The sequence below is a fragment of the Triticum aestivum genome, chromosome 7B, assembly GCF_018294505.1.
Source record: "Triticum aestivum cultivar Chinese Spring chromosome 7B, IWGSC CS RefSeq v2.1, whole genome shotgun sequence".
Classification (NCBI taxonomy): domain Eukaryota; kingdom Viridiplantae; phylum Streptophyta; class Magnoliopsida; order Poales; family Poaceae; genus Triticum; species Triticum aestivum.
The window spans coordinates 63,329,905-63,401,993 of NC_057813.1; the positions used below are offsets into that span (position 1 = coordinate 63,329,905).

Below are 72,089 nucleotides of genomic sequence, written 5' to 3' on the forward strand. Positions count from 1 at the left end.
ATACATGGATCCTATCTTGGATTTCATGGCTCCTAGCCATTTGTTGGAATCCGGGCCCACCATCGCTTCTCCATAGCTCGCAGGTTCACCGTTGTCGAAAAACATGGCTTTTAAGACAGGGTTACCACTCAGAAGTTGTACGCACCCTTGTCGACCTACGAGATTCGATAGTAACTTGATCTGAAGCTTCATGATCATCATCATTAGATTTCTCTTCAAATGGTGTAGGTGCCACAGAAACATCTTTCCGCGCTGCGCTACTCTGTGGTTCAAGTAAAGGTTCAACAACCTCATCAAGTTCTATCTTCCTCCCACTCAATTCTTTCAAGAGAAACTCTTTCTCGAGAAAGGACTTGCTCTTAGCAACAAACACTTTGCCCTCAGATTTGAGATAGAAGGTATACCCAATCGTCTTCTTTTGGTATTCTATGAAGACACAATTGTCCGCTTTGGGTTCGAGCTTTTCTGGCTGAAGCCTATCGACATAAGCATCGCAGCTCCAAACCTTAAGAAACGACAACTTAGGTTTCTTGCCCAACCATAGTTCATACGATGTCGTCTCCATGGACTTAGATGGTGCCCTATTTAAAGTGAATGTAGTTGTCTCTAATGCATAACCCCAAAATGATAGCGGTAGATCGGTAAGAAACATTATAGATCGCACCATATCCAAAAGAGTGTGATTACGATGTTCGGACACACCATTACGCTATGGTATTCCAGGTGGCGTCAACTGTGAAACGATTCCACCTTGTCTTCAGTGATTGCCAAACTCATAACTTAGATACTCTCCCCTTGATCATATTGTGGGAACTTGATCTTCTTGTTACGATGATTCTCAACTTCACTCTAAAATTGCTTGAACTTTTCAAACGTTTCAAACTTATGCTTCATTAAGTAAACACGCATCTACTCAATTCATCGGTGAAGGTGAGAAAATAACGATATCCACCGCATGTGTCCACACTCATCGGACCGCACACATCAGCATGTATGATTTCCAACAAGTCACTTGCCCATTCTATTGTTCCAAGAAAAACAGGGTTTTAGTCATCTTGCCAACGAGGCATGGTTCGCATGTGTCAAGTGATTCAAAATCAAGTGACTTCAAAAGTCCATCGGCATGGAGATTCTTCATGCGCTTTACACCAATATGACCTAAGCGGCAGTGCCACAAGAAAGTGCTACAATCATTATCAACTCTACATCTTTTGGCATCAATGTTATGAACATGTGTATCACTACGATCGAGATTCAATAAACCATTCACATTGGGTGCATGACCATAGAAGGTGTTATTCATGTAAACAGAATAACCATTATTCTCTCACTTAAATGAATAACTGTATTGCAATAAACATGATCTAATCATGTTCATGCTCAACACAGACACCAATGCAAACAACATTTATCTAGGTTCAACACTAATCCCAAGGTAGAGGGAGCGTGCTATGGTGATCACATCAACCTTGGAAACACTTCCAACACACATCGTCACCTCACTCTTAGCTAGTCTCCGTTTATTCCATAGCTTTTGTTTCGAGTTACAAATATTAGCAACTGAACCAGTATCTAATACCCAAGTGCTACTAGGAGTACTAGTAAGGTACACATCAATAACACATATATCAAATATACTTTTGTTGAAGTTGCCAGCCTTATTATCTACCAAGTATTTGAGGCAGTTCCGCTACCAGTGATTGTCCCCCTAATAGAAGCACTTCGTCTCGGCTTTGGGTTCTTGGGATTCTTCACTAGAGCGGCAACTGGCTTACCATTCATGAAGTTTCCCTTCTTACCCTTGCCCTTCTTGAAACCAGTGGTCTTGTTAACCATCAACGCTTGATGCTCCTTCTTGATTTCTACTTTCACAGCCTTAAGCACGACGAACAGCTCCCAGATCATCTTCCCTTGCATGTCATAGTTCACCATGAAGCTCTAGTAGCTTGGTGATAGTGACTGGAGAACTCTGTCAATCACTCTCTTATCTGGAAGATTAACTCCCACTTGATTCAAGCGATTGAAGTACCCAGACATTCTGAGCACATGCTCACTAGCTGAGCTATTCTCCTCCATCTTGTAGGCAAAGATCTTGTCAGAGGTCTCAAACCTCTCAACATGGGCATGAGCCTGAAATACCAATTTCAGCTCTTGGAACATCTCATATGTTCCATGGCGTTCAAAAGCGCCTTTGGAGCCCCGATTCTAAGCCGTAAAGCATGGCGCACTAAACTATCAAGTAGTCATCAGAACGTGTCTGCCAGATGTTCACAACATCCACAGCCGACGCTAGCGGGGTTGTCACACGGAGCGGTGCATCAAGGACATAATCCTTCTGTGTAGTAGTGAGGACAATCCTCAGACTACGACCCTAGTCCGCACCATTGCTCACAATATCTTTCAACTTAGTTTCTCTCTAGGAACATATTAAAACAGGGAGCTAAAGCGCGAGCTATTGATCTATAATATAATTTGCAAGGACAATTTAGACTATGTTCATGATAATGAATTCAACTAATCAAATTATTTAATGAACTCCCGCTCAAATAGACATCCCTTTAGTCATCTAAGTGATACATGATCTGAATCGACTAAGCCGTGTCCGATCATCACGTGAGACGGATTAGTCATCAACGGTGAACATCTCCATATTGATCGCATCTACCATACGACTCATGTTGAACCTTTCGGTCTCTCGTGTTCCGAGGCCATGTCTGTACATGCTAGGCTCGCAAGTCAACCTAAGTGTTTTGCATGTGTAAATCTGGCTTACACCCATTGTATGCGAACATTAGAATCTATCACACCCGATCATCACGTGGTGCTTCGAAACAACGAACTTTCGCAATGGTGCACAGTTAGGGGGAACACATTTCTTGAAATTTTAGTGAGGGATCATCTTATTTATGCTACCGTCGTTCTAAGCAAATAAGATGTAAACATGACAAACATCACATGCAAATCATAAAGTGACATGATATGGCCAATATCATCTTGCGCTTTTGATCTCCATCTTCGAGGCGCGGTATGATCACCATCATCACCGGCAAGACACCATGATCTCCATCATCATGTCTTCATGAAGTTGTCTCGCCAACTATTACTTCTACTACTATGGCTAATGGTTAGCAATAAAGTAAAGTAATTACATGGCGCTTATATTGACTCACGGGTCATACAATAAATTCAGACAACTCCTATGGCTCCTACTGGTTGTCATACTCATCGACATGCAAGTCGTGATTCCTATTACATGATCAATCTCATATATCACATATATATAATTCATCACATCCTTTTGGCCATATCACATCACATAGCAATACCTTGCAAAAACAAGTTAGACGTCCTCTAATTGTTGTTGCATGTTTTACGTGGCTGCTATGGGTTTCTAGCAAGAACGTTTCTTACCTACGCAAAAGCCACAACGGTGATATGCCAATTGCTATTTACCCTTCATAAGGACCCTCTTCATCGAATCCGATCCGATTAAAGTGGGAGAGCCAGACACCCGCTAGCCACCTTATGCAACATGTGCATGTCAGTCGATGGAACCTGTCTCACGTAAGCGTACGTGTAAGGTTGGTCTGGGCCGCTTCATCCCACAATGCCGCCGAATCAAAATAAGACTAGTAATGTTAAGCAAATTGACCAAATCATCACCCAAAACTACTTGTGTTCTACTCGTGCATAGAATCTACGCATAGACCTAGCTCAAATGCCACTGTTGGGGAACGTAGTAATAATTCAAAACATTTCCTACGTGTCACCAAGATCAATATAGGAGATCCCTAGCAACGAGAGAGAGGGAGTGCATCTTCATACCCTTGAAGATCGCTAAGCGGAAGCGTTACAAGAATGGGGTTGATGGAGTCGTACTCGCGGCGATTCAAATTGCGGAAGATCCGATCCAAGCGCCGAACGGACGGCGCCTCCGCATTCAATACACATACAACCCAGTGACGTCTCCTCCTTTTTGATCCAGCAAGGACAAGTTGAGGCAAAACTCTGGCAGCACGACGGTGTGGTGGCGATGGAGCTCGTGGTTCTCCGGCAGAGCTTTGCTAAGCACTACGGAGGAGGAAGAGGTGTAGGAAGGAGAGGAAGGGCAGCACCAGGGCATGTTAGGGTGCGGCTACCCTCTCTCTCCCTCACTATATATAGGGGGAAGGGGCAGGAGGAGGCACCCTAGGGTTTCCCCTAGGGGGGCGGTAGGTAAGGCAGATTGGATCTCCCTAGGGAAACCCTAGGGAGACTTGCCCCCCAAGCCAAGCAGGTGGAGGCTTGCCTCCCAAGCCAGGTGGATGTGCTCCACCTCCCCAAGCAACGTGGGAAAGGGTGTGGGGGTGCACAGCCCCTTAGTGGGCTGGTTTGCCCCTCCCCTTGGCCCATAAGGCCCTGTAACACTTACCGGGCCCCCCGAAAACACCTTTCGGTCATGCTAGCCATAGCCCGGTACCCCCGGAACACTTCCGAACTCCAATACCCTTCATCCAATATATCGATCTTCACCTCCGGACCATTCCGGAGTTCCTCATCACGTCCGGGATCTCATCCGGGACTCTGAACAACCTTCGGTAACCACATACTATTCCCATTACAACTCTAGTGTCACCGAACCTTAAGTGTTTAGACCCTACGGGTTTGGGAACCATGCAGACATGACCAAAATACCTCTTCGGCCAATAACCAATAGCGGGATCTGGATACTCATATTGATTCCCACATGTTCCATGATGATCTCATCGGATGAACCACGATGTCGGGGATTTAATCAATCCCGTATACAATTCTCTTTGTCAATCGATATGTTACTTGCCCGAGATCCAATCGTCGATATCCCCGTACCTCGTTTAATCTCCTTACCGGCAAGTCTCTTTACTTGTTCTGTAATGCATGATCCCATGGCTAACTCCTTAGTCACATTGAGCTCATTATAATGATGCATTATCGAGTGGGCCCAGGGATGCCTCTCCGTCATACGGAGTGACAAATCCTAGTCTCGATTTGTGCCAACCCAACAGACACTTTCGGAGATACCTGTAGTGCACCTTTGTGGTCACCCAGTTACGTTGTGACGTTTTATACACCCAAAGCATTCCTACGGTATCAGGGAGTTGCACAATCTCATGGTCTAAGGAAAGATACTTGACATTAGAAAAAGCTCTAGCAAACGAACTACACGATCTTGTGCTATGCTTAGTATTGGGTCTTGTCCATTACATCATTCTCCTAATGATGTGATCTCATTATCAATGACATCCAATGTCCATGGTCAGAAAACCATAACCATCTACTGATCAACGAGCTGGTCAACTAGAGGCTCACTAGGGACATGTTGTGATCTATGTATTCACACATGTATTACGGTTTCCGGTTAATACAATTATAGCATGAACAATAGACAATTATCATGAACAACGAAATATAATAATAACCACTTTATTATTGCCTCTATGGGCATATTTCCAACAGTTGGGAGGTAACCCAATGAATAAAATTCATTTTTGCTTTTTTCTTTCTTTCTGTTCTTGAGTGTTTGCACAATTATGCTACTGTTATGATTGTGTTTTTCATGTTTAATTAGTGTTTGTGCCAAGCAAAGCCTTTGGGATCATGTTGGGTGATAGTAGATTTGATCTTGTTGAAAAACAAAAACTTTTTCGCCTAGTAATTTTTTTTAGTAAATCAGACAAGCGTGATAAAATTCTGAAATTTTTACACAAGATTGAAATAAAAATTTCCTACGTTGTCCTAGTTTTTCATAATTTTTGGAGTTACAGAAGTATTCGAAGTTTTCGATTGCTACAGACTGTTCTGTTTTTGACCGATTCTGTTTTTTTTGCGTTGTGTGCTTATCTTGATGAATCTATGATTTTTATTGGAGGTTATAAGCCATGGTAAAGTTGGAATACAGTGGATATAATACAAAAATGAAATATGAATGCAACAGTACTTAGAGTAGTGATTTGCTTTGTTATACTAACGGATCTCATGAAGGTTTTGTTGAGTTTTGTGTGATTGAAGTTTTCAAGTTTTGGGTGAAATCATGATGGATGAAGGAATAAGGAGTAAGAAGAGCCTAAGCTTGGGGATGCCCCATTGCACCCCAAGTTATTATCCAAAGAGGAACAAGCAACTAAGCTTGGGGATTCCCCGAGTGGCATCCCCTCTTTCTTCTAACGACCATCGGTATTTTACTTGGAGCTATATTTTGATTCGTGACATATCATGAACTAGCAGTGTTACCCGCACATTTGCGCGGCTAGATTTTTTTACTGGCAGTTTTCATACTTGGGAAGCTATATTCTTTCATTTTCACTTTTTCGGTTGTAAAGTACACATTATCTATAGTCATAAGTTTTAAAATTATGTATTGAGCTAACTTATTAGTTCATTTGTAAGGTGTGTCGAAACTCTAAAAGGTTCTGTGTTGACATTAAATTATATAGAGACATTAAATTTAGATATGAATCTACTCAAAACTACATTTTCATTTTGAACATATGCCGCAAGAATGCATATATTTATGTGTATGCATCTGAGTAGCCCTATTTTCCCAATATCATCTCCATAAATTATTGCATTAAATCCTCAGCTTGGCAATTGAATTTTGACTATGCATTTGTTTGTCCACTTTCCCCGATGATTGGGTTTCCCATCTCGCTGGTGAGCGGTAGATGGCTGTGTATGATTTGCAACGCGTTCCACATCTCTAGCCTAGTGAGATCAGTATAAGGAAATTGTGTCCGTTTGATTTAGTGAAAAATATTTTCCGTATTTTTATTTGGCATTCTCTGCAATAAAAATAACTTTATTCTATGTTACGTCTTACTTGGTGAATCATTTCATACTACTATTAATTGTCCAGTGGCTAGTGTTTGCTCTGCTAGATTTATCATGAACATGCTCCCGCAAAAACTGATGTTTGTTTTATTTGTAAAACTAATATTTCAAATTACCGTGATCTAGAGAAAACTTTAAGACATAGAATACTGAAAAATATATAAGAATTTTTAAAATATGAAAAGGTATTTCTATTAAATCTAAGTTCTTGTCGCGTCCGATGATCGAGATTATCTAAAGACGGACTGACGGTGTAACCAAATTATGCTATGACTTTTGTAATACCCGTCCATGTTTTTTGACGTCCATATACAGTGTCGTTTAGCACCCTTCATATCTATCTGGATAGTATTGTTTGATTTTTACATGTTAAATCCATTTTTCATCTTTGATTTTTACATGTTGTCTTATATTCAATTAAATTCAAACACATAGTTGTATTTATTCGTGCTAAGTATGCTAGGATGGTAAGACCTACGTATGCAGGTGTCAAGCAATTAAATATGTGTACCAATGATTAGCCTTCACTATAGATTCAAAGTCGTATGGACATGGTTATTTATTTATGATCGGTGATCCATGTGGAAAATGCTAAACTCTTCTCTCACTCACTCTCTTTAGAGCATGATACTTTTTATGATGCCCATTTCTTGTGCATTTATCTTTTACTTTTAAGAAATGTAAAAATATTCATTACATACTCCGCATGAGTTTGTTCACTCACACCTTATTGTAGTATAATTTTTACTTTCACAATCAGTATACACCCGATGGCCCAATGTTTATTTAATTTATTTTTTGGGTCACATTAGCATTGATGTAATGTTTAAATCTCAAGGAAACAAATTAGACTTTGGTCGGAAATCTATGTTTAATTGTAATCCCTCCGTTTCTAAATATAAATCTTTTTAAAGATTTAAATATGGAGTACATCCAGATAAAGATAGACGTATTTTAGAGTGTAGATTCACTCATTTTGCTCTGTATGAAGTCCAGATTAGAATATCTAAAAAGACTTATATTTAGAAACGGGGGGAGTATTATTGTTGGCAAACACACCCATATAATTTCATAGAAATCTTCGTATTTCTCTTTCTACATACCACCATCGGCCGTTCTTTGCTCTCTCAGTCAAATACCCGAACTGCAATGTTCCCATTGATATAAAAATAATCGTTGGTTGGAATGTGCACCCTAAGGAAACATGATCAAGATTTGGGAGAAATATATATTTATAAACACGATCATAACTGTAATATTATTTCTTGTGGTCTCTATGCTATTTTGGGTTGATTTATATTATTTTTTAAACTACTAAGCTGTGTTATTGAATATTTGACATGGTTTTTTCTATAAAGTTTCTACTAAAGTATTTTCTCACACTAACTGTTTGTGCGAATAATTCTGAGCTACCATTGCATATTTAAATAGTATTTGTTTTTGTAAATCATCATAATAGTTCTTTCCTCTGTTTGTTCGTTCTTATCAGTCTTGTGTGATTTACTTATTTTGATTATTTTCCATGTATCATGCAAATTTGGTTTGTTGAACTAAATGAAATATGTGGCCATTTGGGTTGCAATTCTTTGTAATATTTGCTGCACATTTTATAATATTTTATACGCTCATTTAATCATTTTAGGTATTCATGTTATTAAAAAATTGTATCACTGAGATATGTGGTTTTCTTACTTGCGGTGGTTGTTTCTTAAATCACATCTTTTACTTTTAATCTAGCAACATGCATATACCTTTTTTTATCTAATATACAAAACGATGGCACATAGTGTTGAAGTAGGCAAATAAAATATTAATTAGCAGATGACATCCGCGGTGGAGATGTCATCGGTTGCACTTTGGATGCCAATACAAAACGTATTGCACCAGGGTGCCGCCGTTGCCTAATGCCTATGAACGTGTGCTAACCGGACTGCTTGCTTTTGCTCTTTTTTCCCCTTTCAACCGTGTTAGGCTCTAGTCAGATTGTATTGGACATGCCTTTTTAGTTAGAGAAGGCATATGACTTGGTTGAAAGACGTGTCAATATTTTTACGGGGCAGGCCAATTTGTCTGTTCAAGAGTATATTTGTATGTAACGCTACATCTTTTAAATCTTAACCATTGATTTATAATATCAACGATCAAGATAATTTAATATACGTGGATGAACGTGATGCTTTGTTTGCCTCTTGTCTTAATTATATAATAGATTTTGCTTGGAGCGTCTTGTATTGTATGCGTCTTTGCTTGTTTCAATTTTTAGTTTGTTTCATCTATCCTCGCTGGACACACCTATTTGAGAGAGCCAAAAATATGCTATGATTTGTTAGAATTGCCCTATGTGCTTCACTTAATTTTTTTTGAGCTATGGAATTGTTCTAGTGCTTCACTTATATCTTTTTGAGCACGATGTGCTTTAATATTTTTAAATAAATGCACTCATGCTTCACTTAGATTTATTTGAGAGTTAGTAAAATTTTGAAGAAATCCTATCATGCTTCACTTAAATTATTTTGAGAGAAGAAAATCTTTATGCTCATGTTCTTCACTTAAACTTGTTTGAGCTTATCAAAAGCAACATATGAAATTAGTCCCAAAGTGATAGATATTCAAGATAAAAACTTTCATGAAGATCATTGGACAAAATAAACTTAATTCCTTGTAATAGTTTTGCGATATGATGATAGTGATATGTGAGTCATGTTGGTGAGTAATTATGCTTTAGTAAGAATATTGTTGTTAAGGTTTGTGATTCCCTATGCAAGCACGAAAGTCAATAGTTATGCAATGAAATTATGTCATACTTGTGGTGCATTATTCGGTGTTAGTTATGCTTAATGCTCGCTTATGTGATTTTTTGTTTCTTTGTTGGATGCTTCTCAATCTTTTTGCTAACCTTCACTTGTACTAAGTAGGAATACTACTTGTGCATCCAAAATCCTTGAACCCAGTTTTGCCATATGAGTCCACTATACCTTCCTATATGCGGTATTCCCATGCCGTTCTAAGCAAATTTGTATGTGCCATCTCTAATTTTAAAAGTAAATTCCTTTTTGTGTGCTCGTACCGCTCATGAAACGGTAGGGGGTGGCTGATATTTTTCCATGCTAGATGTGTTATTCTCAAGATGAGTGTTTATTCACTTGTCATTGCACGAGAGTACGACAAAGGTATTAGGGATGCCCAGTCACAAAATAAAAAATGAATTTACTTTATTTTGTCAAGTAATAAATTTCTTGGAAAGTGTTGTTACGGACGACACCCATGGATACGGCTAGCCGTGGAATGTGAAATTATGGTGGAAAAAGGAATACACTTTATTTTCTGTTTGGGAACCACCTATGATATATCTAGCATAGAAAGTATTGAGAACCATTCGATCGTTTTCGTTGACAGGAAAAGCATGCCACTCAAAACTTTCATCTCTATTTTTTTGCTTTGAGCTCTGACTCCTCTACAAATCCCTACCTCCCTCTGCAAAGGGCCTTTCTTTTTTTACTTTATGCAGTTGTAATTTTTATTTGAGTCTCTATCTTCTCTTATAAAGCAGCAACTAAGGGGCACTATGATCGTACTTGAGCATTGGGTGTAGCTAATATGCAAGTGTGTTTCATGAATGGATCAATGATTGAGCATGATGGGCCAGGGATAACTTGCTTTAGTGTTGAGACATGGTTGCTTGTTGATATGCCTAAGTATTGAAATCTTCATGTCAAAACTAGACTATTGCTTTGAACCATATAAAAGTCCATAAGTCCATGCTACAAAAGAAAATAATATGTGATGAACATGTTAGGCAACATTCCACATCAAAAATTCTGTTTTTATCATTTACCTACTCGAGGACGAGTAGGAATTAAGCTTGGGGATGCTCATACATCTCCAATGTATCCATAATTTTTCATTGTTCCATGTTGTTATCTTATCATTCTTGGATGTTTTACAATCATTTTATAGCAACTTTATATCATTTTTTTGGACTAACCTATTGACATAGTGCCCAGTCCCAGTTGCTATTTTTTTTCTTGTTTTTTACTTAGCAGAAAATCAATACCAAACAGAGTCCAAACGCAGCGAAACTTTTTGAAGATTTTTTCTGGACCAGAAGACACCTGTTGTGCCAGAGAAGTACCAGAGGGGGGCTCCGAGGGGAGGCCCACCTGTGGGCCCAGGCACGCCCAGGTGGGTTGTGCCCACCTCGACCGCCTCCTGCACCGCCTGTTCGCTCTATAAATACCGCGAATATCCAAACACCCTAGGGGAGTCGACAAAACACAATTCCATCTGCCACAAGTTCCAGAACCACCAGATCCAATCTAGACACCATAACGGAGGGGTTCATCATCCTCATTGGTGCCTCTCCGATGATGCGTGAGTAGTTCATTGTAGACCCACGGGTCCGTAGTTAGTAGCTAGATGGCTTCCTCTCTCTCATTTGATTCTCAATACAATGGTCTCTTGGAGATCTATTTGATGTAACTCTTTTTGCGGTGTGTTTGTTGGGATCTGATGAACTTTGAGTTTATGATCGGATCTATTTTATCCATGAAAGTTATTTGAGTTTTGATCTTATATGCATGATTACTTATAGCCTCGTATTTCTTCTTCGAATCTTTGGTTTAGTTAGGCAGACTAGATCGATTTTTCTTGCCATGGGAAGAGGTGCTTTATGATGGGATCGGTCATGCGGTGTTCTTTCCAGTGGCGGAAGGGGCAGCAGGACACGTATTGATCTTTGCCATTAAGGATAACAAGATGGGTTCTATTCCTACATGAATAGATCTTGTCTACATCATTTCATCGTTCTCATTGCATGACTCCATTTTTCCATGAACTTAATACACTAGATGCATGTTGGATAGTGGTCGATGTGTGGAGTAATAGTAGTAGATGCAGGCAGGAGTCGGTCTAGTAATCTTGGACATGATTCCTATATAGTGATCATTGCCTGGATATCGTCATAATTATTTGAAGTTCTATCAATTGCCCGACAGTAATTTGTTTACCCGTCGTATGCTATTTTTCTTGAGAGAAGCCACTAGTGAAATCTACGGCCCCCAGGTCTATTCTTTATCATATTTGCTTCGAGATCTATTTTTATTTTCTTTTGCTTTCATATCTATTATTCCAAAAACCCAAAAATACCTTGCTGCAATTTTTTTGTTATTTATTTTATTTTGTGTTTTTTGCGAGATCTATTTATCCAATCTACTACAAACCAATCTATCTTTTACCTAAGAGGGATTGATAACCCCTCTTACGGGTCTGCTTGCAAGTACTTGTTCTTTGTGTGCAGGTACCATTTACATAGCATTGCTTGGTTCTCCTACTGGTTCAATAATGTTGGTTTCATCACTGAGGGAAATACCTAGCATAGTTGTGCTGCATCATCCATTCCTCTTCGGGAAAATATTAACGCGGACACGAGCCATCAATCTGCCACATTTAGATCCATATGTACTTTGCAAAGTTCTATGTCTCCATCATTAACATAATTACGAATGGAGTCAAAACGGCGCTTGATGTGCTTGGTTCTCTTGTGAAACCTGGGCTCCTTGGCGATGGCAATAGCTCCAGTGTTGTCACAAAAGATAGTCATTCGATCCGGTGCACTAGGTATGACACCCAGATCGGATATGAACTCCTTCATCCAGACTCCTTCTTGCGCTTCTTCTAAAGCAGCTATATACTCTGCTTCACATGTAGATCCCGCCCCAACACTCCGCTTAGAACAACACCAACTGACCGCTCGACGAATCAGTATAAATACGTATCTGGTTTGAGACTTAGAGTCATATGGATCTGTGTCGAAGCTAGCATCGATGTAACCCTTTACGACGAGCTCTTCGTCACGTTCATAAACGAGAAACATGTTCTTAGTCCTTTTTAGGTACTTTATGATGTTCTTGACCGTTGTCTAGTGATCTACTCCTGGATCACTTTGTAACCTTCATGCCAGACTTATGGTAAGGCATACATCAGGTCTGGTACACAACATGTCATATATTATAGAGCATATGGCTGACGCATAGGGAATAACTTTCAACCTTTTTGTTTCTTCTGCCATGGTCGGGCTTTGTGTCTTACTCAACTTCGCACCTTGCAATATAGGCAAGAAACCTTTCTTTAACTGGTTCATTTTGAACTTCTTCAAAACTTTATCAAGGTATTTGCTTTGTGAAAGTCCTATAAAGCGTCTTGATATATCTCTATAGATTTTGATGCCCAATATGCATGTAGCTTCACCAAGGTCTTTCATTGAAAAACTCTTATTCAAATATCCTTTTATGCTTTCCAGAGATTCTATATCATTTCCAATCAACAATATGTCATGCACATATAATATTAGAAATGCTACATCGCTCCCACTCATTTTCTTGTAAATACAAGCGTCTCCGTAAGTTTGTATAAAACCAAAAGCTTTGATCACCCCATCAAAGCGAATATTCTAACTCTGAGATGTTTGCACCAGTCCATAGATGGATCGTTGGAGCCTACATACTTTGTTAGAATCCTTATGATCGACAAAACCTTCTAATTGCATCATATACAACTCTTCCTTAAGAAACTAGTTAAGGAATGTTGTTTTGACATCCATTTGCCAGATCTCATAATCATAAAATGCGGCAATAGCTAACATAATTCTAATAGACTTAAGCATCGCTATGGGTGAGAATGTCTCATCATAGTCAACACCTTGAACTTGTCAAAAACCCTTTGCGACAAGTCGAGTTTTATAGACGGTGACATTACCATCAGTGTCTGTCTTCCTCTTAAAGATACATTTATTCTCAGTAGCTGGCCGATCATCGGACAAGTCCACCAAAGTCCATACTTTGTTCTCATACATGGATCCTATCTCGGATTTCATGTCTTGAAGCCATTTGTCAGAATCCGGGCTCATTATAGCTTCTTCACAGTTCGTAGGTTTTCCGTTGTCTAACAACATAATTTCCAAGACTGGATTACCGTACCACTCTGGTGCGGAACCTACCCTGGTCGACCTACAAAGTTCAGTAGTAACATGATCCGAAGTTTCATGATCATCATCATTAGCTTCCTCTTCGGTTGGTGTAGGCATCACGAGAACTGCTTTCCATGATCTCCTACCTTCCAATTCGAGAGAAGGTACATTTACCTCATCAAGTTCTACTTTCCTCCCACTCACTTCTTTCAAGAGAAACTCCTTCTCTAGAAAGGACCCATTCTTGGTAACAAAGATCTTACCCTCAGATCTGTGGTAGAAGGTATACCAATGGTCTCTTTAGGGTATCCTATGAAGAAGCACTTCTCCGATTTGGGTTCGAGCTTATCAGGATGAAGCCTCTTGACATAAGTGTCGCATCCCCAAACTTTAAGAAACGATAGCTTAGGTTTCTTGCCAAACCACAACTTATACGGTGTCGTCTTGACGGATTTAGACGGTGCCCTATTCAAAGTGAATGCGACTGTCTCTAATACAAAACCCCAAAATGATAGTGGAAAATTGGCAAGAGACATCATAGAATGCACCATATCCAATAGAGTACGATTACGACGTTCAGATACACCATTACGCTTTGGTGTTCCTGGTGGCGTGAGCTGTGAAACAATTCCACATTGTCTTAAATGCATACCAGACTCGTAACTCAAATATTCAGCTCCACGATCAGATCGTAGAAACTTTATTTCCTTGTTACCATGATTCTCTACTTCACTTTGAAATTCCTTGAACTTCTCAAATGTTTTAGACTTGTGTTTCATTAAGTAAATATACCCATATATAATCAAATCATCTATGAAGGTAAGAAAATAACGATATCCACCACATGCTTCAACACTCATGGGACTGCATACATCGGTATGTATTATTTCCAATAAGTCACTAGCTCGCCCTATTGTTCCGGAGAATGGAGTTTTAGTAATCTTGCCCATCAGGCATGGTTCACATGTCTCAAATGATTCATAATCAATAGGTTCCAAAAGTCCATCGGCATGGAGTTTCTTCATGCGCTTTACAGCAATATGAACTAAGCGGCAGTGCCACAAATATGTGGTACCTATCATTATTAACTTTGCATCTTTTAGCATCAATATTATGAATATGTGTATCACTACGATCGAGATTCAACAAGAATAAACCATTCACAAGGGGTGCATGACCATAAAAGATATTACTCATATGAATAGAACAACCATTATTCTTTGACTTAGATGAATAATCGTCTCGCAATAAACAAGATCCAGATATAATGTTTATGCTCAACACAAACACCAAATAACAATAATTTAGGTTTAAAACTAATCCCGAATGTAGATGTAGAGGTAGTGTGCCGACGGTGATCACATCGACCTTGGAACCATTTCCGACGCGCATCATCACCTCGTCCTTAGCTAGTCTTTTTTTATTCCATAGCTCATGTTTCGAGTTACAAATATTAGCAACCGAACCAGTATCGAACACCCAGGCGCTACTACGAGCACTAGTAAGGCATACATAAATAACATGTATATGAAATATACCTTTGTCGACCTTGCCAGCCTTCTTATCTGCCAAGTACTTGGGGCAGTTCTGCTTCCAGTGACCATTCCCCTTGCAGTAGAAGCACTCAGTCTCAGGTTTGGGTCCAGCCTTGGGTTTCTTCACGGGAGCGAAAACTGTCTTTCCATTATTCTTGAATTTGCCTTTCTTTCCCTTGCCTTTCTTGAAACTAGTGGTCTTTCTAACCATCAACAATTGATGCTCCTTCTTGATTTCTACCTCCATGGCCTTAAGCATCACGAAGAGCTCAGGAATCGTTTTCTCCATCCCTTGCATATTATAGTTCATCACAAAGCCCTTATAGCTTGGTAGCAGTGACTGGCAAACTCTGTCAATGACCGTGTCATTCATCTAGAAGATTAGCTCCCAACTGAGTCAAGCGGTTGTGAAACCCAGACATTCTAAGTATATGCTCACTAACAGAACTGTTCTCCTCCATCTTGTAGCTAAAGAACTTGTCAGAGGTGTCATACCTCTCAACCTCGACATGAGCTTGAAATACCAATTTCAGCTCCTGGAACATCTCATATGCTCCATGGTACTCAAAACGTCCTTGGAGCCCCGGTTCTAAGCCGTCAAGCATGGCGCACTGAACTATTGAGTAGTCATCAAAATGTGCCTGCCAGATGTTCACAACATCCACAGACAACGTTGGACGGGGTGTGGCACCTAGCGGTGCATCAAGGACATATGCCTTCTGTGCAACAATGAGGATAATCATCAAGTTACGGACCCAGTACGCATAGTTGATTCCATCATCTTTCAACTTAGCTTTCTCTAAGAACGCATTAAAATTCAGGGGAATTACAGCGTGGGCCATTGATCTACAACACAATTGCAAAGACAATTAAGACTAAGTTCATGATAATTAGTTCAGATAATCAAATTACTAATGAACTCCCACTTAAATCAACATCCCTCAAGTTGTTTAAGTGATACATGATCCAAGTCAACTAACCCATGTCCGATCATCATGTGAGATGGGGTAGTCATCAATGGTGAATATCTCCATGTTGATCATATCTACTATATGACTCATGTTCGACCTTTAGGTCTCCTGTGTTCCGAGGCCATGTCTATCATGCTACGCTCGTCAAGTTTAACCCAAGTATTTTTCATGTGTAAAACTGGCTTACACTCATTGTATGCGAACGTAGAGTCTATCACACCCGATCATCATGAGGTGCTTCGAAATGACGAACTTTTGCAAAAATGCATACTTAGGGAGAACACAATTTCTTGAAATTAAGTGAAGGGATCATCTCATAATGCTACTGTCCTCCTCAGCAAAATAAGATGCATAAAAAGATAAACATTACATGCAATCAATATGTGACATGATATGGCCATTATCATCTGATGCCTTTGATCTCCATCTCCAAAGCACCGGCATGATCTCCATCGTCACTGGCATGACACCATGATATCCATCATCATGATCTCCATCATCGTGTCGTCACGTGGTCATCTCACCAACTATTGCTTCTACAACTATTGTTAACGCATAGTGATAAAGTAAATCAATTACATGACAATTAATAAATTAAAGACACCCTATGGGTCCTGCCGGTTGCAGAACTCATCGACATGCAAGTCGTTAACCTATTACAAAACATGATCATCTCACACATCAACATATATCACATCACGTTTTGGCCATGCCACATCACAACATGCCCTGCAAAAACAAGTTAGATGTCCTCTACTTTGTTGTTGCTAATTTTACGTGGCTGCTGTGCAACTAGCAAGACCGTTCTTGCCTATGCAAAGCCACAACAGTGATAATAAAGTTGCCTTTTAACCTTCTACAAGGACTGCCTTTGTCAAATTAGATTCAACAAAGTAGGAGAGACAGACATCCACTAGCCACCTTATGCAACAAGTTGCATGTCAGTCGGTGGAACCGGTCTCATGTGCGAGGACATGTAAATTTGGTTCGAGCCGCTTCATCCCACAATACCGACGAATCCAAATAAGACAAGAGAGGTAAACAATTTGATCTTCAATGCCCACAAATCTTTGTGTTCTACCCGTGCATATACATCTACGCATAGACCTAGCTCATGATGCCACTATTGGGGAACGTTGCATGAAAATCAAAAATATTCCTACGAACACCCAAGATATATCTAAGAGAAGCATAACAAAGAGAGGTGAGAGTGTGTATACGTACCTTCGTAGACCGTTAAGCGAAGCATATATCACGCGGTCTATGTAGTCGTACTCATCACGATCCAATCACGATCCAAATCGATGAAGTATCAAACGAACGGCACCTCCGCATTCAGCACACGTATGGCTCGACGACGTCTCCTCCTCCTTGATCCAGCAAGCGAGGGAGGGGAAGTAGATGGGATTGCCTGTAGCACGACGGTGTGACGGTGATGGTGGTGGAGTGATTCCGGCAGGGCTACGTCGAGCGCTACTGAAACAACGAAGACAGAGGAGTTACAAAGTAATGGGAGGGAGAGGGGGGCCAAGGGCTTGTGTTGGCCAGCCCTCCAAGCCCTAGGGGTGCACCAAGGGGGACGAGTTAGACTCCTAGTCCAATTCCCTCCTTTTCCATACAAAGGTGGACTTTCCACCTCTCCCAAGACACAGGGCCGTGAGGGACTTGTGCCTCCCGTCAACCCATGCTGACCCTTGGGACGTGGTGGAACCCTTGGTGGACTTTCGGACTCCTCTGGAAGTTTACGGAACCTTCTGGAAGCTTCCCGGTACAATCCCGAAAGAACGGAAACTTTCTTCGAAACCCTGAATACAACTTTCCATATATAAATCTTTACCTCCAGACCATTTCGAAGCTCCTTGTGACGCCCCGGATCCCATCCGGGACTCCGAACAACGTTCGTCACCAACATGCATATCCCAATATTACTCCAGCGTCACCGAACGTTAAGCGTGCGGACCCTACGGGTTCGAGAATCATGTAGACATGACCGAGACACCTCTCAGGTCAGTAACCAATACCGGAACCTGGATGCCCATATTGGTTCCTACATATTCCACGAAGATCTTTAATCGGTTGAACCACGATGCCAACGGTTGGGTTAATCCCGTATGCAATTCCCTTTGTCCGGCCATATGTTACTTGCTCGAGATTCGATCGTTGGTATCTCCATACCTAGTTCAATCTCTTTACCGACAAGTCTCTTTAGTCGTTTTGTAATACAAGATCTGGTGACTAACTCATTAGCCACATTGCTTTCAAGCTCTTTACGATGTTGTATTACCGAGAGGGCCCAGAGATATCTCTCCGTCACACGGAGCGACAAATTCCAGTCCTGATCCATGCAACCCAACAGACACCTTTGGAGATACCTGTAGAGCATCTTTATGATCATCCAGTTACGAGGTGACGTTCGATAGCACACAAGGTATTCCTCTGGTATCTGGGAGTTGCATGATCTCATGGTCTTAGATATAGATACTTGACATGAAGAAAGCTATAGCAATAAACTCAAGTGATATGATCGAATCCTAAGCTTATGGTTGGGTCTTGTCCATCACATCATTCTCCTAATGATGTGATCCCGTTATCAAATGACAACTCATGTCTACGGTTAGGAAAGCTTAACCATCTTTGATCAATGAGCTAGCCTAGTAGAGGCTCACTAAGGACATAGTATTTGTTTATGTATTCACACATGTATTTAAGTTTCTGGTCAATACAATTCTAGCATGAATAATAAATCTTTATCATGAACAACGAAATATGATAATAACTAATTTATTATTGCCTCTAGGGCATATTTCCGACGGGAGGGACGCCACAAAGAGGGAAGGAGTTCCCCTCCTTGCGCCAGCCTAGGGGGGAGGAGGAGTCCTCCCCCACTCCAATTCAGCCTCCCAAGTGGGAAAGGAGGGGGGGCGCCTCCCCCTATTGGGCCCTTGTGGCCCAATTCTCCTTCCACCACTTGTCTTTTAAGGCCCGCTGATATTTAATTAAATCTAAAAGCGTCCTAAATATTATTAGAGCCTTTTATTATTAGTTTAACATCTCTGGAAACATTTTTACCTATATATTATTTATCGGTAATAACCGGTTTTGCCCGGTAAACTCTGAACCATTCTGGTGACCACGAAACGCTTTCGATTCCTTTCCAAACTATTCGGAATATCACTGAAACCATTTCACAAATATATTCTCATTATTCTCGTCGTTGTAACTCGTGATTACCTTAAGTTTGTGACCATGTAGGTTCGGTAAAATATGGACATGAAAAAAAACCTTTTGATACACTGCATATGCAGCATTGTTTCCGTTCGGATTACAGGAGACAGTACATAAATCATGAACTACTCCAACTTCAAACATTCGGGTCAGTTGTAAAATACAAATACTACCTTTGTATACATGTTGAGGACTATACCTATGTCTAAAATCACCATCAATTTACAGATGGGGTTAAAGAATGTACTACTTCAAAAGCATAAGAATTATCAATCTAAAGAGAATATGCACACTGAACATCTGTCTTTTCTTTTCCAAAATAGCGGGAACGAGAGAAATAACTAATCTACCTAGTCCAACGTTTGGAATGCAGAATTGCTTCAATGACGAGAAACATACACGCGAGCATCTGGCACTCCCCTTCACCTCAGACACTGCTCAACTCAATCTGAATCTGAGTGTGTCCTGGAGGCACAGATGCATCCTGGATGCCATTCTGCTGCACCGGGTCAGGCTCTATGCCCCCAACATTTTCGCTGCTTCCTTCGACGGCCCCAAAATTATCACTGCCAGCTTCAGGGTAGGGTTGTGGAACAGGGCTGGGGTCGCCACCCATGGTATTCTGCAACGGACGAGACTCATCTTCGACCTTTCTCAACCGAGTGCATTTGGCATGAATTGACCTTATAATGCTTATCAACAGCATTAGAGTTGAAATGGATACTGTGATGACAAAGAGACCGGAGAAGCTTTGGAAAGTCAGAGGCGTGGAGTCCATGTCAGGGACCATGCTAGGACCCATTGGAGGTGAAGCTGAGCCGAACCATTTTCTTTCGATTCGTGAGCCCTCATCCCGTCCTGCTAGGTGCAGGATAGCAGTCGAAAGATTATGCACTAGCGGAGAACCTAGACGGAATGCCTGAAGATAAGAACACGATGTCAGCAACTTATTTTCTATCTAGATTGCAGCATAGCACTGCAAGAACAAATCAGGAATATACCAAGGCATTAAGGTTGAGTAGCTTACAAAGCCAAATCCAGGAGTCCTGTATATGGATCCAAGCATCCTAAAATCATTTTCGTACCGACGGTCAGAGAGGAAAGAAGTTAAATAAGGGATCTCATCTATGATAGCTGACACCCCTCCATTCTTGGAACCCATCCTCAAAGCAGCAGCATATTCTTCTTTCGTTGTGTAGTTCCTTAACCTGCTTTCACTGAAATTATGACTGACCAAGAAGGACCGCACAAATGAATCATCTTGGTATCCTACAAAGTCACCACTACTCCTGAGCTGGTCTAGATCTGTCATCAAAGGACGGAGCCTCTTTGCGGTCAGTATGGATGATAGGCTTGCTGTGTAGCTTTGTACAAGAATCAGCACCACAAAGCACCATACCACCACAACAATTTTTGACAAGGGGCTTCTAATAATAGGACCTGTGCATGGAATAACCAAAAGATTATATAATCTTAGAACTATGATGAGAAACTAATTAAAATACTTATTATAAAGCCTCGAATTCTGTCAGGAAGTTTAAGCTTAAGTACTCACCATGAGAAAATGTCAAAGTTGAGAAAATGAAGTAGAGGGCAGTGCTACATTGTCTCGATCTTGATCCTTGGTACTCCTGATTTTTGGGCAGTTCAATCATCCACACAACAAAGCCAGTATAGAAGAAGAAGACAATTGTTGCAAACCAAAGCCTCCCATTTAGTGGCTTTACAAATGTCCAACGGATTGTATCCGGTTCATCCTCGGCGAGCACAAGCATAGACACACCTGACTGGGTGTACGGCATTGTAAAGTCTGTGGTAGCGACTCGTTCCGCGGTTATGGTCACATCGCCTACTGCACCGTCATACACCTGTTTAGGATAGATGAAAATTAGCACAGATGAAAAGGTATTTAGGTACTACAAGAAATTACAATGTTGACAAAATAATACTCGTATAAGGATGAGATGAAACTAGTGTAGGATAAGCCTTACCCCGAAAGACACATTGCCTACTAGCTCATCATAAGTACCACGGAAGACGAAAAAATTATAGCACGGACGAGGATGCAAATTCCTCATAGCAGCCTCAAAGATATCAATGCTGTAGCCAGTGACGTTTTGTTTCTTGGAAACAGGATCAATAACGTTCACAAAAACTTGAAAGCCCAGTTTCAGCGGCACGGCAATCTTAAGCCCCGTCTTACCTCTGCATTTCTTCCTTGATTTCCTTGTACCTAGTTTTCTACTAATTCTTCTGCCTGTTCTCGGACTAGGAAAGGTTATAGTGTCACTTCCAAGTGTAAATCCAAACGTGGCATGGCCTCCTGAGGCTGCTACAGGATCTTCTATCCAGAAGGCACACAATGCTGGAGAAACACCAGAGAAGGAGAGAACCGGAACATGGTTGCGGCGGCGGCCTAGGTGTGTGGCGTAATCTGATTTGCCCAGTGTCCCAGGGCCCCATATGATGGCCTGCACTTGCCCATTCTTGATCAGGTCCTCGGCTGCGAAACACATACAGGTCACAAAATTAGACAAGCAAATAACATATAATCTAAAAACAATACTATATGTCTATTGATGCATTATTCTTATTCATCAAAGGTTTTTGCAATATTCATCAACGTTTTTTGCATCATTCATTGAAGATTCGTATGCAACGTGAGGCACTAGGTGTGTCGTGCATCTGCTCAGGGATCCTGGTCTGATTTCCTAACTTCGGCACCTACAAAAATAACTGAAGAGAAACTTTGGGCCTGCCGCTCTGTACCAGCCAGTGGAGAAGCAAGAAAAAATACCTTGTGGGCGAGAGCGAAGGGGGCATGGGCGCTAGCTGCAGCGAAGATGGAGGCCATGGCAGCGCACTGGATCAACATAGATCAGAGCGGCAGTGGGTTGGTACGGACATCGCCCATGGTCATCCGAGTGGTGGTAGGGCCGCAGACGGAGGAAGGACTCCGCATATCGGCGCTGGGCGGGAACAGCGTGACGGACATTGAGGCGATGTCCTGCCGTGTGCGCCGCCGGCCGGAGGCCGGCGACGGCCGCCGGTGCTGGGGTTATGGCGGCTGGAGCTGGACGGACGGAGCGCGTTGCTTTGCGAGGAGCCGAGAGAGCGGCTGGGAAGCGAGTGGGTGTTTGGGCCTGGGCCCTAGATTGGTGCGTTGCACGGGCCGGCTTTGCACTGGCCGAACTGTTTACGGATTTTGGATTAACTAAAAAAATACTAAAAAAACTAAAAAAATACTGTTTATGGATTTCGGATTTTTTTTTAGAAAAGGATTATGGATTTCGGATTAACTCCAAAAAAACTACTGGTTATGGATTTCAGATTAACTCCCAATGGTTCTACTCGGTTTTTTCTTCCTCTTGCTGCATGCTACACGTTAACAAATTGTTGTGTGGAGGAATCAACATCACGACTCAATTATATCCCTTTGTAAAATTTAAGAAATTATTTGGTTGCAGGGAAAATGCAGGAATTTTTCGTATAGGTAGGTGCATGCCATGGTTGTCATAGAAACAAATAATAAAAATCGTGAGGTTGTACTCGATGGAAATTCTCCTATGATACTACATACTCCGTCCGTCCCAAATTACTTGTCACGGAAATAAATAAAAATAAATATATTTAGAACTAAAATACATCTAGATGCATTTATTTCTGCGATAAGTAATTCTGGACGAGGGAGTACAAAGTAGGCCATAAAACATAAATCTTCTGACTTTAGAAACCAAAACATACTCCACTAGAAAAATTCCCAAAGAATGAAGTGCTCCGCAATCTATAACCAAAGAGGCCCTAAGAGATCAAGCACCAGAGTCCGACCTTCCTCCCTCTCCTCGTCTGATTGCTTCTTTCTCATGTTATCCTTCATTCCTTCTCTCCAAGACCACATCCATTCATTCTTTCTCCTCCCCTACTTCACCTCCTCTCATTAGCTCCACCATCGCAACGCTCCATATTCCCTATTCCACAGGATCTATATTTGGTCAGTGCCCTAGGGTGTGTTTGGTTCTGGTCACCGGATGGAACGTAACGGGTCCATCCCATGCCTGCCCCGCGTTTCCGTGTTCGGTAGTAGCGAAGCGCTAGAACCCACCCATTCCCCCTGAGTGGAATATTCCCCTAAGATCTGGAATACGCTCGTACCTCCGATTCCAAGGAATCACACGGAACGGCTCGGCCTCGCGTCTTTCTTCTCCCCCTGCGACTCCCGCAACCGCGCCGCCGCCACTCCCTCTTCTATCTCTCCATCTGCGCCACCCGTCTCTCCCACTAGTGCGCCGCCTCTCCTCTTCCATCCCTCTCTGGCGATGCATCTCCATCACCTATCAGCTCCGCGTCGGGTGGCTGCAGATCTCCATGTCGAGCTGCTGTGGATCTCTGGCGATGCTCCATGTCGGGTCGCTGCGGATCTTCGTGAGCTGAAACTGGATCGCGGTAAGCGGCTGCACCTCGCAAGCAAGCTATGTGCTGGTGAACTCGTTGCTGTCCCTCAGTAGCGACTTTGTGGTGTCGGCCAGTGACTGCCAGCTCCGGCTGCAGTGCTAATCCCTTATCTATGTGCCACAGTTGGGCAAGCAGCGACAATCAACTACTGAATCGATTCGGGAATACGTATTATTGTGTTCTGAAACTTGGTAGATTTTCCTAATCACAGCAGCATGATTTTGTGTAAATGGCTAGTATTTTGACATATCTTTTGACATATATATGGATGGAGGCTTTGCATTTTGACATGAATATGAATGCATAACTTGTATTTTGACAGTTTTTAGGCTAGTTTTTTGACAGATTTTTGACATGTACTATATGAGTGAATAACTAGTATTTTGTTTGGCACTTTTTATTATGTGTTATAAATACAAAGACTAATGACAATCATGCATATATGTGACATCAAATGCCTTCCATTACTTTATTTCTAACTAAACACTGAAATGGAACCGTTCCATTATACCTACTTGCCCAACCAAACGTAGGAACGGAATCAACCCATTCTAGTGGAATGGAATGTCACGAAACCATGACATTCCATTCCACTTCGTTCCCGAACCAAACACACCCCTAGTGAATCCCTCTAATCTTGGAGTTGTCGCGGTACTCACTGGCCTCAGTTGCCGCCAAGGTCAGACAACCCTCCCTATCACCCCCCCCCCCCCTCCCCCTCCTCATTCTCCATAAAAAACGTTCGTAAAAAACTGACATTCAGATTTTTATCATTTCAGCACATTTAAGGCCCTTGTCCGGAAGTGCAATTGTCGCATGAAACAAGTATGTCATGCTTAAATTAAGCTCGTATTATCAAGATGTAAATGATGCAAAGGAGATACTTCCTCCTTTTCGGTTTATAGGGCTCAAATCTGAAATCTCATCAACCAAAGCATTTTGTGTGTGGAAAAATGTATCTCATACTTTACAAAACTACTTAAATTAAACTCATGCATTAATTTGGATTAATTGCAGTGCATGCATGCTTGGCCACTACTCCCTCTGTTCCTATATATTTGTCTTTCTATATATTTTAACAAGTGACTATATACGGAGCAAAATGAATGAATCTACACTCTAAAATATGTCTATATACATCTGTATGTGATAGTCCATTTAAAATCTCTAAAAAAACAAATATTTAGAAACAGAGGGAGTAGATGAATAGGAATATTACATGCATTGGTGTGTTTCTTTTTAATTCTTGCATGCAGAGATTTAATGCGCCTCGAAAATTAAAAATGAAATGAAGATGGGCCATTTAAATTGAAAAAACAAAAAAAATTGAAATAAGTCCTATAAACCGAAAAAGGAGGTTTAAACTTACCAGCGTGTGCGGCCGTGGCGAGATCCCCGCGCGAGCCCCGCACACGCAGCTCGACCCGTGCGGAGCCGGAGCCGGCGTGAGCGGCATGGAAGTCGTCCAACGCCCTGGAAATGCAGGCGCGCCTCTCCCTCCCCACGGCGCTCGTCAGGTCCAGCACCACGCCCACCCGCACCGGCGCCGGCACCACCGCCCCAGGCAGCGGTGCAACGGCGACGGCGCAGCTCCAGAGCGCGAGCAAAGAGAGGAGCACGAGCACAGCTGCCGGCCCCGCCATGAGAGTGCGCGCGCGGTTGAGTTCTCGCTACGTACTGATTCGGTGTAACTTGCTTGCTGATCGAGTTGCCGGTCCGTCGTGTACATATATGTTGATGCGTGCCGCGTGGCGAGCGAGGTGAAACATAGCCGTCGTGTACATCGCTCGCCACGCGACGGCGAAATTTCCTGGGCGTACAAAACCATCCGACTGTTGATCCGTTCTTCCTCCATCGCTAGACGCAACAACATGATCAATGTCAATGCTTAAGTTGTTACCCGCAAAAAAAAAATTAAGTTGTTGCGTCAACCGCCCAAATGATTCCAACGGCCACATGACGTTAAATATTGCCGTATGCATAGTCTTTTGCTGGTACGCGGGAATTGGATGTGGTATGTGATATCTCAATCTCACGGGGTGCTGGGTTACAGGGATTAGATTAGAAAAAGTCTCTTTTAGTCCCTGTGTAATCAAATAGGAGGGACTTTTTCTTAAGGGACTAGAAAAAGACTTTACTGAAGGGTCTTTTTTCTTTAGTCCCTAGGACTAAAAATAGTCTAATCCTTGCAACCAAACGAAAAAGGGTTTCTCCCGCTTTATATATAAAGCAGAACCGCCAAGCATCCAACAACAAAGGGTAGCATAGTGCAAAGTACAGAAAGCAAAGCAAATAAAGGAGGTACGGCTAGGGGCACAACCAAAACAAGCCCCAACTACAAGGAATGGAACTCTAGTGAGGCTCCGGCGGCGGTGGTGGAGACGGCGGGGACATCGCGGCAGTCGTAGAACGAAGATCGGCGACGATGGAGTCGATGTAGCCACGGTCGCGCCGCTTGCTAAGTGGTCTCCACGAGCTATAGAAATCCACACATTTTAAAGACAACGCCAGTGACACGGCAAGGAATGACGTGCTCGATCACTAATTTATTGCGGCAATTCCAGAGGGTCCATGCCAGGGTGCCTACCGTGACCCAAAGAGACAGCCTACTAATAGGCGGGGAATCTAAGACCTCCCTAAATAGGTCAGGGAGGTCATCATGGCACCAAGATCCACCCACGATGTCCGGAAAGCATAAGAAACGCGCCGACGGGCATCGAAAGAAGATGTGGTTAGAGTCTTCCGGGACGCCACAGACAGGACAAAGGCCATCACCCGGGCCATTCCGCTTCTGGACCTCCGTGCCCGAGGGCAGACGGCCACGGACCCATTGCCACATGAAGATATGTATCTTCAGTGGTAGCTTGATTTCCCAAAGAACCGTAAGTTCATTTGGACCCGGAGTCGGCAATATTGCCCGATATAGGGACTTAGTCAAGAATGAACCACTCGGCTCAAGGTGACAGGTCATGGAATCAGATTTGGTCGAGAGGTTGTGCAAAGCTATGCATTCCAAAAGCTCGTCCCACTGCGGTCACTCAAGATCCCCAAAGGTGCGACAAAAGGAGATGAGCCAAGGTCCTGAAGGGCTGCTTCCACCGAGAGCTGTGGGTGGGGCAGATCGAGAATAGGGCATAGAACCTTTCTGCGAACGGTCTAGTTCCCGTCCATCGATCCAGCCAGCATAATGAATTAGAACTCGAGCCCACAACAATTTTTGTGCCTATCCGAAGGACCGGTAGCAGTTGAATAATTGACTGCCAGAACTAGGACCACCCCCCCCCCCCACCTTGGGGGCGAAGGCGAGTGGTTGCCCACGCAAATACTTTGCGCGGATTACATCCAACCATAGCCCACTGGCACCGGTCTCAATGCGCCACAACCACTTGGCGAGAAGGGCGATATTCATGCTCTTCGAGGAAATCACACCAAAGCCACCTTGATGTTGGGGAACGCGGTAATTTCAAAAAAAAATCCTACGGTCATGCAAGATCTATCTAGGTGATGCATATCAACGAGAGGGGAGAGTGTGTCCACGTACCCTTGTAGACCAAAAGCGGAAGCGTTTCAATAACGCGGTTGATGTAGTTGAACTTCTTCGTGATCCAACCGATCAAGTACCGAACGTACGACACCTCCGCGTTCAGCACACGTTCAGCTCGATGACGTCCCTCGTGCTCTTGATCCAGTTGAGGATGAGGGTGAGTTCCTTTAGCACGACGGCATGGCGACGGTGATGATGATGCTACCGACGCAGGGCTTCGCCTAAGCACTACGATGGTATGATCGGGGTGTGTAACTGTGGAGGGGGGCACCGCACATAGTTGGGAGAGAAACTTGTGTGTTTTAGGGTGCCCTCCTGCCCCCGTATATAAAGGAGCAAGGGGGAGGTCGGTCGGCCCCTAGGGAGCCCCCCCCCCACCACCACCAAGAGGGGAGTCCTACTAGGACTACTAGTCCTAGTAGGATTCCACCAAGAGGGGGAGAGGGGGAAGGAAGGAGAGGGAGAGGGAGAAGGAAAGGGCCCCCCTTCCCTAGTCCAATTCGGACCCAAGGGGGAGGGGGCACGCGGCCTGCCCTGGCCGCCCCTCTCTCTCTCTCCACCAAGTCCCATGTGGCCCATTAGTTCCCCCGGGGGGTTCCGGTAACCCCTCTGGCACTCCGGTTTTACCCGAAACTTTCCGGAACACTTCCGGTGTCCGAATATAGCCGTCCAATATGTCAATCTTTATGTCTCGACCATTTCGAGACTCCTCGTTACGTCTGTGATCTCATCCGGGACTCCGAACAAACTTCGTTCATCAAAAACACATAACTCATAATACTTATCATCATCGAACGTTAAGCGTGCGGACCTTACGGGTTCGAGAACTATGTAGACATGACCGAGACACATCTCCAGTCAATAACCAATAGCAGAGCCTGGATGCTCATATTGGCTCCTACATATTCTATGAAGATCTTTATCGGTCAAACCGCATAACAACATACGTTGTTCCCTTTGTCACCGGTATGTTACTTGCCCGAGATTCGATCGTCAGTATCATCATACCTAGTTCAATCTCGTTACCGGCAAGTCTCTTTACTCGTTCTGTAATACTTCATCCCGTAACTAACTCATTAGTCATATTGCTTGCAAGGCTTATAATGATGAGCATTACCGAGAGGGCCCAGAGATACCTCTCCGAAACAGGAGTGACAAATCCTAATCTCGATCTATGCCAACCCAACAAACACCTTCGGAGACACCTGTACAGCACCTTTATAATCACCCTTTTACGTTTTGATGTTTGGTAGCACACAAAGTGTTTCTCCGGTATTCAGGAGTTGCATAATCTCATAGTCTGAGGAACGTGTATAAGTCATGAAGAGAGCAGTAGCAATGAAACTGTAACGATCATAATGCTAAGCTAACAGATGGTTCATGTCCATCACATCATTCTCCTAATGATGTGATCCCGTTCATCAAATTACAACACATGTCTATGGTTAGGAAATATAACATCTTTGATTAACGAGCTAGTTAAGTAGAGGCATACTAGGGACACTATGTTTTGTGTATGTATTCACACATGTACCAAGTTTCCGGTTAATACAATTCTAGCATGAATAATAAACATTTATCATGATATAAGGATATATAAATAACAACTTTATTATTGCCTCTAGGGCATATTTCCTTCAGTCTCCCACTTGCACTAGAGTCAATAATCTAGTTCACATCGCCATGTGATTTAACACCAATAGTTCACATCTGTATGTGATTAACACCCATAGTTCACATTGCCATGTGACTAAGACCCAAAGGGTTTACTAGAGTCAATAATCTAGTTCACATCGCTATGTGTTTAACACCCAAAGAGTACTACGGTGTGATCATGTTTTACTCGTGAGAGAAGTTTTAGTCAACGGGTCTGTCACATTCAGAGCCGTATGTATTTTGCAAATATTCTATGTATACAATGCTCTGCATGGACCTACTCTAGCTAATTGCTCCCACTTTCAATATGTATTGAGACTCAGAGTCATCTGGATCGGTGTAAAAGCTTGCATCGACATAACTCTTTATGACGAACTCTTTATCACCTCCATAACCGAGAAATATTTCCTTAGTCCTCTAAGGATAATTTTGACCGCTGTCTAGTGCTCCACTCCGGGATTACTTTGGTACCTCCCTGCTATGCTTATAGCAAGGCACACATCAGGTCTGGTAGACAACATTGCATACATGATAGAACATATGGCTGAAGCATAGGGAATGACTTTCATTTTCTCTCTATCTTCTGTAATGGTCGGGCTTTAAGTCTGACTCAACTTCACACCTTGTAACATAGGCAAGAACCCTTTCTTTGACTGGTCCATTTTGAACTTCTTCAAAACTTTATCAAGGTATGTGCTTTGTGAAAGTTCAATTAAGCGTCTTGATCTATCTCTATAGATCTTGATGCCCAATATGTAAGCAACTTCTCCGAGGTCTTTCATCGAAAAACTCTTATTCAGGTATCCCTTTATGCTATACAGAAATTCTATATCATTTCCAATCAATAATATGTCATCTACATATAATATTAGAAATGCTACAGAGCTCCCACTCACTTTCTTGTAAATACAGGCTTCTCCAAAAGTCTGTATAAAACCATATACTTTGATCACACTATCAAAGCGTTATTCCAACTCCGAGAGGCTTGCACCAGTCCATAAATGGATCGCTGGAGCTTGCATACTTTGTTAGCACCCTTTGGATCGAGAAAACCTTCTGGTTGCATCATATACAACTCTTCTTCCAGAAATCCATTCAGGAATGCAGTTTTGACATCCATCTGCCAAATTTCATAATCATAAAATGCGGCAATCGCTAACATGATTCAGACAAACTTAAGCATCGCTGCGGGTGAGAAAGTCTCATTGTAGTCAACTCCTTGAACTTGTCAAAAACCTTTCACAACAAGTTGAGCTCTGTAGACAGTAACATTACCGTCAGTGTCGGTCTTCTTCTTGAAGATCCATTTATTTTCTATGGCTTGCTGATCATTGGGCAAATCCACCAAAGTCCACACTTTGTTCTCATACATGGATCCCATCTCAGATTTCATGGCCTCAAGCCATTTCGCGGAATCTGGGATCATCGCTTCCTCATAGTTCATAGATTCACCATGGTATCTTTACATGACTTCTAGAACAGGATTACCATACCAATCTAGTGTGGATCTTACTTTGGAAGACCTACGAGGTTCGGTAGTAACTTGATCTGAAGTTTCATGATCATCATCATTAGCTTCCTCACTAATTGGTGTAGTAGTCACAGGAACATATTTCTGTGATGAACTACTTTCAAATAAGGGAGCAGGTACAGTTACCTCATCAAGTTCTACTTTCCTCCCACTCACTTCTTTCGAGAGAAACTCCTTCTCTAGAAGGATCCATTTTTAGCAACAAAGATCTTGCCTTCGGATCTGTGATAGAAGGTGTACCCAAGAGTTTCCTTTGGGTATCCTATGAAGACGCACTTCTCCGATTTGGGTTCGAGCTTATCAGGTTGAAGTTTTTTCACATAAGCATCACAACCCCAAACTTTAAGAAATGACAACTTTGGTTTCTTGCCAAACCACAGTTCATAAGGCGTCGTCTCAACGGATTTTGATGGTGCCCTATTAAAGTGAATGCAGCCGTCTCTAAACCATAACCCCAAAATGATAGCGGTAAATCAGTAAGAGACATCATAGATCGCACCATATCCAGTAAAGTACGGTTACGAAGTTCAGACACACCATTTTGCTGTGGTGTTCTAGGTGGTGTAAGCTGTGAAACTATTCCACGTTGTTTCAAAGGAAGACCGAACTCGTAACTCAAATATTCTCCTCCACGATCAGATCGTAGAAACTTTATTTTCTTGTTACGATAATTTTCCACTCCACTTTGAAATTCTTTGAACTTTTCAAATGTTTCAGACTTATGCTTCATTAAGTAGATATACCCATATCTGCTCAAATCATTTGTGAATGTAAGAAAATAACGATACCCGCCACGAGCCTCAACACTCGTTGGACCGCATACATCTATATGTATTATTTCCAATAAGTTAGTAGCTCGTTTCATTGTTTCAGAGAACGGGGTTTTAGTCATCTTGCCCATGAGGCACGGTTCGTGAGCACCAAGTGATTCATAATCAAGTGATTCCAAAAATCCATCAGCATGGAGTTTCTTCATGTGCTTTATACCGATATGACCCAAATGATAGTGCCACAAATAAGTTGCACTATCATTATCAACTTTGCATCTTTTGGCTTCAATATTATGAATATGTGTATTATCACTATCGAGATTCAACAAAAATAGACCACTCAGCAAGGGTGCATGACCATAAAAGATATTACTCATATAAATAGAACAACCATTATTTTCTGATTTAAATGAATAACCGTCTCACATCAAACAAGATCCAGATATAATGTTCATGCTCAACGGTGGCACCAAATAACAATTATTCGGGTCTAAAATTAATCCCGAAGGTAGATGTAGAGGTAGTGTGCCGACGGCGATCACATCGACCTTGGAACCATTTCCCACGCGCATCATCACCTCATCCTTAGCCAATCTTCATTTAATCTGTAACCCCTGTTTTGAGTTGCAAATATGAGCAACAGAACCAATATCAAATATCCAGGCGCTACTACGAGCATTATTAAGGTACACATCAATAACATGTATATCAAATATACCTTTCACTTTGCCATCCTTCTTATCCGCCAAATACTTGGGGCAGTTCCGCTTCCAGTGACCAGTTCCTTTGCAGTAGAAGCACTTAGTTTCAAGCTTAGGTCCAGACTTGGGTTTCTTCTCATGAGCAGCAACTTTCTTGCCGTTCTTCTTGAAGTTCCCCTTCTTCCCTTTGCCCTTTTTCTTGAAACTAGTGGTCTTGTTGACCATCAACACTTGATGCTCCTTCTTGATTTCTACCTCCGCAGCCTTTAGCATCGTGAAGAGCTCAGGAATAGTCTTGTTCATCCCTTGCATATTATAGTTCATCATGAAGCCTTTATATAGCTTGGTGGCAGCGATTGAACACTACTAGGGAAAAGGCTACTAGCAGCGCGGGTAAATTGGCTACTAGTAGCGCGGGTACCCGCGCTACTAGTATCGCGCTACAACTAAAAGTTAGTAGTAGCGTGGGTGCAACCCGCGCTACTACTAAAAAGTTAGTAGTAGCGCGGATGCCACCCACGCTACTACTATTTAAAGCCCGCGCTACTAATAACAAAACAGTAGTAGTGCATCTATTATAACACACGCTACTAGTATCTTAAATACTAGTAGCACACATTTTCCCCCCACGCTACTACTAACAAATTAAGAATAAAAATATAGAAAATAGATGCAGCATTCATGGATGAAGATCAGAGACACGTCCATTGCAAAATAAATTAAGGTCACAGGACCATCTTAACACTTGCACCATTCATGGATGCAATATTGAACATCTCAACTGCAAGAGATCATGTGATTCCATTTAACAGTAAACGCACACAACCAAAGGTGGGTACCTTTCCTAGTGTTCCACCAATAGCCTAAACATACCACTTCTCTAAATGTATCTACCAAGGCTCGGAGTTCAGATGCTGGTGGACCCCAATCCTCCCTCTCCCCAAATGATGGTATCGAGGTCCTCCACCTCGGCGACCTCCGGCGTCACGATCACCTGGACGATCATCTGTGCGACGCGGTCGCCAGGCTTCACGGCGAAGTCCACCTCCGAGTGGTTGAAGAACACGACGCCCACCAGGCAGCGGTAGTCCGCGTCGATCACCCCTATGGCCACGTCGGGAAAGTGAAAACTTGTTAGTGCTCGTCAGCGTCCAAATCCAGTAGGGTATTTTCTTACTTTTTAGCACATGCACATGAATCAATAGTAATAGCCAGAGGGTGGTCCTTACTTGTTGCACGAGACGTGAAGAAGGGCGGGTCCCCTCCTTGTTACACGAACGAATCATTAGGAGACATTGCCGCGAGCCGTGAAGAAGGCTGGGTCCCCTCCTTTTGTAAATAGCTCAGGTGCCTAAAGTTGTAAGGAATCTTAATACAATGAACTCGTAGTACTGCATAATAACAAGAAAACGAAAAAATAACCATGAATCCTAAATAAAAAGATCATTCTATGAGCCAGGTTGACAGTTTTGAGACGACATAAGCATCCTACATGAAAGAATTACCAGGATTTGTTTATTCTTTAGTGTTGATCTCCACAGGTAGCTAGCAGTGTATGCTGATGCACAAAGTACACATCGAACCCCGCAAAACCAAAAACATTTTCGAGTGAGAAACAAACCAACTGACTGCTCGACCCTAAAAACAAACATTTTTTTGTGACTTTCCCTCTCCGTTAGTACAAAAGGCAGAGAAATAATTTTTTTTTTGATTTTCATACTACAAAAGGAAGTAAAATAAACTAGAATTTTTTTGTGTTTTTTCGTGCGCTCAATCAGAATGCTATGGTTTCTACAAAACTGTAGTTTCGGAAACTGTGAAGTGTTTGGCTAAACCAACAACAATAGTTTCATAAACACTTGTATTCCTGATACAGTGTTTTTTTCTAAAATCTTAAGACTAACGACTGTGATGTAAGATGCCACCAAAAACTGTATCTCCATCTTGAAATTTAGATTTTATTGACACTGTACATAGGTCAGAAAAACACTGTAATTCAAGCCAAAAACAGTAGCTTTGCTTAAGAACATGATACTGAGTACTTACAATTATCTTAAAATTTCAGAATCAAGAAGCCGAAGGAAACAAAGGCAAGATGAAGAGCATGCATCCCTTCATGTAAGCCAAAAATAGCTTCTTGTGAAAAAGAAAACAAAGATCAGGTTTTTGTATCTAAATGGTTTGTAAAATATTGTATTTACGGAATGGGACGTACACATTTACTGAACTTCTTTAGAATGGGGCGCAAAACTGATAAGAATACAAAAATATTCAGGTAAACTAGAAGTGACACATTACTGAAAATTATAGTCCAAAACCACTTTAAATTCAGGCAACCAAAAAGAGAAGGAATACACATTACTGGGCAAAAATGCACATTAAATTACAGTGCATATTTTCAGTCTAAATAAATGCTAGTTCTGTATTACTAACAGAGTGGCTTTCCGGATTGAATTGCATAGAAATTTTGATTAGAATAAAGTATGCTATTATTAGCAGCCTGCACACAAGTACTAGCAGTTATTTTCAAATCCTAGAAAATGACCTACAGGTATTGTGTCACATTAACCCTATCAAATTTGATTAGAATAAAGTACATGCCTGATAAGAGTAGCACATTAACCCTATCAAATCCTAGAAAATGACCTACGGTGAGTGTGTCACATTAACCCTATCAAATCCGAGAAAATGACCTACGGAGGTCAATCGTCGCAGCAGGCGGCGGCCGAGCCGACGGTTTGTTTGAGTCAAAGCAACGTTGTCGTCTCACCTCCCATTTAATCGTTAGACTCACATTAGTACATTACAGAGAGAAACAAAAACACCAAGTAGTACTAGAACTATGAAAGCCACTCTTACCTTACTTGGTCATTTTGTCAAACACCTTCCGTGCGACAGCAGCTTGCACTGCCCGCATAGCACGGTCTTCAGTTGGTTGTGCCTCTTCTTCCGCTCACACAGGATACAAACAAGACAATGTTGTCATGTCCAGCAATCATACAGTCAAGATAAACAAATCGTCACTTTAGAATTTCATTTCCTAGTGCAGACACTACATCAGCCATCAGGTGTGATTTGGCATCGAATTTTCACTACCGACAGCGACGACAGGCGAAAGGAAACACACTGTGTCATGTTAGTCCATGCTCTGATAAGCAGAATGTTCTTAAGGGCATTCTTCGCGTCTGTGTGCTTTTCTCGGACGTTGAACCGGATACGAGGCTGTGCAAAAATAATTACAGAACCATGGTCAAGCTCACATCCCAAATAGTTTTATTGAATACGCGCATATGCTACTGTACTTGGCATTTGGCAAGCCCTCAGGCACTCAATTTTTTGTGGGTGAAATTAAAGGAACCCCCAATTTGAATTTCATTATGAAATTGAGGTAGACCTCAAATGTGCAGTGGACCTGAATAATGCACAGCACAATAGAGCTTCCATTGCTGAAGCGTGCAAACTAATCACCCTGCTAAGCTGACTGTGATGATGATCCCGGGCAGTAAATATTCCTCTTTTACAGCCTAGCCAGCTCTCCTAGCCTATCTAGTATAGCAATCCTAACGGGATTTGGAGAGCAAGAATTGAACTGGATGCGTGGATCGAATTGATTCGTCATCAGGAAAAAAGAAAGAGGGAGAAAGAGATGGATGGGGAAAGTCAGGGTGGGCGCACCGTGGACTTTGAGAGCGCTGCGGCGGTGGAGTAGAAGGACGCCGACGCTGCCGCTGCCGCCACCGCGCCCTTTCTTGCAGCTGCTTGCATCCCGGGAGAAGAGGATGGGAGCGGGAGTGTGTGTGTTGGGGTCATCTTCTTGGCCAGGGCCCTCCGCTTCTCCTTGCGGCGGCGGCGCCTCTCGACGTCCTCCTCCGGCGCGCGCGTGCGGGCGCCCGCCGCGGCCGCGGCCGCGAGCTGCCGCCCCAGGTACACGTTGCCCCGCATCGGTGTCGCGGGGCCGACCCCGTCTGCCGGAGGAGACGGCGAGGGGGCCAGGGCGCTGTGGGAGGCGGCGCGTGCGCGGGTGGAGAGGGAGAGGGAGGCGGTGGCGGTGGCGGACGGGTGGTGCTTAGTGGGGACGTCGGGCGGCGGCGCCGGGGAAAAAGGAGAGGAAGAGCGAGCGGAGTGGATCAGGAGGGGAATTTGGGCTTTGGCCTCCGCCTATGTGTGTATACATGCGTCGGTGGTTCTATAGTAGTAGCGCTGGGTTTATACCCCACGCTGCTACTACGGCATTGTCACGGGAGGCACGATGAAGACCACAAAGTAGTAGCGCGGGGTTTACAAACCGCGCTACTACTATCAACTTAGCAGTAGCATGGGTTTATACCCCGCGCTACTACTACTGCTTGTCTGGGCGGGCGCGGTGGAGAACACTTAGTAGTAGCGTGGGTTTATACCCCGCGCTACTGCTATCAACTTAGTAGTAGCGTGGGTTTATAACCCGCGCTACTACTAATTAGCAGTAGCGCCTCTTTTTGTGCCGCGCTGCTGCTAAGATTCTGTGTATAAGGTTTTTCCTAGTAGTGGAAGAACTCTGTCAATGACACTATCATTAGGAAGATTAACTCCCAGCTGAGTCAAGTGGTTATGGTACCCAGACATTCTGAGTATGTGTTCACTGACAGAACTATTCTCCTTCATTTTGCAGCTGTAGAACTTGTTGAAGACTTCATATCTCTCAACTCGGGCATTTGCTTGAAATATTAGCTTCAACTCTTTGGACATCTCATATGCTCCATGACGTTCAAAATGTCTTTCAAGTCCCGATTCTAAGCCGTAAAGCATGGCACACTGAACTATCGAGTAGTCATCAGCTTTGCTCTACCAGACGTTCTTAATGTCATCAGTAGCATCTGCAGCAGGCCTAGCACCCAGCGGTGTTTCCAAGATGTAATTCTTTTGTGTAGCAATGAGGATAATCCTCAAGTTACGGATCCAGTCCGTGTAATTGTCACCATCATCTTTCAACTTAGCTTTCTCTAGGAACACATTAAAATTCAAAGGAATGGTAGCACGGGCCATTGATCTACAATAACATAGACATGCAAAATAACTATCAGGACTAAGTTCATGATAAATTAAAGTTCAATTAATCATATTACATAGGAACTCCCACTTAGATAGACATCCCTCTAGTCCTCTAAATGATCACGTGATCCAAACCAACTAAACCATGTCCGATCATCACATGAGATGGAGTAGCTTTCAATGGTGAACATCACTATGCTGATCATATCTACTATATGATTCACGTTCGACCTTTCGGTCTCAGTGTTCCGAGGCTATATCTGCATATGCTAGGCTTGTCAAGTTTAACCCGAGTATTCTGCATGTGCAAAACTGGCTTGCACCCGTTGTATGTGAACGTAGAGCCTATCACACCCGATCATCACGTGGTGTCTCAGCACCAAGAACTGTCGCAATGGTGCATACTCAGGAAGAACACTTATACCTTGAAATTTTAATAAGGGGTCATCTTATAATGCTACCGCCGTACTAAGCAAAATAAGATGCATAAAAGATAAACATGACATGCAATCAAAATATGTAACATGATATGGCCATCATCATCTTGTGCTCATGATCTCCATCGCCGAAGCATCGTCATAATCTCCATCGTCACCGGCTTGACACCTTGATCTCCATCGAAGCATCATTGTCATCTCGCCAACTATCGCTACTACGACTATCGATACCGCTTAGCAATAAATTAAAACAATTACATGGCAATTGCATTGCATACAATAAAGCGATAACCATATGGCTCCTGCCAGTTGCCGATAACTCTGTTACAAAACATGATCATCTCATACAACAATTTATATCACATCATGTCTTGACCATATCACATCATAGCAAGCCCTGCAAAAACAAATTAGATGTCCTCTACTTTGTTGTTGCAAATTTTACGTGGCTGCTACGGGCTTCTATCAAGAACCGTTCTTACCTACGCATCAAACCCACAATGATTTTTCGTCAAGTGTTTTTAACCTTCAACAAGGACCGTCCATAGTCAAACTTGATTCAACTAAAGTTGGAGAGACAGACACCCGCCAACCACCTTTGTGCAAAAGCACATCGGTAGAACCAGTCTCATGAACGCGGTCATGTAATGTCGGTCCGGGCCGCTTCATCCAACAATACCGCCGAATCAAAGTAAGACGTTGGTGGTAAGCGGTATGACAATTATCGCCCATAACTCTTTGTGTTCTACTTGTGCATATAACATCTACGCATAGACCTGGCTCGAATGCCACTGTTGGGGAATGCGATAATTTCAAAAAAAGTCCTACGATGAAGATCTATCTAGGTTATGCATAGCAACGAGAGGGGAGAGTGTGTCCACATACCCTTGTAGACCAAAAGCGGAAGCGTTTCAGTAATGCGGTTGATGTAGTCGAACTTCTTCGCGATCCAACATATCAAGTACCGAACGTACGGCACCTGCACGTTCAGCACATGTTCAGCTCGATGACGTCCCTCGTGCTCTTGATCCAATTGAGGACGAGGGTGAGTTCCGTCAGCACGACGGCGTGGCGACGGTGATGATGATGCTACTGACGCAGGGCTTCGCCTAAGCACTATGATGGTATGATCGAGGTGTGTAACTGTGGAGGGGGGCACTTATACGTCTCCATCGTATCTATAATTTTTGATTGTTCCATGCCAATATTCTACAACTTTCATATATTTTTGGCAACTTTTTATATTATTTTTGGAACTAACATATTGATCCAGTGCCTAGTGCCAGTTCCTGTTTGTTGCATGTTTTATGTTTCGCAGAAACCCCATATCAAACGAAGTCCAAATGGGATAAAAACGGACAGAGTTTATTTTTGGAATATTTATGTTTTTTGGAAAGTAAAATCAACGTGAGACGGTGCCCGAGGTGGCCATGAGGCAGGGGGCGTGCCTGACCATACTAGGCGCGCCCCTGACCCTCGTGGGCCCCTCATAAGGCGGTTGATGCTCTTCTTTGGCTGCAAGAAAGCTAATTTTTGGAAAAATATCTGGGCGAAGGTTTCAATCCAATCGGAGTTACGGATCTCCAGATATAAAAGAAACGGTGCCAGGGCAGAGCCAAAAAGCGCAGAAACAGAGAGAGACAGAGAGATAGATCCAATCTCGGACGGTCTCTCGCCCCTCCCACGCCATGGGAGCCAAGGACCAGAGGGGAAACCCTTCTCCCATCTAGGGAGGAGGTCAAGGAAGAAGAAGAAGAAGGGGGGATCTCTCCCCCTTGCTTCCGGTGGCGCCGGAACGCCGCCGGGGGCCAGCATCATCACCGCGATCATCACCAACACCTCCACCATCTTCACCAACATCTCCATCACCTTCCCCCATCTATATTCAGCGGTCCACTCTCCCACAACCCACTGTACCCTCTACTTGAACATGGTGCTTTATGCTTCATATTATTATCCAATGATGTGTTGCCATCCTATGATGTCTGAGTAGATTTTTGTTGTCCTATCGGTGATTGGTGAATTGCTATGATTGGTTTAATTTGCTTGTGGTTATGTTGCTGTCCTATTGTGCCCTCCGTGTTGCGCAAGCGTGAGGGATTCCCGCTGTAGGGTGTTGCAATATGTTCATGATTCGCTTATAGTGGGTTGCTTGAGTGACAGAAGCATAAACCCGAGTAAGGGGGTTGTGGCGTATGGGATAAAGGGGACTTGATGCTTTAATGCTATGGTTGGGTTTTACCTTAATGATCTTTAGTAGTTGCGGATGCTTGCTACAGTTCCAATCATAAGTGCATATGATCCAAGAAGAGAAAGTATGTTAGCTTATGCCTCTCCCACATAAAACTTGCTATCGGTCTAGTAAAGTAGTCAATTGCTTAGGGACAATTTCACAACTCCTACCACCACTTTTCCACACTCGCTATATTTACCTTATTGCTTCTTTATCTAAACAGCCCCTAGTTAATATTTACTTGCTCTTTATTATCTTGCAAACCTATCCAACAACACCTACAAAGTACTTCTAGTTTCATACTTGTTCTAGGTAAAGCGAACACTAAGCGTGCGTAGAGTCGTATCAGTGGCAGATAGGACTTGAGAGAATATTTGTTCTACCTTTAGCTCCTCGTTGGGTTCGACACTCTTACTTATCGAAAGAGGCTACAATTATCCCCTACACTTGTGGGTTATCAAGACCTTTTTCTGGCGCCATTGCCGGGGAGTCATAGCGTGGGGTGAATATTCTCGTGTGTGCTTGTTTGCTTTATCACTAAGTAATTTTTATTTGTTGTTCTAAGTTGTTCTCTATCTTTAGTTATGGATATGGAGCACGAAATACCAAAAAAATAGTTGTACCTACTGAACCTATGGTTGAAGAACCACTCAAAATCTATCACACTCCTAAAGCTTTTTACTTGGATCATCTTCGAACCCTTTGTGTTCGTGCTGAAACCCCAACTAGCTTAGTTGAGGGCAAATCTTTAGATGAGCATGCTTGTTATGTGCGACACCGTATATCTGAAAAAGGGAAACTTTTACCGGATCAAATTCATCGTTTGCAAATGCTATGCTTGGAATTTATGTGAAATATATGATTTTACTTGTTGTTCTGAAAACCCTAAGAAACACCTTCCCTACCAATGTGAGTTTAGTGATAATGGAATTGTATCTTTGTATGCTAAGGGTGTTTACAATTACTATGATGTTCAACAAATTGAAGAATTTGTTGCTTTTAAGGGTGCTTATGAAATTGCTTCTTTGATTGAAAAGTATGATGCTACTCTTTACAAATTTGAAAATTTTGCCATACTTAAATATTGTTATGATAATTATGCTTCTAATGCCTATGTTAAACCATATAATGAGGACTTCTCCGCTGTCCAAGAAGAGATTAATATTTTGCAGGAAGCTATGGAAGAAGAAATTGATGAAACAGTGAGCTCATTGGATGAAAAAGATGATGAGGAGAGCGAAGAACAAAAGGAGGAAGAGCGGATTAGCTACCCGTGCCCACTTTCTAATGAGAGTAACCATCCAACTCATACATTATTTAATTCCCCTTCGTGCTTACTGAAGGATGATTGCTATGATCCCTTGAATTTGCTTGAAATATTCCTTTTTGATGATGCTTGCTATGCTTGTGGCCAAGATGCCAATATGAATTATGCTTATGGAGATGAACTTGCTATAGTTCCTTATGTTAAGGATTATATCGGAGAAGTTTGTGCTTATTAAGGATTATATCGCTGGGTTGCCTTTTACTACTACACATGATGATTTTGATGAATGTAGTATGCATGTGCTTGCTGCCTCTACTTGCAATTATTATGAGAGAGGAACTATATCTCCACCTCTCTATGTTTCCAATATGATAAAATTGCAAGAAACTGCCTATACTATGCATTGGCCTTTACTATGTGTGCATGAATTGTTCTTTTATGACATGCCGATGCATAGGAAGAGAGTTAGACTTCGTCATTGCTTGATATATGTTACTTTGTGCTCACTACTAAATCACAAATCATTGTTAATTAAAATTGGCTTTGATATACCTTGGGATCCGGGTGGATTCATTACTTGAGCACTATATGCCTAGCTTAATGGCTTTAAACAAAGCGCTGCCAGGGAAAGAACCCGGAAGTTTTAGAGAGTCATTTAATTCTGTTGAGTGCTTTTATATAGTCTAAAAACAAAAAAAATAAAGAGAGGAACCCAAAACTTTTCAAAAAGGAAAGCGAAAGTGAGAGAGACAAGCATTGTTGAAGTGGGAGAGCTCCTTGGACTTTGTTCATGCTCACGGAAACTTTGTGAATCTTAATTACAGAAACTTTCATAAAAAATAATTATCCCCTTGTACAATTTCATTATATTATAAAAATAATGTGTCAAGGTTTGCCTTTAGGATGTTTACAATGATTGTTGGTTTCCACGGTGCATGACAGAAACTTTGGCTGTAGTACGTGATTTTACAATTTTTACTGGAACAACAAATGGTTCTGATTCTTGTTGCATTGTCTTTCTATAAAAAATGTTTATTTTTCATAATTTTGGTAGAATTTTGGGATAACAGAAGTATGGTGAATGTTCAGATTGCTACATACTATTCTGTTTTTGACAGATTCTGTTTTTGATGCATAGTTTACTTGTTTTGATGAAACTATCAATTTCTATCAGTGGATTAAGCCATGGAAAAATTATATTACAGTAGACACAATGTAAAAATAAAATATGAATTGGTTTGCAACAGTACTTAGAGTAGTGATTTTCTTTATTATACTAACGGATCTTACCGAGTTTTCTGTTGAAGTTTTGTGTGGATGAAGTGTTTGATCGAGGAGGTCTCGATATGAGGAAAAGTAAGAGAGGCAAGATATCAAGCTTGGGGATTCCCAAGGCACCGGTTAGTCCATTATAAAAGATATCAAGTGTTTCATTTTTCTTGAGAGGATGATCAGGCAAAGCATTAAGTAACCGGAGAAGCCTCTCCCAAGCTTGTGGGAGACTCTCTTCTTTGATTTGCACAAAATTATATATTTCCCGCAAGGCAGCTTGTTTCTTATGAGCAGGGAAATATTTAGTAGAGAAGTAATAAATCATATCATGGGGACTACGCACACAACCAGGAGCAAGAGAATTATACCAAGTCTTAGCATCACCCTTTAATGAGAACGGAAATATCTTAAGAATATAATAATAGCGAGACTTCTCATCATGAGTAAACAGGGTAGCTATATCATTCAACTTGGTAAGATGTGCCACAAAGTTTCAGATTCAAGGCCATAAAAAGGATCAGATTCAACTAAAGTAATAATCTCAGGATCAACAGAGAATTCATAATCCTTATCAGTAACACAGATAGGTGAAGTAGCAAAAGCAGGGTCAGGTTTCATTCTAGCACTAAGAGACTACTGCTTCCATTTAGCTAATAATTTCTTAAGATCATATCTATCATTGCAAGCAAAGATAGCTCTAGCAGCTTCTTCATTCATAACATAACCCTCAGGAACAACAGGCAATACATAATCATTGGGAGAACTTTCATCATCACTATCATCAATAATAGCATCTTCAATATTTTCATTCCCCCTAACTCTAGCAAGTTGTTCATCAAGAAATTCACCTAATGGCAAAGTAGTATCACACACAGAAGTAGTTTCATCATGCATAGCATAAGTGGCATCATCAATAACATGCGACATATCAGAATTCATAGCAGTAGCAGGTTTAGGTGTCGCAAGCTTACTCATAACAGAAGGAGAATCTAGTGCAGAGCTACATGGCAGTTCCTTACCTCCCCTCGTAGTTGAGGGATAGATCTTGGTTTTAGCGTCTTTCAAGTTCTTCATAGTGATCAACAGATATAAATCCCAAGTGACTCAGAGAATAGAGCTATGCTCCCCGCAATGGCACCAGAAATTAGTCTTAATAACCCACAAGTTTAGGGGATCGCAACAGCTTTCGAGGGTGAAGTACAACCCACATTTATTGATTTGACACAAGGGGAGCCAAAGAATATTCTTGAGTATTAGCAGTTGAGTTGTCAATTCAACCACACCTGGATAACTTAATATCTGCAGCAAAGTATTTAGTAGCAAAGTAGTATGATAATAAAGGTAACGGTGGCAAAAGTAAAGATAATAGTTTTTGGGTTTTTGTAGTAGTTGTAACAGTAGCAACCGAAAAGTAAATAAGCGAAGAACAATATATGAAAAGCTCGTAGGCAATGGATCGGTGATGGATAACTATACCGGATACGATTCCTCATGTAATAGCTATAACATAGGGTGATACAGAACTAGCTCCAGTTCATCAATGTAATGTAGGCATGTATTACGTAAATAGTCATACGTGCTTATGGAAAAGAACTTGCATGATATCTTTTGTCCTACCCTCCCGTGGCAGCGGGGTCCTAGTGGAAACTAAGGGATATTAAGGCCTCCTTTTAATAGAGAACCGGAACAAAGCATTAGCACATAGTGAATACATGAACTCCTCAAACTACGGTCATCACCAAGAAGTATCCCGATTATTGTCACTTCAGGGTTGTCGGATCATAACACATAATAGGTGACTATAGACTTGAAAGATAGGATCAAGAACACACATATATTCATGAAAACATAATAGGTTCAGATCTGAGATCATGGCACTCAGGCCCTAGTGACAAGCATTAAGCATAGCAAAGTCATAGCAACATCAATCTCAGAACATAGTGGACACTAGGGATCAAACCCTAACAAAACTAACTTGATTACATGGTAAATCTCATCCAACCCATCACCGTCCAGCAAGCCTATGATTGAATTACTCACGCACGGCGGTGAACATCATGAAATTGGTGGTGGGGGATGGTTGATGATGACGACGACGACGAATCCCCCTCTCTGGAGCCCCAAACGGACTCCAGATCGGCCCTCCCGAGAGAGATTAGGGCTTGGCGGTGGCTCCGTGTCGTAAAACGCGATGAAACTTTCTCCCTGATTTTTTTCTCCCCGAACGTGAATATATGGAGTTGAAGTTGAGGTCGGTGGAGGTCCAGGGGGCCCATGAGATAGGGGGGCGCGCCCTACAGGGGGCGCCCCCCTGTCTCGTGGACAGGCCCTGGGCCCCCTGATGTATTTCTTTCACCCAGAAATTCTTATTAATTCCAAAAAGTGCCTCCGTGGATTTTCAGGACATTCCGAGAATTTTTCTTTTCTACACATAAAACAACATCATGGCAGTTCTGCTGAAAACAGCGTCAATCCGGGTTAGTTTCATTCAAATCATGCAAGTTAGAGTCCAAAACAAGGGCAAAAGTGTTTGGAAAAGTAGATACGTTGGAGACGTATCATCGGTGTCCTCGGTTGACAACAACCCATAACCAGTAGAGTGATTACGACAAGGAAAGACATTACTTCAACAAAGTTAGTAAGATGTGGTGCAATGGCAAGACATCTTCAAGATATGAGGGGGTAATACTCGAAGGTAGAACATGATAGAAGTAGAACTGGGTCATTGACCTATGATAGTAGATACTTCAACCTTGCCAGAAATAGACGAGGCACTGGAATGAAATCCCATCAGATATATTAGATCAAAACAGCATGGGCGGAACCATAACTGTAAGGAATCAATTTTAAGAATACCGAAAGAATCATACAACTGGATAATCATTTTGCAAGAAGCTTCCGAGACGGTCTACATCATTTTCATGGGCATGAACACAAAGTTCAAGGTTGACTCCCACTTCTTTGATGCATATCATTTCATTCACCTCGCGCTTTGATATAACTGTGGTGTTGGAATTTTATCTGGTAGAACACCGGAAGAGTATGACTTGTGAAAACTTTTGGGTTCTCATGGATTAGGGGAAGGCATAGGTTCAACCCATCGGGCATCTTAGTAACATATACCACAAGTTTCAAAAGTAAATACACAAGCTCTAAAGCAGAGCATGGTTGGCCAAGCACATGATACAGTTTACCAAAGGCACTATGTATCAGGGGAAGAACTCACAAGATGATTGAATATGAAGGACTCTGTCGGATAAAAATCCAACAATGGATCGAGCGATCCACAATGGAGCTGTGAGTATCGGTACTCACTTAGAGGAAGAAAGAATGCAGAGGCATCAGATTCAAGAATCACCTGATTAGTCTCATGCTTAAGTAGAAAAAATTATGGTTTCCAAAATGAAGGATCTCAGAAGCAGACGCTCTAATCAAGGATGGATAAGTTGAAAACACTTAGTTGGACGATCAATAAAGGTTTGAATTGCCGAGAACCAACTCATGTCCGGAATGACGTCTGAGTCGGAAGGATAATTTTAAAAAGGATAACCTGATGACTGCGTGCGTATGCACATATTGAATCAATAGGCTCAAAATGATAATGACAAAGGATACCAATAAGATTACTAGACTTATGGGATTAACCATAATGTAAGCAAGCAAGAATTTCAAGAGCAATAGGCTGCTGAGGATTTTTGGAAGATCAAAAATTGTATTTCAAAGACTTTTCTGAAATACATGAATCGATTGGGGATTAGCGGATACTCGGTAAGCGCGAGAAGTTATCCGTAGGGGTATTCATGTGGCAAGGAACTGCAAGGAGGTAGCTCAACAGATTCTCGGAACAACGAATAGCAGTTCAGGGCATCTTGTAAATAACAAGATCAATGGGATTAACTGTAAGAATGGCAAGTGTATGCAGTTATCCATAAGGATATAACAATGGCAGGGGATAGCAAAGGAGGTGGGCACAAGTGTCTCAGGAAAACACCAAATAGCATCTTCGGAACCTTCTGGTGAACCGAGCAATCATCTGGAGTGAGGGCTCTCTGGGAGGAAGTAGTTACGAGAACCTAGAGTTGGAATTAGTAAAATCATTTAACCAGAATAGAAGAGAGATCAGAGTCCCAGAGTATAGACGAGGAGTAAAAGATCCTAATACCACCCAATGGCGACGTGGGCCCGTAAGCCACACAACCATGTTAGTAAAAGTTTTACAATTGACTAGACTTGACTTCGTCAAAGGAGTGTGGAAGGGCGATTCCTACAGGCAGCCGGCTCTGATACCAGCTTGTGACGCCCCGATTCAATCGTACACCAATCATGCACGCAAATGTGTACGATCAAGATCACGGACTCACGAGAAGATATCACAACACAACTCTAAAAATAAAATAAGTCATACAAGCATCATATTACAAGCCAGGGGCCTCGAAGGCTCGAATACAAGTGCTCGAACATAAACGAGTCATCGGAAGCAACAATATCTGAGTACAGACATAAGTTAAACAAGTTTGCCTTAAGAAGGCTAGCACAAACTGGGATACATATCGAAAGAGACACAGGCCTCCTGCCTGGGATCCTCCAAAACTACTCCTGGTCGTCGTCAGCGGCCTGCATGTAGTAGTAGGCACCTCTAGTGTAGTAGGAGCCGTCGTCGACGGTGGCATCTGGCTCCTGGGCTCCCACGTCTGGTTGCAGCATCCGGGAAGAAGAGGAAAAGGGGGAAAAGAGGGAGCAAAGCAACCGTGAGTACTCATCCAAAGTACTCGCAAGCAAGGATCTACACTACATATGCATGGGTATATGTGTAAAGAGGCAATATCGGTGGACTGAAATGCAGAGTGCCAGAATAAGAGGGGGATAGCTAGTCCTATCGAAGACTACGCTTCTGGCAGCCTCCATCTTGCAACATGTAGAAGAGAGTAGATTGAAGTCCTCCAAGTAGCATCGCATAGCATAATCCTACCCGGCGATCCTCCCCTCGTCGCCCTGTGGGAAAGCGATCACCGGGTTGTCTCTGGAACTTGTCTCGGTGTGTTTTATTATGTATCCAGTTCTAGTTGTCATAAGATCAAGGTACAACTCCGGGTCGTCCTTTTACCGAGGGACACGGCTATTCGAATAGATAAACTTCCCTGCAGGGGTGCACCACATAACCCAACACGCTCGATCCCCATTGGCTGGACACACTTTCCTGGGTCATGCCCGGCCTCGAAAGATCAACACGTCGCAGCCCCACCTAGGCTCAACAGAGAGGTCAGCACGCCGGTCTAACTCCTATGGCGCAGGGGTCTGGGCCCATCGCCCATTGCACACCTGCACGTTGCGAGGGCGGCCGGAAGCAGACCTAGCCTCCCTAATACAAGAGCAGGCGTTCCAGCCCAATGCGGCGCGCCCCGCTCAGTCGCTGACGTCACGAAGGCTTCGGCTGATACCACGACGTCGAGTGCCCATAACTGCTCCTGTGTAATTGGTTAGTGTGTATAGGCCAATGGCCAGACTCAGATCAAATACCAAGATCTCGTTAAGCGTGTTATTTTGAAGTAATCGCGGACGCCGACCAGGGCCAGGCGCACCTCTCGCCTAGGTGGTCTCAATCTGCCTTGCCGCTCCGCCACAAAGTAACAGACGGGGGCCATCGGGAACCCAGGCCCACCTCTACCGGGATGGAGCCATCTATCCTTCCAGCCCCCACATCGGAATCACTTGCGGGTACTCAACGAGCCGACCCGACTTTAGTCACCATCTGTATAGTATGTATGTATGTATAGTATATACCCATGATCACCTCCCGAGTGATCACGGCCCAATAATATAGCAAGGCAGACTGACAAGAATGTAGGGCCATTGATGATAAACTAGCATCCTATACTAAGCATTTAGGATTGCGGGTAAGGTATCAACAAATGTAGCAACAATGATAGGCTATGCAATAAAATAGGGTTAACCGAACAGTAACATGCTACACTACTCTAATGCAAGCAGTAGAGAGAAGAATAGGCGATATCTGGTGATCAAGTGGGAGGGGGGCTTGCATGGTTGCTCTGGCAAGGAGGAGGAGTCAACTCCGTAGTCGAACTGAGCAGCAGCAGCGTCGGTCTCATAGTCTACCGGAGAGAAGAGGGGGGAGAAACAATAAATACAATGCAAACATAAGTATAACGATGCATGACATAACAATGAGCGGTGCTAGGTGTGCCCTAACGCGGTAGTAGATGATACCGGCGAGTGGGGGAAACATCCGGGAAAGTATCCCGGTGTTTCGCGTTTTCGGACAAATGAATCGGAGGGGGAAAGTTGCGTGTTTGCTATGCTAGGGATGCGTGGCGGACGAACGGGCTGCTTATCCGGATTCGTCTCGTCGTTCTGAGCAACTTTCATGTACAAAATATTTTCATCCGAGTTACAGATTATTTTATAAGTTTTTTTCAAAGTTTATTTGAATTTCTGAAATTACTGGATTGATATTAATTCGAACTAAAAAGAGCAGAACTCTTGTCACCTAGTCCTACTCTAGCCAGAGTGTATGACAATGGGGCCAGGGGGTTCCAGTCAGCAGAGTTGACCCGGTCAACTTTTGACCGGTCAAAAGGTAAATAGTAAAGGTGGGTCCTGGCTGTCATTGAGTCAGTTTCCGTTAGTGTTTAATTATATAGTTTAATTAATGCTAAATTAGTTAAGAAAACTTAATTAGGTTAATTATTTAATATACATATATTCATTTATTTATTTATTTCATTTTCTTTTCGTTTAACAGGGGCTGGGCCCCACATATCGGGCTAACGGGCGACGGGTTTGGGCGCGGGTCACGGAGCGAGCGCAGAACCCGGGCAACGGTGAGCGAGCGGGGGACGCGGGCCACAGCGCCGAGTGTGGGCGAGGCGCAGTGGTGAGCACGGCGGGGCACTGGGCGCGGCCAGCGACCACATGAGCGCGGGCGACGACGAGCCTGGGCGAGGGGGAGAGACCCGATGAGGCAGGGCGGAGTGCGGTGGCCGAGCACGGCCACAGTGGCCGTGCACGGTCGCAGGGAGCCGGGGGGTGCGCCGCCCGCAGTGGCAGCAGCGCGCGGTGAGCGCGGACGGGACAAGGGAGCAGCGGGACGGCGCGGCGACGGGCGTGGATGTGGCTGCGCGGGCGCGCGCGTGCACGACGGCGCGAGGAGCAGATGCGGGCAGGGGGAGAGGAGGAGAGGCCAGGGCCTCACCGGCGGTCGTGGGGAAAAGGGCAGCGGGCTCGGGGAGGTCCGGCGAGGCAGATCGACGACGGGGCGAGGTGGCGGCGACGGCGAACGGCGTTGGCGTCCCAGCGTGGTTGGAGAAGAGGTCGAGGACGGGGAGTCGCGGCATCCATGGCTGGCGTCGGGAGGAAGCAGAGGCGCCAGGAGGCTGGTCAGGAAGGAGGGTTGAGGAGGCCGTGTGGGGAGGAGACGAGGAGGCGCTGACGGAGACGGGCGGTGCCGGCCGGCGACGGGGCGTAGGGATGAGGCGGCGGGGTCCGGGCGCCGTTTCCCCCGATCCAGATCGGGGGAACGAGGGAGACGCGCGGGGGGGGGGGGGGGGGGGGGGGGGGGGGACGAGTGGGGGAGTGGGGGTGCGCTAGGGTTTCAGGGGATTAGTAGGCGCGGCTGGGCCGGCCTGGTTGGCCCAGTGGCCAGCTGGGCAAAAGCCCAGTGAGGGGGGGGGGGGCTTTTCCTTTTTCTTATTTTTTGTTTGTTTTAGTTTTAGTTCTTTTTCCTTTTTCTTTATATTTCTTTTCTGTTTTTGCTCATTTTAAATATATAGGCCTCATATAAAAACATGGTTTCTTCGTGACAAATAGTTAGGGAATATTTTCAACACATCGAACATTTTAGATTTGACTTTTGAGAACTTTAATTGCTTTAACTTTAATTCGAATTTTGAATTTGAATCCGTTTCGATCTAACGCGACATTATCAACAGTAATCGAGGTGATGTAGCATCATTAACGCGGGATTACTGTAGCCTAATTATCCGGGCGTCACAATAATATTATGCTTTGTGTATCCTCGGTGTCATATAAGTTCAGAGTAAATGGAGAATGCACAGATACGATAGTGCCACAAAGAGGGTTGCGCCAAGGTGATCCTATATCACCCTACCTCTTCCTTATTTTTGCCGAAGGTTTTTCCTCCTTATTGAACAAGGCCGAGGCTGATTGTTCCCTTAAAGGAATCCGGATTTGCAATGATGCCCCGAGTTTCAACCACCTACTATTTGCAGATGACTCACTAGTCCTCATGAAAGCTTCAGCTGAGAGTGCTACGTATCTACAGAATATGCTACATCTATACGAGGAGTGCTCGGGTCAGGTTGTGAATTATGAAAAATCTTCAGTTATGTTCAGTAAAAATACTAGAATGTGTAGGAAACAGGAGGTATTGCATGTTCTGAACATAAGTGCATAAGCTAGAACTGAGAAATACCTCGGTCTTCTGGTGTACGTAGGACAGGCTCGAACCAAAAAAATTGAGTACCTGAAGGACCGGATATGGAGAAAGAGGTGGCAGGAGCAATTACTGTCAAAGATGGGGAAAGACGTCCGTATTAAAGCTTGTGCACAAGCCATCCCGACATTCGCAATGTCTTGTTTTGATCTCACAAAGACCCTGTGTGAGGAAATTGGGAAGATGATATGCAGATTCTGATAGGCAAAACAAGAGAAGAATAACACAATGCATTGGCTCAGTTGGGAGTTATTGACCAAACCGAAAGGGGAAGGAGGAATGGGATTCCGAGATATCTATGGTTTCAATATTGCTATGCTAGCACGGCAGGCGTGGCGTATGCTGGAAAACCCGAACTCGTTGTGTGCACGAGTACTGAAGGCGAGATACTTCCCACGTACTTCACTACTAGATGCAGAAGTACATCCGGGCATATCCTATACATGGAGAAGTATCTTAAAGGGAATTGCTTTACTCAAGGAGGGCCTCATAGTTCGAGTTGGCAACGCCACATCCATCAATATATGGAGAGATCCTTGGATTGCTCGAGATGAAATGAGAACACTGCTGTCGCATAGAGGACATTGTCTTCTCACGAGAGTTTGTGAACTGATAGACCCAGATACACAAGCCTGGAATGAGGACTTGGTGAGAGCCATATTCAGAGAGGAGGAGGGCAAAATCATCCTAACGACACCACTCTGGACTGACCATGAGGATGTCTATGCGTGGCATTTTGATAGCAAGGGTATGTTTTCAGTTATATCAGCTTATAAAGTGTATGTGCAGAATAGGGATGGAGGTTTGCCGTCAGCTTCCACACCATTACAGCGGGACTGGGAATGGAAAGAACTCTGGAGATTACCGTGCCAACCAAAAATACAGCAGTTCATGTGGCGCCTGGCTCATAACAGTTTGCGTCTAAAACTATCTATGAAGAGAAGAGGAATAGACTGTGATACACTTTGTCTCTGTTGCAGAAGACTAGACGAGGATGGTGCGCATTTGTTCCTGAAATGTAAGACACACAAGTCTGTGTGGCGTAGCTTGCAACTGGAACGTGAACGTCAGTGCATGTGCGAATGCAAGGACGCGGGTGAATTTCTGCATGCTATACTGAAGCTGACGGAGAATAAACGAATTCTGGTGGTCTGCATGTTATGGTGCTGGTGGACATGGAGAAATAAATTAAATGTAGGTGACAAAAGCGTCCCTTTGGGGAGTCTTGATGCCGACATCAATCATTGGCCTGTTGATTCTCTTAATCTGTGTGGTAGACTGATGTGACCGCAAGTGCAAGAGATGCTCTCCCAAACATGTTACAAATTGGCTCTTTTAGCTTTGAGGTGCCGCCAACTGAACCGAAGAAGGATACAGTGAAGCCAAACTTCAGAACCCCTCCAAACTGAAGTAATATTGGTACTATTTTCATGTCCGGTGGAGCAGTTCCAATCCTACAAGCAAAGTTGTTGTTTTCATTATTTTAAATTATGTGATCAACGTGGTTGTATTGATTAATTAGCGTTCTAATTAAAAGAGCACTATCCAGGATAGAGGTCCTCGTACAAGTTTTTTATTAACTAGTTTAGTTTTTCTCTCCAAGATGTAAAAGGAAAGGATCTAGCATATTAGTTTGGGTCAGGCCGGTTAGAGTATTTTAGGGCTTACGGCTGGTGGAGTCCCGAAAATAAAAGGCGCGCTCGTCATGTATCTGACGGGAGATTGAATTTTGAGGTTTTATACACCTACAATGAAGCAGCCCTTTGGGTGTTCGTTTTATGTATCTTGAAAATTTTCTGATTGAAGATTTCACTTGGCGAGAGACTTCTTGTGCGTGCATGTAGACTTTTCTAGCTATTGGCTTGAGGTCCATCGTCATCGGCGGATTGCGTGCTGGTTATGGCTACTACAACGGAAGGTTCCTTGTGTGTCGAGGGATTATTCGTTGTTCGTCGATACCCCAACTTCAGGTTACGCGTATCGCTTGTGTAATTGGGAGTATTTATTTTATCAGTCGAATTTTGGAGTTTGTTGCATCGTAAAAGATCGGGCTAAACCATCGGCACGTCTGTGTTAGTGCTTATATCAAGTGATATTAGATTACTGGGTTTATTACGGTGCAAATTTTCTGTATAATTTGTTCGCACATATTCTATAACTGCCATGGGGACAGGATATTATTTTGATGGTGAGATGTCCCAATGTGAGAAGGATCCGTCACGAGCCCTCTCATGGTTTGAAATCTATACAAGAGTGGAGGTGGGGCCAACTACTTGTGCTGCAATGTTTGATCGTTCTTTAAGCATAAATTTTGTGAGTAAATCATTGGTTGATGGGCTACAGTTACCAACGACCAAACATCCAGAACGTATAGACTTTTGTGGCAAGGGAAATTTGTGACTATAAAAGATCAAGTACATGTGTGTTTCAGAGTTTGTGGCCATACACATCTCGTAGTGTGATGTTCTTCCTCACCATATGTATGTGTGCACCTTGATACTTGGTCAACCTTGGACAAAAAAGAGGGGTTTACAGATTGATAAATCTGACACTTTTTCTTGGAGGAAATTTAAGTTTGTTTGTCAAGGTCAATGGGCTTATTTTGAAGCATACTCCTCCGAACAATATTTAGAGGATCGTAAGAGGCGAGACCGTGCACAGGCTGCAATTGATGCAAAGAAACAACAAGAGAAGATGGTGTTGTTAGAAAATACAAAGGCTGAGGGTGGTGCCGTTGTCACTGAAAATATGCCTGCACATGAAGAGAAAAAAGAGTGTGGTAGTACCAACAAGTGGGTTGAATGTACAACTTAAGAAGGTAGATGGCGGAGATAGCATGGCAGTGTGCGGAGGTCAACGCACGAGTTTATTTCAGACTCAGTGTGATATTAAGGGTGCATCGTGCAAGTTAATAATTGATGGCGGTAGCTGCACTAAGAGAGGATGATGTGACCGCAAGTGCAAGAGATACTATCTGAAACATGTTACAAATTGGCTCTTTTAGCTTTGAGGTGCCGCCAACTGAACCGAAGAAGGATACAGTGAAGCCAAACTTCAGAACCCCTTTCAAACTGAAGTAATATTGGTACTATTTTCATGTCTTTTCATGTCTGGTGGAGTAGTTCCAATCGTACAAGCAAAGTTGTTTTTTTATATTTTAAATTATGTGAGCAACGTGGCTGTATTGATTAACGTATATACTAATGCCCACACGTGTGGGCGTCTGGCAACTCATCCACACGCATGGATCCTCGTCCAACCAATTTTGCATGAATCTTGGCACGTTCTACCAGTTTTTATGTGCCACGTAGGACTGGATTGGTGTGTGGGCATTCATCCGATTGCCCATACGTCCTTTTTCACCACTCGGGGGGCTGGTGTGTGGGTGTTTAGCAATTCACCCACACACCAGTTTTCACGCACGCAGAGGGGCTGGTGTGTGGGCGTTTATCACTTCGCCCACACGCCCGTCTCCTCGCCCACACCCAAAGCTGTCAGTTGCCATGTGTTTCTGCAGGGTACATGGCAACTGCCCTAGCTTTGCTTGTAAGCAGATGGCAACTCTCTTTTAGCTGAGTTGCCATGTGTTTTTGCACGGTACATGGCAACCGCCCTAGCGTGCACGTAAGCAGATAGCAACTCTTTCTTTTACATGGCAACTACCATAGCGTGCTTGTGAGCACATGACAACTCTCTCTTTTACCCGAACATTTTTTTTACCATGCCTTTTTTGTAGTGCTACATGGCAACTGCCTAGTGTTAGTAGGTGGCAACTCCTAAAGTTTTAAAATTATGGCAACTGCAGTAGACCAGACAATACATGGCAACTGCCTAGTGTTAGTAGGTGGCAACTCCTAAAATTTTGAAATCATGGCAACTGCAGTAGACCGGACTATACATGACAACTGCAATTAAGCAACCATGGCAACTGCAGTTAGACGAACATTGAAGAGGGTCCGAACCATGGCAACTGCGGGAACGCGTGGTGACTGTCACGCGGGTCGTGCGGGGCCATGAGGTATGTGGCTAAGAGAGGTCGTGTGGGCGTTATCCATTTTGCCCACATGTAGGCATGTGAAAGGGACCGCGAGAAAAAAAAGATACATATGGGCGCTAGTTGTTTTGCCCACACGTAAGCGTGTTGGCTGATTCTCTTAGACACCACACAAAACGTGTAGCCAGACCCCGCAACGCCCACATATGTGGGCGTTATCTGCGTCCTTGATTAATTAGCGTTCTAACTAAAAGAGCACTACCCAGGATAGAGGTCCTCGTACAAGTTTTTTATTAGCTAGTTTAGTTTTTCTCTCCGAGATGTAAAAGGAGAGGATCTAGCATATTAGTTTGGGTTAGGTCGGTTAGAGTATTTTAGGGCTTACGGCCGGTGGAGTGCCGAATATAAAAGGAGTGCTCGTCATGTATTTGAGGGGAGATTGAATTTTGAGTTTTTATACACCTAGAATGAAGCGACCCTCTGGGTGTTCGTTTTATGTATCTTGAAAATTTTTGATTGAAGATTTCACTTGGCAAGGGACTTCTTGTGCATGCACGTTAGAATTTTCTAGCTATTGGCTTGAGGTCCGTTGTCATCGGCGGATTGCGTGCTGGTTATGGCTACTACAATGGAAGGTTCCTCGTGTGTCAAGGGATTGTTCGTTGTTTGTCGATACCCCAACTTCAGATTACGCGTATCGCTCATGTAATTGGGAGTATTCATTTTACCTTTGTAGTTTGTTGCATCGTAAAAGATCGGGCCATACCATCGGCACGTCTGAGGTCGTGCTTATATCATAAACCAAGTACGGGCACATCTGTCAAACAAGTGCATGCATGGAAGAAGCCGATGGGCGATCAGCTAAAGATTAATTTTGACGGGGCCTTTTCGACGACAGATGGAGCAAAGGGTTGGGGCTTCGTGGTTCGTGACCAGTCTGGGGATGTCAGAGGATCCGTTGCAGGCCGGTTGCCTCAGGCCCTTCCCAGTGCTCCATGGTGTACAGGTGCTAAGGATGCTACATAGGCAGAAAAATGATGTGGCAAAGCAATTAAGGAGGAGAGGGAGTATTATGGTGACCCCAATAAGAACCAACGCTATGCACATGGACCTAGGCAAAAAGACTACCAACCAATAAATGAAGAAGTTTTATTAGTAAACAATTAAATAGAGAAAGCTTAGCTATAAAATCTAAGCACCGATGTATTGGGGACATTAGTTACTAAGCATTTTAATGCACTTAGCACTCCACTTTAGCACCAATGCATTCGGAGAGGTCTCATGTGGCGAGCGCACTGCGGGCGGAGGCGGAGGCTTGTCTCGCAACTCTGCATGCTGCATCGGACTAGGAAATGACAAATGTGGAGGTTGAATCAAACTGTCAGGTTTTGTTAAAGGCGCTTCGAGGTACTGAATCGGACCGTGCACCCGAAGGTTTCCTATTTAAGGAGATCCGTCAGTTCGCCTATCTAAATTTCAATAGTATTTCTTTCGCTTTTTCCCCACGGGCATGTAATAATCTTGCGCACGCTTTAGCGGCCTACGGTGCTAGTCACCAGCCAGTCTCGCATGTGTGGTATGAGGACCTACCTGACGATGTAAGTGTTCGACGGGCCAACATCTTAGCTGAGCCAATTTAAGTATGGAATCGATGTGTTCCATTTCAAAACAAAAAAAAAGGATTGTGAAGTGTGGATTCAGGGCATCAAAATGACACCCTATGAGCTTTCTCAGCTACTCCCTCCGTTCCATATTAGTTGTCGCCAGGGGCGGGCCCAGGATTCCAGGAGTGTGTATTCAAAATTCAAGGCTTACATTTTTCTTACATCCCCTTGTTTTTGGCATGTATAAATGTTTATAGCAGTACTTTTTGAATTGTATAGTATATAAAATATAAAAAATAGGGGAAGAGTACCACAGATTCTGATCATATGTTGACCTTTTTTATCTGAGATCATAACTTGAAACTGTGTTCAACATATGAATTCATTGATTATTCAACATATCAAAGTGCCAACATCTGATAGAAATAGAGGATACAATTAGTAATATTAATGCCAATACATCCAAAATAAAATCACATAGTACTTACTACTAATGCCCCAATGTGTCCGAAACAAAAGAAGATTGACCAACAAACAACTCTGAATCTGAAGCACCTCCATAAAAAGAATCCAAGACAACCATCTAATAATTAACTGAAAAGGTCGTAAGGAAAGCACATTCCATGGAGAAAAAAATGGAAAACGTATCTGAAAAGATCAACCTGTCAACTGAAGAACGTGCTCGGCGACTCAACTCAAAATCTCCAGCATCGATGCATGCGCGGCACCATCGCGTGCCAGCATGGCACCACGACCGGTGCCCCCGCCTTCGTCTGGCTGCGCACTGTGCTTTCTAGCGGGGAGATTTGGGAGGGTTCCTCAAAAAAATGAGATCTGGGAGGAGGCGCCTGTCTGTGTGATCCGGTATATCGATCAGGGCTGCATGCGATTACCCCCACATCCACTACTTTTTTTTTGAGGGGTCCCACATCCACTACAAGAATTTTGAATTGTGCTGGGACAGGCCGAATACGGGAAGGAGAATCAGCCCATTAGGCCATGTTTGGAGCGGGAACCGGGAAGGGAGACAAACTGGAGCAGGTGGGCCGGCTAATCCATGGGGTAAGAGCGTATACAACCTGTAAGCCTCTTTTTCTTTCATACATTACACGATACAAACTCTATATATGCATAATATTTTGCAAAAAATAATGGGTATTCAAGTGAATACCCATGAATTGATCTGGGCCCGCCCCTGGTTGTCGCTCAAACGGATGTGAGCGATACATCCGTTTGAGCGACAACTAATATAGAACGGAGGGAGTAGATGCTAAGAACTTATCTTGAAAGGAATGGCTGAAAGATATTTCTATTAGTAAAATTATTCACTACTTAGTTGCTAACAAACAAATACCTTATTTGCTAATTTATATAAATTTACCATTAAAATTGACAAGCGCGGCAACATGAGTCGTCATGATCTTTTTTTTTGAACATCAGTACAGACACAAACGCTCATATACACGCGCATACATTTACCCCTATGAACGCACACACGCACACCCTACCCCTATGAGCACCTCCGAAAGACTGAGTCGGTATATCATCTTGAAATTTACGAAGTAACCGTAGGCATCTCGTCGTCGACAGGAACGTCTCCTCCCACTGAATGCGCATCGCCGAAAATCCTAAAATAAAGCCAGGAATAAATGCGAGCATCAGGATTTGAACCCTGATGGGTTGGGGATATCACAGTCCCTCTAACCATTCAGTAGGCTAGTAGAAGACATACTGTGTGTAGCACATATAAATTAGTCACGTGTCAAGAAACATGGTGGAAACTATTTGATAAACTAAATTTGATCCATAGCAAAACAAACTCCATGCATGTTATACTTACACAATTAATTCTAGTTCCGTACAACTTTGTAGCCTATGCTTATGTATGGTGTGACACCTTTTATATAATAACGTGGGTGATGATGAAGGTGTAGACTACATCCATTTATAAATAGACGTGTCCCCCAAAACCAGAAACTTACTTGCCTCGCACAACGTTACATCTTTACAAACCAAAAGCAGAACTATGTCTAAATGATCATATTTTTACTATACAACTAGAGAACTCCTAGAACATGGGTTGCTTCACAAACATAGGAAATACCAACCTAAAGAAGTAGATATGCACACCACTCATCAAAGCACTCATGGGCATTTGGTTATCCCCTAACAAATCCATCTCATACATTGATCATCTAAAGCTAGGTGTGTTCTGCATGCACATGCCCATCGTGCATAACAATCTAGTGCACTGGGTCAGCCTCTACATCCCCATCATTTTCTCCACTTCCGTGGATGCCCGGGGAATCATCAGTGATAGCTTCACGGATGTGTTGTTGACTAGGGTTGGGGTTATTTTCCATGCCATTTTGTAACGCACCCTCATCCACAAAATCATAGCTAATGATTTCCATGTTCGCCTTTCCCAACTTGATGCATCTGGCATAAACCAATCTCACAATGCTTATTAGCAACATGAGAGTTGAAATGGATCCTGTGATGACAAAGAGACCAGAAAAGTTTTGTAGTGTGAGAGGTGCAGAATCAGCATCGAGGACTGCACCAACACCCATAGATGGTGAAGTTGTGCCAAACCATTTCTCTTCAATTTGTGAGCCCTCATCCCCTCCCTCAAGGTTCAAGATGGCAGTTGAAATGTTACGCACTAGTGGAGAACCTAGACGGAATGCCTGAGGATAAAAACATGATGTTAATTATCAACTTATTTTTTTCCTCATGATGCAGTGTAGCACTGCAGGAAAAAAAATATCAGAAATAGACCAAAGCATTAGGTTGAGTCACTCACAAAACCAAATCCAGGAGTCTTGTATATGCACCCGAGCATCTTAAAGTCATTTTTGTACTGACGATCAGAGAGGAAAGAGGTTAAATAGGGGATCTCATCAACGATAGCTGACACACCTCCATTCATGGACCCCTTTCTCAAAGCAACAACATAGTCTTCTTTTTTCTTGTAGTTCCTTAGCTTACTTTCACTGATATTATGCTTCATCAAGAAGGATCGCACAAATGAGCCATCTTGGTATCCTACAAAATCACCATTACGCCGGAGTTGCTCCAGATCTGTTACCCAAGGACGGAGCCTCTTTGCAGTAAGAATAGATGACAAACTTGCTGTGTAGCTCTGTACTAGAATCAACACTACAAAGCACCATATCACCACAACAACTTTTGACAAGGGGCTTCTAATACTTTGACCTGTGGATGGAATAACAAATATGTTATATTACCTTAGATATATGGTGGAAACTAATCAGGATAGGCATCAGATGTGATCACGAAGTTTAAGATTGAGGTGTTGACCATGAGAAAACGTCAAAGTGGAGAAAACGAAGTAGAGGGCAGTGCTACACTGTCTCAAACTTGACCCTTGGTACTCTTGATTCCTGGGCAATTCAATCATCCACACAACAAAGCCGGTATAGAGGAAGAATACCATGGTTGCTAACCAAAGCTTCCCACTTAGCGGCTTTACAAATGTCCAACGGATTGTTTCTGGCTCATCCTCGGAGAGCACAAGCATAGACACACCAGATTGTGTGTATGGCATTGTAAAGTCCGTGCTAGTGACTCGCTCCGCGGTTATCGTCACATCTCCCACTGCACCATCATACACCTATTCATCACCCAAAATTTAGTTGAGATTAAAATTTTATCTAGGTTTAAGAAACTAAAATATTAACAAATGAATACTCAAAAAAATTGGGATGCGAGTGAGCAAGAGTAAGCCTCACCCCCGAAGACACGTTGCCTACTAGCTCATCGTAGGTACCATTGAAAACAATAAATTTATAGCATGGGAGAGGATGTAAATGTCTCAGAGCAGCCTCGAAGATATCAATGCTGTAGCCAGTGATGTTTTGTTTATTGGAAATAGAACCAATAACATTCACAAAAACTTGAAAACCTTCTTTTTGTGGCACGGCGATCTTGAGCTTCGTCTGACCTTTGCATATCTTCTTTGTTTTTCTTGTATATAGTTTTCTGGCATTTCTTGTATTGGTTTTTGGACTAAGAAAGGTTATATTATCACTTCCAAGTGTAAAGCCAATCTTGTCATGGTCTCCGAAAGCCACATCATGGTTTTCTAGCCAGAAAGCGCACATTGTTGTGGAAATGCCGGAGAAGGTGAGAAATGGAATGTGGTTCTTGTGGCATAGATGAGCGATGTGATCTACTTTAGTTAGTGTCTGAGGACCCCAGAGGATGGTTTGCACTCGGGCATTCTTGATCAAGTCCTCGGCTGCAAAACTCATAGACATGAAAAAATTATCCAAGTAGTTGTTAGAAATCTCACAATAATTAGCCATGAAAATAGGTGTAATTATTGCATTCTCCATGAGATTTCACATCAAAATTAGGGATTAGAAGTGCCATATGGTGTGCAATAGCTTCAGATATCCTTCATGATCTCCTAACTTCTGCATATTAGAAAAAATAGATATTTTTGGCATTTTGTTATGTACCAAACCAGTGGAGGTGGGGTCATGTCCATGGATGTTGTGAGAGGGGATCCACAAGCCCACAAGAAAGGGTACCTTGTGAGCAAAGCCAGAGGTGTTCTAGGAGATAGTTGCGATAAAGATGGGGGCATGGCCACGATGTTGGGTCAATGGGGATATTGTTTCGTGAGGCCTTAGCCGCTGGGTAGCGGGTTGTATGATGGATGAATAGTGGTGCCTAGATGTTAGGCAGAAATGTAATTACCTCCATTGTCCATCAATTCAAATTTTTGGATGAACTGGGTTGTCACACAATTCAGTATGGTAGAAGAGCCAAGACCCGACAACATGCAATTAATTATTGTAGCCTCAACATATGTTTTTTCAAATATATTAACAACCCTTCTCCATCAATTTAGACTTTTGCGTCAATTAGTTATGATGGAGTTGGCATTTCCGCACATGGAAAGTGTTGGGAAAGAAAATTGTGACTGAAAAAGCTCCAGGACATTCGAGAATGTGGTGTCTTGTAGCCTAGCGACTCGATTGGGTTTTGGTCCAACCTGTCTGTTTTGAAAAGGATACAAGCATTTAGTTTTGTATTTGTATGCAAAAATTAGCATCTCACTTGGTTGACACTATTAAGTTGGCACAACTTTCAATATCATATTTGATTGAAACTATTGTGCAGACTACAAATCAAATTTTAGAAATGATCGCCCAACAGGAGCTCCCCCTGTTTGTGGCCATCTATCCACCATAGTCTGTGCCATCATTGTCGCCTCCATCCAGACAATGCCTCTATCCTTGTTATCTCACATGCCACATAGAGCATACCGTTGTCACTCTAAATAAGAAGACAAGTCACTCCTCATACTCCCTCGCCTTCATCTTAGTTGAGACACATGTGCAGAAGTTGGCCCCATGCACCTTTCCGTTGTACATTACATAGTGGAACACAACATTGGCCTTGCAGTACACTTTTGATGCAGTGTTGTAGGAGGAAGAAAACTAGTATGAGATAGTGGTGGTTGGTCAAATAGATCAGGTGGAAGTCACGAGGATTAGGGATGAGGTAGAGGAGATGGCATATGGAGGGAGGTGTGAGTGGGGGAGTGGTTGGTGATGGTAGGAATTCAACGAGTCGGGAGTTGGCGAGATACATCCAGCGGGAGAAGGGGGGACAAGGTAGTGGTGTAAATGTGCTGGTTAAGGTTTCTTTGATTTTTAAATGTGTTCTTAATCACGCCATGGAATTGAACTTGGCACTAAGAGCTTTTTATTTTGAGTGTCTTGTGTAATCTTATTGCCTTTTGGTTGTCATAACGTTGTTGTACCTTTTTTACAACTTGGTGTTGGAACAAAAGATGGATGTGTGCATCAATCAATATAGTGATTGGGGCGCTTCTTCCTTTTTTTTCTAAAAATAAAAGGTCCTAGCAATTTTTTTACAAGCAAACCAGATGTAGTTTTTTAAAATCGAGTTTTTTCACAAAACTAACTAGGATAGCTTGAATATTTCAGACTATCATTATTTCAACCATATGGGTATTATTCCTACAGTCAATTTAAAACTTATCCCCTTTTGTGGGAGGTTCAAAATTTAATCTCACTGAATTAACTTGTTGTTAAAAGAAGACATGTCTATTGGCGGCATGTGCCCACCCAAATTATGTCCACAAAATAACACATTCATGCACTCTCCCATAAGCAAAAGCAAGACTCACATAGATGGTATCAAAAAATTCTCTTTAGTTGATGATCCTTTTTCACCCTTGCCTTTAATGAAAATATTTTAAATTAAATCTCAAGTTGATATGTTTCAGTAATTGTTTTGTTAGTAGTTGATAGGTTATTGTTACTTGCTTAGATGGATATATAGATAAACACATCCACTTTGTTGACATAGTCACTTGGCTACGAGTAGTAATATGTCAACCCCACTCCCCTATGTAAGAGTTGCCTGATAGTATATTTCTATAGTCTCATACCGCCTCTTATCCTGTATTGTATAATTAAAAAGGTGACCTACTAACCTATTTATGTTAATACGCCACTACATAGGAAAAGGCCCACCTCAACATGCAATTATACATGGAAAAAGGCTTTCCACTCTATTATGCTAGTTATATTCAATAAATACTTTATAACTATACAATAATCAAATACAATAAATCATATATATTTGCAATTTTAGTCATCATATTGTTAATTCAAATATTCATGTTGCATACAATTAATCTCATTGATGTATATTGCAGCCAATTCCCACAACAATGCGAGGTATCATCTAGTTTATTGGTAACACTTCAATAATTACATTCCGGAATTGGTAATACATGTAAATTACTAAATTATTACTACCAAGGAACCGCAAACTATTAGGATTATAAGAGTTCAGTGTTAACATGATAGTCATGCAAATTGAGATGTTATTTTGAAGCTCTCATCGAGGGGAACTCAAGTCAAAACACGTATCATTAAGCGCTTACGTGTCGGTCATTAACAATCACAGTTTCGGCCGTTTCTGGCCCGTTTCTTCGACTATTACTCTGCTTTGGGGTCCCGGAGTCATTTCCACGATTGACGAACCCTGGGGTGCGTTTACGTGTCGGTCATCAACACTCACATATTTGGCCGATTCTAGTCCGTTTCGTGCACTATTACTCAGCGTTTTGGGGACCCAAAGCGATTTCCACGAGTGATGAATCCCAGGGTGCGTTTATGTGTCCGTCGTCAACACTCACAGTTTTGGCTAATTTTGACCCGTTTCGTGGACTATTACTCACCGTTTTGGGGTCCTGAATCGATTTTCATAGTTGTTGAACCCCAAGATGTGCTTACATGTCGGTCATCAACACTCGCAGTTTTGGCCGATTCTGGCTTGTTTCATGGACTATTACTCACTATTTTAGGGTCCCAAAGCGATTTCCATGGTTGTCGAACTCCAAGGTGCGCTTATGTGTTGGTCATCAACAATCACAATTTCGGACGATTCTGGCCCGTTTCTTCGACTATTACTCTGTTTTGGGGTCCCGGAGTCATTTCCACGATTGACAAACCCCGTAGTGCGTTTACATGTCGGTCATCAACACTCACATATTTGGCCGATTCTAGTCCGTTTCGTGCACTATTACTCAGCGTTTTGGGGACCCAGAGCGATTTCCATGAGTGATGAACCTCAGGGTGCGTTTATGTGTCCGTCGTCTACACTCACAGTTTTGGCCAATTCTGACCCGTTTCATGGACTATTACTCACCGTTTTAGGGTCCCGAAGCGATTTCCATAGTTGTTGAACCCCAAAGTGTGCTTACATGTCGATCATCAACACTCGCAGTTTTGGTCGATTCTGTCCCGTTTCATGGAGTATTACTCACTGTTTTGGGGTCCCAATGCGATTTTTATGGTTGTCGAACTCCAAGGTGCGCTTACGTGTCGGTCATTAACAATCACAGTTTCGGCTGATTCTGGCCCGTTTCATGGACTATTACTCACTTTTTTGATGTCCCGGAGTCATTTTAATTGCATTAATGTTCTAAGCGATAATTAATTTTAGGATTTTAAATTTAGTAATTAGTATGGTCAAAATGAGGTGGAACATGTTTTGCATATATGCACATGTCTTCTCAAGACTAGTTAGGGCACATGTCTCTATATTTTAGAAATAAAGGAACATATTTTTCTATAACCGTTTATTTAGCTTTAGACTGATTTGTTCGCTAAGGCCATATATAAGGTTCTTAGAGGGGTGCCTGTGAAAAGGAACTGGGTTTTTCTTAAGCACTGGTCACAAACGCTTAGTTAGGCATCTTTCCTATAGAAACTAGCTAAATACCCGTGTGTTGTAACATGGACAACATTATTTTAGTGGTTCGACATATAATTTTTTTTTTGTTAGGTTGAGATTGAGATATGTTCTGGGGAGAAAATCAATAGGCAAAGGTAAGGAAAGATAATGTTGTGTGATTGAGATTGTGTTGATTGCAAGGGATTCTTGCTATTGTGATTTATTAGATTCTTGTTGCTTGCTTTGCAAGGGATTTCTTTCCCCCAAAATGAGGAGTTGAGGACAGTTTGAAAAAGAAGGATTATCGCGTGGTTTGAGAAAATAAAGCGGTGGGAGGGGTCATGTATCATCAATGATGAAAGCAAAATCAACAAACTTCCTTTTTGTAGTAGCGACAATCCTCTCTAAACCGGCCAATAAGTGACTTGTTTATGCCAAAACCGGTCAATTTTTACAAACACCTCTCTAAACACCTTGTGGATGGTACGTATTCATTAACAATGCTTGTAGTTAGCATGTCAAGTCAAATTGACTTCAAAGGAATAATAATTAAATAAACGTAAATAGATAATGATAAGTACAATTAACGGTTAATTATATTACCAGCATGCGCCGCAATGGCCAGATCCCCGCTCGAGTCCATCACGCGCAGCTTGATCACCGGCGCGGCACCGTAGCTGGCGTACGGGCCAGCGTTGAAGTCGTCCAACGCCCTGGAAATGCAGGCGAGGGTCTTCCTCCCCACGTCGCTCGTCAGGTCCAGCACCACGCCCACCCCCACTGGCTCCGGCGCCGACGCCGCTGGCGACCCAACGGCGACGGTGCTGGTCCAAAGCAAGAGGTAGAGGACTACGAGCAGGCGCCTTGTTGGCCACTCCATGCGCGCGGCTGAAGTATCACTAGCTACTAAATGTTGATGAGTTGGTTTACCGTGGACCGTAAGTGACAAGTGTACATACATACATGTAGGAGTATATATACTCGCCGGGAAATGATATATGTACATACATTATCCATGTATACGTACCGCACCGCGTTGACGTAGGGGCAGAGATCAATAATGTCATGTACATGTGGCGAAACTTCCCGCGTTGACGAAAAATCACTTCCGGCAGCCAGCCAATACTCATGCACTCTCTACGCTCTACCTCTATACCTCTAGGCATCCGTTTCTTCCTGGGTCGTTAGGGCATCTCCAACATTGTCCATCAAAATAGACACCCAGACTTTCACGGACAAGGAACAAAGGGCGGCTTTAAATAATTTAAAATAAATATCATCATTTGTCCATAATAATGCTATGTCAGTATTCCAATGCAACAACAATTCAAATATAAGCACTAGAATCTAAAGATAAAGTTTTCCAATAATTTTTTTTAAATTTGAATTCAACTTATTTGGACACAATTTTTAGTTCTCCCATGAAATCGCCCACAAATGCTCAACAAGATCATTTGGAAACTGCTCATGAGTTGCCTGATGGAGAATCTTTTTTTGTTTTGCGGAAAACATCAAATCAAATTTAAAAGTCCACCGGAAGTACAAAGCCTCTCAAACGTAATAAAAATTACATCGAGACACCGAAACCACCGAACAACCAATCTTGCCGCAAGAATGAGCCGCCTACACGCTGCTGTCGGCGCTCCCCTACCGGAACCAGCTTGACTTTGTCAATGACAGTCGGGAAGTCTTCGTAGGGACCAGCTCCCTGGAGTAGCAGTCGTCGCGGTTGAAACCTTGCATAGATCTGAAGCACCTAACATCAAATCTCGTCACATGACGGGAAACCCTAACCTCACCGCCCCAAGGAGACAAGGGAGTCTACGTCAGAGCTCCGTCGACTACATTCATATGGACGAAGTCGAGGAGGATCGGAGCCTAGATGATAAACTCGAAGAAGAATCGTCACCATCCACCCGAGCGCCGCACCTGTGAGGACTAAAAAACCCTAACTTAAACTAATAGGAGCGGAGGCACCGGGATTCCCCTCCCGCCATCGCCCGCTGGAGTGATAGGCAGAGGGGAGGCAAATCCTGGGGCTCGCTAATGAGGTCTGGAGGGAAAAGTTTTCCGTTGCCGTATACGGTTAGGGGAGGAAAACTAGTGGAACCAAAAGTGTTCGATGGCGAATCTGTTGATGCATTTGGATAAAATCCTTACATGTCATCGGATTATTGCTCTGGAAGTTGGATAGGATCACCCATACGCTCAAATTTAAGACCGTGGTGGACGCCACCACTCTCATCCTTCGCAATCTAATCATATTGTGCATGATCACACAAGTTGTCATGACCACAACGTTTATAGATCCCATATTTTTGTAGGTCCTCGAACACCTGCAAAATGATCTTGGAGCAAAAAAAAAGATCTTGGAGCACTCAAAATGCCCTCTCGACATCCTTTCTAGATCCTTCTTGTCCTTGGTCAAAGTGAGATCTTTCCTTACCTCTTAGACCATAGATGGTGTCGAAGAAGGTCGTCCACCAAGGATAGATATCATCACAAAGATAATAGCCCATGTTGTAATCATTGATGGTATAGTCACACAGAGGAGCTTCTCCCGCACACAACTTTGCAAACAATAGAGACGGCTACAGTATGATGATGTCATTGCGAGACCCGGACATCCGGAAGAAAGAGTGCCAAATTCAAAGGTCTTGTGATACAATTGTTTCAAGAATGATGATGGGCTTTTGCGATGGACTTGATATTGCACTTGTAGAACATATGTGCAATTCTTCCATTGCCAGCGCATGCAATCCAGGAACTTCGAGCATGCCCGGTCACCCTCTTGCTTCCGACCGTGCAGTGTCTTCTACAGTTGCTTCTTTCAAGTATTCTGGTCCAAACAACTTGACCACCGTTGTAGCAAACCTGAAGATGGCATCAAGACATGTGGTTTCGGATATCCCGAAGTACTCATCCAATGAATCTGCCGCCATGCCATAGGCAAGCATCCTCAACGCAATTGTGCACTTCTAGTAGTCAGAGAATCCAATGTTTGCAACGGCATTCTTCTTATCAAGATGAATTAGTCATCATAGGCACAAACACCAGTGTAGAGGCGATCTAGAACAATTCAGCTCATCCGGAATCGACAGCAAAAAAAGGACTCGAATAACGCATCAGGGACAAAGTAGTCATCCACTAGCATCATATGCCCATACCCCAATTCAACTCTCGATGTCCCTTGATTGATCCCTTTAAATTGAGAACATGCTTCTTCCGCACATTCCAGATATTCAATAACCGCTTGCATCATCACATTTCATCCTCATCTGATGAGGACCGATCCATAAACTCGGCGTAGAAGTACTCTGTGGCCAAATCCATCATGTTTGCTTCAAATTAAACTACAAAAAAGTCAATAAATTTGGCTATGGCATGGGACAAACACTTGCGGGGTGTGGTGTCTGCCTTGGGCGACAATGTGCAGGGGCGGACGACGCTTGGCCAGTCCAAACCAGGGTGGAAGGGAGGTGTAGGCAAGTCGGGGCTGGAGCCTGGGTGGACCGCCGAAGGTCCGGCAAGACCTAGGCGGCAGAGTGGGTGGTGCAGCGGCGATGTTAGTCTCATACTACACGGATGTAGAGCAAGGGCGGAGGGGCGGAGTGAGAAATGTGGGGCTCCGAGTGGGGTTTTTGCCCGGGCCGGGGGTGTCAGACGCCTATGTGGCGGCTATCCAGACGCCTGCAAACCTCTCCTAGCTTTGCTTCCGTCTTGCGAGAATTTGGACGTGCATTCCGGTCCACAGACGTTTGGTGCACGGCTTTGGATGACAGAAAGTGTTCAAATCATATTGTCCGGGGCGATGTTTTGATGGACGACGTTAGAGATGTCCTTAGATGGATAACTTGCTTAGGTCAATAGTCTAAGTCTGTTGATTCAACGGATCTACGAATAACCACAAGGTGTATGTGGTAAGCAACCTTATAAAACAAACAATGTAAAATAAAACATTTCTTCAAGGTTAGCAAATTAGTAAAGCCCAGCTGCGAGGATTCCAACAGCCAATTAGTATAGCCGCGCGTGGCACGTGACATACACGATGGTTCAAAGTTCAAACGATGGTTGCATGCATGCAGTGGCTAGACTCTCAAGGACACAGCTACGTATGCAGACTGCTGGGCCAGATCGATCTTAGTTAGATTTGCCAACGTCGCTCGCTAGCTACATTTGTATTAAAAGAATTACTCACGTCGTACGCGAGTGCTTGCATGCGAGCTTCGGCTGTCCCGGTCTCGTCGTGTCAGGTAGAATGTTGCTGGCGTGAAGCAGAGAGGGACCAAAACTAACAAGAAAATAAGGAGAGCATTGACCAATAATGGTTTTTGATATACCTTGATGACATGAATGAGCGAAGGAGGTAAGCGCTTGCGCATGCATGGGCATCACGGCGATCCTATGTAAATGTTCCCAGTCATTTTGCTGTGCACAACTGCACATGGCGTAACTACGGAGTCTGGACCAATGGCGAAGGTTGAGTAAGAGACTTCAGCAGTGACGTACTAGCTGGACAGAACAAAACTGCTAGATGATCTATCGCCCCAGACGGATCGATGGCCGGCAAGGCGAAGTATTCCACGACCCTGCGGGGCTGACCAGCTGAGCGTGGATTCTCATGGAAATACTCCTCTCACAGTGAGCTTCATTTCTGTACTACTACTGCAACGTATTCCACGACCTGCTGGGCTGGGCATGGACCTTCATGGAAGTGCATAGCCGAAGAGGGTTTATCCATTGGGTTTTTTTTTTTGCGAGAGGTTTATCCATTGGTTGATCGTTCTTGAAGGGAGCGGCTGTGTCTAGCCCACAGCTAGACACAAGCTCGTCTCCCTTAGGCATCGCTTCTAATGTGCTGGCCAAGTAGCTTCATATAGTTTCATTTTCCTTCTTTGAATTTTATTTGTTTGTTTTTGGATATTCTTTTTTATTTTTTTCATATCTTTAAAAATGTTATAAATACACATTTTAAAAAACTTAAATTCACATAAAAAATAAAACAAACCCAATTTGAAAAATCTTAATGCAGTGTAAACAATGTTAGCACGATTTGCAAAAAATATTTGCAGCATTAAAAATTGTGAAATTTCAAAAAAATTGACGCATTCAAAAAGTTTGTTATGTTTAAAAAATATAATAAAATATAAATAAGAATTCCAGTGGATAAAAAGTCTTTTGTACCAATAAAAAATGTATGGTACATTCGAAAAATGTTCAGACGTTTCAAAAATATGGATGTGACATGTTCAAATAATATTTATGCAATCTACAAATAATGTACATACAATGTAAAAAAATTCTCGTCTAGTTTTCAAAATTGTTTCACATCATTAAAAAAATGATTCCACGTGCTTTTGAAAAAAAATCAACATGTATATGAGAAAAGAATTAATCATGTATCAAAAAATGTTAAACATTTATCAAAATAATGTTTCAGCTGTATTTGAAAAATATAGAAATTGTGTGGAAAAATATGCATCAAAGATACATTTTCAAAATTGTTAATCATGTACTTATAAAATGTCGAACATGCATAAAAATAATGTTGCAAATGTATATGGGAAATGTACAACGTTTATGAAAAAAGTAGGCATGTGTTTTAAAAAGGAAAAGGGGAATAAACTTCAAATAAAACTGTGAAAATAGACACAGGAAACCCAAAAAATGAAAAAGAGACAACCTGCAAGAGAAGCAAGGAAGATCAAAAGACCACAAGAAAAACCGATGAAAACCAACACAAAGAACACACAGAAAAAAAAGAGAGTAAAAATAGTGCCTAAAACCCATTCCGGTTGGAACCCGAATTGGGCCAGCCCACAAAACGCTCGCCTATTGCGACATGGTACTCATTTGTAGACATCGACATGTAGACTTTGTGGGTCATTTCACAGTTGGGTGATTCCTATTTGCCGATCACAACAGATGTTATATTTCACTTATAGCGAGGCTAACATAGGGAAAACCCTATTTGACGCTCTCTGCGTCAAAGGGTCGGGCAGCAACCGTACAGGGGCGGACAACTTGGGCCATCCCATCAACCACTATTTACATCGCATCGCAGTTCGATTTTGACAGCCAGGCGGAAGGCGATCCATGAATCAAACTTCCAGAGCCCACATGCCACTCATCTCTTTGTGTAGTGGTTCATATCAGAGTTGGAGGCAATAAAAAAAGTTTCAAATAGCACTATTCGTGTGGCGCTAGCTAGACACCCCCAGAGGTGGAAACCTCCAGTAGCAGGTATGGTCAAAATCAATGTTGATGGAGGGCTATCCCGTGATGGCGCCACTGGTGCTTCTGCCGCTGTTTGTAGGGACGACGAAGGCAGGTTCCTAGGATCCTCGTCGATGGTGTTTCCGGGAGTTATAGACCCTGCCTGTTTAGAGGCCTTAGCATGTCGAGAAGCTCAAGCACTAGCCATGGATTTGACTCTAGGCAAAGTCACTATTTCATGCGACAGCAAAGGGGTTGTGGAGGATATTAAAAAAATGATGTTCGTGGCATGAACATCACTATCATTCGTGAGATCAGGGAGAACCAAAGGCTTTTTCAAGCGTGTGATATTATATATGAAGAGAGATACACGAACAAAGAAGCTCATAGTTTGGTAAAAATTTAAGTTTCGCTTAGTAGGGGTCGCCATTTGTGGCTAGGGCACCCGCATGATCTCATTTGTATTCCTTTGAACATTCCCTGTGATCAATAAAGCGTTTTCTTGCCGCTAAAAAAATCACAGTTCTGATTTTGCAAAACTCCTAGAAGGTTTCCAGACGGTTTTGGGAACCATCTAGAAGGTTCCTCATACAGTTTTCTCTTTTCTTTTCAGTTTCTTTTTTTTTCTGTTATTTTTCTTTCTTCTTTGTTTTCGTTTTTCTCTTTTCCAAAAAATGTGAGCATTTGAAAAAATTTGTCCACAAATCCATAAAATATTTCTGAAATAAAGAAAATGTTTGCATGTTAAAATAATTTATTAAAAAAATACAAAAATGTTACTGAATTTCAAATAATATTCTCGTTTCCAAAATTACTTCACAAATCAAAAAATATTTCTGAATTTTAAGAAATGTTCCCATTTCAAAACTTTGTTCACAAATTCAAAAAATGTTCTGGAATTTCAAAATGTGTTCAAATCTTTCAAAGATTGTTTATGTTTAAAAAAATGTTACAAATTTTCAAAATATGTTCACCGATTCAAAAAAATGTAGTGTATTAAAAAATGTTTCTTGCATTTCAAAAAATAATCATGTTTTCAAAAAAATTCAAAGTTTAATATTTTATAGAAATTTCAATAAATATTCGCAATTACAAAAGTTGTTCAAGTTCTCAAATGTTCAGA

The 72,089-nt window shown here is 42.7% G+C and overlaps 3 protein-coding genes across 3 annotated transcripts; all 3 read right to left on the reverse strand.

Moving 5' to 3' along the window:
• Window positions 1-19,689: 19,689 nt before the first annotated feature.
• LOC123157651 (glutamate receptor 2.8-like) lies at window positions 19,690-22,395 on the reverse strand. Its single transcript, XM_044575905.1, has 5 exons — window positions 22,311-22,395; window positions 21,533-22,044; window positions 21,097-21,409; window positions 20,569-20,981; window positions 19,690-20,460 (listed from the first exon to the last, which is right to left on the reverse strand). Exons 1-5 carry the CDS (start codon window positions 22,393-22,395, stop codon window positions 19,969-19,971), a joined length of 1,815 nt encoding a protein of 604 aa, XP_044431840.1. The 3' UTR covers window positions 19,690-19,968.
• Window positions 22,396-33,102: 10,707 nt separating this feature from the next.
• On the reverse strand, window positions 33,103-33,481 carry LOC123162581 (deoxyuridine 5'-triphosphate nucleotidohydrolase-like). The gene is made up of 2 exons (XM_044580358.1): window positions 33,373-33,481; window positions 33,103-33,299 (listed from the first exon to the last, which is right to left on the reverse strand). The coding sequence occupies exons 1-2, from the start codon at window positions 33,479-33,481 to the stop codon at window positions 33,103-33,105; spliced, it is 306 nt and encodes a 101-aa protein (XP_044436293.1).
• Window positions 33,482-58,743: 25,262 nt separating this feature from the next.
• On the reverse strand, window positions 58,744-65,630 carry LOC123157653 (glutamate receptor 2.8-like). Its single transcript, XM_044575906.1, has 5 exons — window positions 65,354-65,630; window positions 60,256-60,764; window positions 59,825-60,137; window positions 59,307-59,719; window positions 58,744-59,190 (listed from the first exon to the last, which is right to left on the reverse strand). The coding sequence occupies exons 1-5, from the start codon at window positions 65,628-65,630 to the stop codon at window positions 58,744-58,746; spliced, it is 1,959 nt and encodes a 652-aa protein (XP_044431841.1).
• Window positions 65,631-72,089: the final 6,459 nt, after the last annotated feature.

Coding starts and splice junctions, on each gene's coding strand:
- LOC123157651 (XM_044575905.1), bottom strand. CDS start 22,395: ATGGCCTCCATCTTCGCTGCAGCTAGCGCCCATGCCCCCTTCGCTCTC. Junction 22,045..22,310: donor TCTTGCTTCTCCACTGGCTG/GTACAGAGCGGC, acceptor TGTGTTTCGCAG/CCGAGGACCTGATCAAGAAT. Junction 20,982..21,096: donor AACTTTGACATTTTCTCATG/GTGAGTACTTAA, acceptor TTCCATGCACAG/GTCCTATTATTAGAAGCCCC.
- LOC123162581 (XM_044580358.1), bottom strand. CDS start 33,481: ATGATTCGTTCGTGTAACAAGGAGGGGACCCGCCCTTCTTCACGTCTC. Junction 33,300..33,372: donor TCATGTGCATGTGCTAAAAA/GTAAGAAAATAC, acceptor ACGTGGCCATAG/GGGTGATCGACGCGGACTAC.
- LOC123157653 (XM_044575906.1), bottom strand. CDS start 65,630: ATGGAGTGGCCAACAAGGCGCCTGCTCGTAGTCCTCTACCTCTTGCTT. Junction 60,765..65,353: donor GGCCATTGCGGCGCATGCTG/GTAATATAATTA, acceptor TGAGTTTTGCAG/CCGAGGACTTGATCAAGAAT. Junction 59,720..59,824: donor CACTTTGACGTTTTCTCATG/GTCAACACCTCA, acceptor TTCCATCCACAG/GTCAAAGTATTAGAAGCCCC.